The sequence below is a fragment of the Protopterus annectens genome, chromosome 10.part0 (assembly GCF_019279795.1).
Source record: "Protopterus annectens isolate FY-2018-M chromosome 10.part0, PAN1.0, whole genome shotgun sequence".
Classification (NCBI taxonomy): Eukaryota; Metazoa; Chordata; order Ceratodontiformes; family Protopteridae; genus Protopterus; species Protopterus annectens.
Genome location: NC_056744.1, coordinates 1,660,587,216 through 1,660,659,304, shown reverse-complemented (window position 1 = coordinate 1,660,659,304; position 72,089 = coordinate 1,660,587,216). Strand labels below are relative to the sequence as shown.

Here is a 72,089-nt window from a genome sequence, read left to right as displayed (position 1 = left end):
ATTTGGTAGAGTGTAGGCCTACGTCTGATCCTCCCTCTTTGCACTGGATGGACAGTTCCACAAAGAAAAAGAAGAAAATCAAACATTCCTCTCCTTCCCCAGACCTTCAGAAAGAGTGGCACAATTTTGCCCAGGGCCTGTTCAATACCTTCATGGCATTGAGACCTATCTCCAGCCCATCTCCCCTGGCCCACTTCCCCCCAAAATAGGGTCAGAGCATAAGTCACCAGAGGAAGATTCTTCCTCTGATGAGGACAGTGACTGCTTAGATTACTCTTCTCATATCCCTTCCCCCTTGGACTATGCTTCCCCAGAGGAAGACTCCAGTGGGACAGAATCCCCTTTGGAGGAGATGAGAGATCACTTTAAATGGGGCATCTCACAAATGCCTGTGGTGCAAAAGAGATACTAAGAGCTCCTTCAGGTGTAGACCCCTAGTCCTTCTGCTATACCACCAGTTATTCCTGCCTTTTTGGATGCCTTCGCATCCCATGTCCCTACACCCTGACTCACAGCCTTTGGATCTTAAGAACCCAGGTAGATAATATAAATTGCTTCAGGACTGTAATTTCCTTTTTAAAGCCCCTGTGGCAGGCCCCTCTGTTATCTCTGCAGCCTATGTTAAAGCCTGCAGATCTCTAAAGTCCACTTCTCGTCTTCCCTCGGCCAAGGACAGTAGGCCGTGTGAGAGGCTGTGAAAGAAAATGTACACCTCAGCAACTTTAGCCTTCAGGGCTCTGAATTACCAGACCTACATGACTAAGGACACCATGCATTCTAGACCTTTCATTTATCCACACCTTCCTAAAAGTTCCTTCCTTCAAAATGCTAACTATTTAGACCCTCTTCCCTCTGATCCTCCCTCATGCCTTTCTGGCATCTATAGACATCAAAGATGCTTACCTTCATATTCCCATTCACCCCAAATTCAGGAAATTTCTGTGATTCTCTGTGTGATCCTGGCACTTTCAATTATCTGCCTTTCGTTTTGGGCTTTCTACAGCCCCTAAAATCTTAACAAAATGGCTAGCACTGGTGATCTCTTTCTGCGGACTCTAAGGCATTCAGACCTTCCCTTACCTGGACGATCTCCTGTTCCAAGCCAACACCCCAGAGGAACTGAGGAACAACCTCCACTCAGCCATGGCCATTTTGCAACACCTAGGATTCACCATCAACTTCAACAAATCTATCCTCGTCCCATGACAAGATCATGTCTTTCTAGGGTGCAGATTCCAAACAGACAAAATGATAGCATCTCTTCCACCCCAAAAGGCTCAGGAGCTCTGTCTTGTCTTCTCAAGGACCCTTCCCCTAAAACATTTGTCTACAAGACAGTTTCTCAGAATCCTAGGATTGATGGCCTCTTCCATCCCTGTGGTACCCCTGGCAAGGCTGTACATGAGGAAATTCCAATGGTTCATGAAATCATTGTCAACTCAACATGCCCATCCACTGGAATTTCCTATCCTACTACTACCTTATTTCAAGAATGAGTTCCAGTGTTGGATACAGTAACTGTCCATAAATCCAGGACTCCCTATTGACCCATTGCCCCCAGCTCAGGACCTGTACACAGATGTTTCGGATACAGGTTGGGGAGCAGCTCTGGGCCCACACATGGTTCAAGGACAATGGACCCCTTCCCAGGGAAAGGACCAGATAAATGTAAAGGAGATGAATGCACTGATCCTAGCCTTACAGTCCTTCCGGGCCCTCCTAAGGCCAGGACAGCTGTGAATATACACACACAATATGACTCTTTTGTGGTATGTAAACAAGCATGGGAGGACAAGATCCTACCTCCTATGCAGATTAGCCTTACAAGTTTGGGAACCAGCACACCAACTTCAAATAACTCTTCAGGTGGTCTACATCACTTCCAAACAAACTCTGTGGCAGACGCACTTAGCAGATCCACAATACAGGCCTATGAATGGATGCTTCACAAGGATGTTCCTGGACATAGTCCACCAGTGGGGTATTCCTCAAATAGATTTGTTTGCCACCCCTCTGAACAAACAACTTCCAACATTTTGTGCCAGAGAACCACATCCTCAGGCATGGAAAGTGGACCCCCTATCAATTCCATGGAAGGGGAAGTTTCTTTATGCATTCCCTCCCTTTCCATTCATTCCAGAAGTCCTGCTGAAGATTCAAAAGACAGACCAAAAATCTTGCTGGCAACTTCCTATTGGCCAATATCTTATCAAGATTAGCTTTCTTGCTTTTCTTTTCCATGTTTCTTGTATCTCCATGTCTCCCCTACTTCCTTATTACTTATATACATAAACTAGAGACACTATTACTGTATCTCTTTAACTCACATTTGTCTTCTTTCTCTAAGCACCCTTCCTGTTTATTAGGTGTATTTATGGTCCCAAATGATTCTTAAGCAGTCTTCTAATTTATCTTTCTTTGATGGCTCTGCTATGTAATAAGCCATTGTAGTGTAGCTTTTGATTGCTATTAAGACTGATTCCCAACAGTGTACCATTTTTATCTAATGTAACAGTCTGATGTACTATAAGCGAGTAGTGTTGCCACGTCAGAGCAAGATGTTCATGATTTGGATTCTTGGCTGTGTTGCCTTCTGTGTGGAGACTATATTTCCTCCCTGTGTCCTGTGGATTTTATTCATGTACTATATTGTTCTTCCAAATGCATACTCTAGGTCAGCTGTCATTCTCCTATTTCCCCATAGGTGTGTTTGCATGAGTAAGATTGTGTGTTCTTTAACAGTATGGATGTCCTTCAAGGATGCATCTGCAGTCATAACATATGGGTTGTCCTGCCTCAGGCAGCCCTTCGGTTGGCCGGATTCCAAAGTCTGGGTCTGGCCTCGGGTGATGTCGCACTTTCCCCGACGTCAGAGCGTCTGGGGTATAAAAGCATCAGCCGACGCCATTTTCCTCAGTCTTTCTTGCCGCGTGGTGCCCGAAGCAGAAGCAGTTCGCAAGTGCTGGTCGGCCAGCTCCTGTGATTCAGCTACCGAAGACTTCGAAAAAGCTAAGTACCCCTTTGGGGACTCTTTCTTGCCTCAGCCGATATCAGATAAAGTAAATAATTGTTTAACTTGTGGGAAACAAATACCTCATAAGGATTTCCACTCTTACTGCCTCCCTTGCTTAGGCCCAGACCACGACATCTCGGCTTGCTCTGCCTGTGCTTCCTTCAACCAACGAACTCTTAGACGTCGGTCGGAGTTTGCAGAGGAATTTTTTGGGGCTAATTTTGCATATAAGATGCCGTCGGAGACTCCGACTTCGCATGTGGTTAAAAAACGGAAGGACAAGGACCGACCCTCGCGGTCCGCGGTTTCGGCTGAAACCACGGTCAGGCCTACCGCGAGTGTCTCGGTTTCGGCTGAAACAGAGTCCTCGGTGCTTCCTACTACCGAATCCATTCAATCGACTACCTTGGCCGCGGAGGCTCTGGCTGAGTCAGTTATTGAATTACCTACGGAAACCGGTGTCCAGGACATGTCCGACACCATTCCTTTAGACAAGTCTACTCCTGCACGTGGTGCAGCCAGACCCCCTGCATCCATGTCCATTAAGGCCTTCTCCAGGGCTAAAGCTGCCAGACTTGCCAAAACTTTGCCTCCCAGGACTACCTCTCAGAGGCCTTCTACAGACACTCAGATTCTCAGCCTAGCAGAGGATCTTATCTCTTTAATTAGAGGTTCTCAACCTCACCCGGACAGGGGCTCTCTTCCACCACCAGACAAAAGGCATAGGGTTGAGCCCTCTGACCCCCACTCTTCAGATGAGTCTATGGATGAATCTGTGTTGTCAGAGCACCAGCAGGAGGCTTATTCGGCCTACGAGGATTCTGATGCTGAACAATCTATTCCTTCGGCCTCCCCTCCTGAAGAGTTTTCTTTTGGTGAGACACTGCACTCCATGAGAGAACATTTTCAATGGCAGGGCTAGGAATTTTCTGATTCTAGAAAGAGATTAAGGACCTTTTTACATTTACCTCAGTATAGGCCTTTAGCTATACCTCCTGTTTTGAATGTTATTGATGATGTGTACTCTGATGCTAGTACAGCCCCTGATTCTCTCCCTCCGGCTCCTGCCAAACCTGATAGGTACTACAGGGTCCCAGATTCTCATCTACACCTGTACAAGGCCCACTCTGCAGACCCAGAAACTATTTCCCAGGGCCCAAAAGGGGTTGCAACTGCCACTGCTAAAAATCCTCTTCCTTCTGAAAGGGAGTCTAGAGCTTTAGAGAGATGGGGAAAGAAAGTTTATACTTCTGCAACTCTTTCCATGAGGGCATTAAATTGTCAATTTCATATGATTCAGTACCAAGAGTATTCGTTAGATGAATTGTACAAGAAACTCTCCTCCTCTGAACCCCTTGACCGTAAATCACTTCAGGATCTGGTACATAACTCACAGCAGGTTAGTAACCATTTTTTGCAGTGTGGTTATGATGCACTGGAAGCTTCATGTAGGTCAGCTATGACAGGGGCAGTTATACGAAGGCATGCCTGGTTGAAGGAACAATCTCTACCGGACCATGTTAAAGCTAAGCTCCTGGATGCTCCAATGGAAAAACAAAAATTATTTGGTTCCACGGCTCAGGAGGTCTTAAAGAAGTTTGAAGAAAAGGCAAAATCTGTGCAAACAGTCAAGGACTTGCTGCAGGTACAACCACTGAGATTCAGCAGAAATTGGCCTACTAAGAATTGGTCCTTTCCGGACTCAGACAAATCCCAGAGAGGCAGGAACAGGCAAGCCAGAGGCTCCTACAGAGGCAGTCAGTGGCAGCCCCCCAACCAGAGAGGTAGTGCAGGAACAACAACAACTACTGCTGCTCCACAACAGACTCAATGACTTAATTTTGACTCCACCGACCAGGGCTCAATTAAAAGCACCTTTGGGCGGAAAGCTTTCTTTATTTTCAAAAAATTGGCATTACATTACAAGGGACTCATGGACACTGCAAATAATAGACAAAGGATACAGGTTCCATTTCCACACATTGCCAAAAGGAAAAGGAATGCCAAACCTGCCACCAAATCAGAGGGCAGAGGCTTTGAAGCAAATCACCAAATTAATACAAATGAAAGCCATAGAAAAGGTACCTCTTTCAGAACAAGGCCAAGGATTTTACTCCAGATTATTCCTTGTTCCAAGAAAAGAAAATCAATGGAGGCCTATTTTCGACCTGTCCGCACTAAATACTTACCTCATTGTGCCAAAATTCAAGATGCTGACCCTACAGCAGCTTCTTCCCATGCTGGGCAAGGAGTCTTGGCTGGTGACTCTAGATCTCAAGGAGGCATACCTGCATGTCCCTATTCGACAAAGTTGCAGAAAACACCTCAAATTTCTTGCAGGATCAGAGCATTATCAGTTCTCATCATTGCCATTTGGCTTATCTACTGCACCCAGAGTATTCGCGAAATGCCTGGCATCAGTAATTGCACATTGCAGACTTCAGGGGATTCAAATCTACCCATATCTGGACGACTGCCTGATACAAGCGGACAACAAGGAAAATTTGTTAAAGGACTTGGACTATGCCATCCAACTATTACAGGCCTTGGGATACACAGTCAACATCCAAAAATCAAGACTTGTTCCATCCCAAAGAATAACCTTTTTGTGGGCAGATCTAGACACAACCACCCAAATGGCCTTTCTCACAGAAGAAAAACAAAAACAACTTCCAGATTACTTCAAGAATCTGACAAGACAAACTCAGCTGACTGCAAGGAAAATCCTGCAGGCCCTGGGTTACATGGCATCCTGTATAATTCTAATTCCACAAGCCAGGCTGCATATGAGAAAATTGCAATGGTACCCAAGGAGTGTATGGACTCGACACAGTCACAGCTTAGAAATGTTGATTCCACTCATCCCTTGCCTTCAAAAGGAATTTCTGTGGTGGTCTCAAGCCTGCCAGTCCAACAGAGAGGGTTGCCTTTCAACAAACCAAAAGCAAACCAAACCATCACCACGGACGCCTCAGACCGAGGTTGGGGAGCACACATGGAGGACAAATATATCCAAGGGCTATGGTCTCAAGGACAGCTACGCATGCACATAAACCAAAAGGAGATGCTGGCAGTGATACACGCAATCGAGGCCTTCAAACCTTTCCTTCAACAGGGCCACCTGCTAATAAGGACAGACAACACCACAGTTTTGTGGTACATAAACAAGCAAGGAGGCACGCATTCCTACCCTCTATGCAGACTGGCTATGAATCTATGGGAACTTTGCTTGAAACTCAATATACAACTACAGTCCCAGTTCGTGCCAGGGAAAGACAATACTCTTGCAGACAACTTAAGCAGAACTACCATGGATGCACACGAATGGATGCTGCACCCAGACATCTTCTTACTCATAACACAAACATGGGGAAGGTCGGAGATAGATCTGTTCGCCTCACCCCACAATCATCAACTGAAATTTTTTTGCTCAGGGACATACCACCCACAAGCATGGAAGGTGGACTCTCTTTCTTTCAGCTGGAAAGCTCAAAGTCTATGCTTTCCCACCACTCCCATTAATGTTCAAGGTTTTACTGAAGATCAGGGCAGAACAGCCAAGAGTGATTCTGATAGCTCCAGACTGGCCAAGGCAGCACTGGTACCCACTGTTGAAGAGTTTATCACAGACGAAACCGTGGCCTCTCCCCCTATGGCCACTTCTTCTGATGCAGAACAATTTCAAGATCCTGCATCCCAACCTAAAAACCTTGCAACTGACTGCCTGGAGAATACCATGACTCCTACTCAAAACAGCTTATCCCAGAGGGTAAAGGACATTATTATGGAAGCTCGCCGTCCCTCCACAAGGAAGGCATACTCGGCAAAATGGAAAAGATTTCTCATTTGGAACACAACAAAAGGCCTAGATGTGTCAGTGATGAGCATGGCACACATACTGGAATACTTAGCAGAATTGTTCCACAATGGCCTGTCTTATTCTTACATTAAGATACATGCCTCAGCAATTTCAGCAGAATACAATGTAAATCCACCTGTCTACTCGCATCCTCTCTTAAGACGATTTCTCAGAGGAATCAAAAACATCAATCCTCCAAGGAGACCACCTTTACCTACTTGGGACCTTAATTTTGTGCTGGAAAAACTAACACTTCCTCAATTTGAACCAGCAGCATCGGCGGATCCACAGTTTCTGTCTTGGAAAACTGCATTTCTTCTGGCCATAACTTCAGCAAGAAGAGTATCTGAGTTACAAGCTTTAATGGCAGTGCAGCCATTTCTTATTTTTCATCAAGACAGAGTTTCATTAAGAACCAATCCTACTTTTATGCCAAAGGTGGTATCTAGGGTATCCTTGAATCAAGCAATTCACTTGCCTACATTCTTCCCAAATCCACAAAATAAAGGGGAGAAACTTCTACACACTCTGGATATACACAGACAATTACGCTACTATTTGGACAGAACTAAAAGTTACAGAAAGACTGACCAATTGTTTGTAGCATATGCTGCTGGGGCACAAGGAAAAGCAATTTCCAAACAGACAATTTCAAAATGGATAGGAAATTGCATTCGCTTTTGCTACTCCTTTCATGGAAAGACTGTTCCTGTGAATATTAGGCCTCATTCCACGAGAACCACAGCCACCACTACAGCCTTCCTAAGAGGGGTGGCTACCAAGGACATTTTAGAAGCTGCTACATGGAGCTCCGTGCATACATTTGCCAAGCATTACAATTTACCTTTATATTCCAGATCCAGAGCAGGTTTTGCTACAGCAGTCCTGCAGGGTATCTTAACTACACCATCCTTTTCTTAGTACCTCCACCCCCAGATTGGCTATGGTATTCTACCCATATGTTATGACTGCAGATGCATCCTTGAAGGACATAGTACAGTTTTGTACCTACCATAAATGTAGATGTCTGATAGGTATGCATCTGCAGTCAGGTTTACCCTCCCTCCTTCCCCTCTGTGGTATTCCTAGGGTGCTTACCCCTCCATTAGCTAGCTGGGGGAATCTGTTATGGTGTATTTGTTTTGTATATTTATATATATGTATATATTTTTGCATTATGTTTGGAATTTTTTGGCATTTTTATCCAAATTTAGCCTTCATAGAGGGCACCTGGCATCTGGGGCAAGAAAAACTAAGGAAAATGGCATCGGCTGATGCTTTTATACCCTAGATGCTCTGACATCGGGGAAAGTGTGACATCAGCCGAGGCCAGACCCAGACTTTGGAATCCGGCCGACCGAAGGGCTGCCTGAGGCAGGACAACCCATATGTTATGACTGCAGATGCATACCTATCGGACATCTACATTTATGGTAGGTACAAAACTGTACTTTCTCTTTCCAGGATGTTCTTCAGTGTTTTGTGCCTATAAATTGCTAGAGAAGACTCCAGTCTGCCCATAACTCTGTAAGGATAAAGCAGCTGTGCCAGGGTGTGTATGTATGGGTATTGAAGAATTATATACTGCCTTCTGTTTGTTTCTTGCTGTTACTTGCATTTACATGCATGCATACCAAAGTATATTTAACTATTTATTGTGACCAACTAGTCTTATTACTGTATTGTACTAAGAAAATACATCGAGACAAACTGCTTCAGTTAATATGCATTTTACTATTACATTTTCCTTTCTGATCCACAAGCATGCAACACAGATGCTGTCAGCTCTCTATGGCAAATTCCCAAAGTTTGTTTAAACACACTCATATTTATACCAAAAAGTCTGATATTTTTCCTCAGTCTGATGTATTACAGTCTTCCTTTGTATAACTTCGTTGTTCTTTTAATTTATGATTTGTCCTTGATTCTTTCAAGTTTGGTGGTCCGTGGAAACTCAGTTATCTGAAACGTGTCATTCCAGCACTATCTGAAACTTATAAAATCGAAACAGAACCCACGGAAAGGAGAATCAGCCAACAAAAAATAGTGATGAATAAAAACGAAGACTTTTATTTAACCACAAAACCAAGTAAATCAAGCGCTTTCGCCTGGTTAATACCAGGCTTTTTCAAGATAAAAAGGAAACAGTGAAACGTGGATTTAAATATAACACTTGTAGTCACATGATACCTTGATTAGTTTATCTAATAAGCAGTTAAAAAGACATCATTTAAAAATATTTATAAACATTTGAGAACATTTTTTAAAAATGTATATTAAAGGTTCCTTATTGAATAAAAATCTTACATAATGTATAAAAAATTAAATGAACTTGTAAATATTAAAATTAACTGTAAATATTTATAATAAAATAAATATAATAAGATAAATATATGCTTATGACACCTGTTGAAGTTGTTTTAAACCTATAATTTATTTTTGGTTATAACCTAGCCTTCCTAAGCCTGAGCACACTAGTGATGTTGATGTTCTCATTCAAGCCAGGGGGCCTTGCAGAATTCAATCTAAGTTGCCATAGGAGCTCTCTATACTCAAGACGTGTCTCCCAATCCCCCCCCCCGGCATCAGAAATACTTTTCCACTATCTGAAACTTGATGTTCCGACTTTATCTTGCTTGATGTTACATCTCTTTACTTCATTGATGTCCTTCCAGCTGCCATCTGTGCAATTATATTTACAGACTTTGTTTCTCAATAACATACTCCTTTACATGGATGCCAATATGTAATCAAGCTATGCCAGCACACATACTGCTTTCTATTTTTCAGCATTTTATACTATTCCTAAATTAACCCTTTACATTTCATATAATTCTTGCAGCTTTTTATTCAAGCCAATAATCATGCTAGTGAAAAGACAGTGAACTATTATCCTTTCATGTATAAACAGGGGTCTACTTCAGATTGCAGACATTTCAAAATGCTGACAACCATATGGTCGACAGTTTGAAACGGTGACAGCCTGAAATAGTAGTGCAAACTACTAAAAACAGTGTTGGGCAGGGGGGCAAGCCCTCCTGCACCCCCCACACCCCTCACTAAAATATTCTCACTCCGAGATCTCACTACAGTGCAGGAAAGGAGAATCTCCCAGTTCCACACTGTAGCGGGATCTCCGCTATCATTTGTCGGCCTTTCAAATGTTTGTTCATATGGTGTCGGCCATATGGGTGTCGAACATTTGAAATTTCGATCAAATGAAGGGCTCCCATAAACAGATATATGCAGATACATTTATGAACCATATTTATATTTTAATATTAAAGGAGACTCAACCTTAGGTTAAGGAGATGGAGCTCCAATTACATGGGAATGATATGCATTTTGTATTAGTTTTCTGGATGGCACCCCATACGGAGCTAATTTTGGGAGCTTTTGTTTTCCAAAGGCATGCTGTATTTAGCCATCTCCAGTTCATTTTATGTGATCAAGTCACTTATGAGATGCTTACAGCAAAATTATGTTGTCTTGACATCATCGTTAGAGATGTCTCTGAGGTTCAAGATTCTCTGATGTAAGAGTTATGATGTTTGCTTTTGGTTAGTAACAAAGTTGTTTTATAATATTTGAGTTTTGTTGATGTCTGTAGTACCAGTAATTCTGCCATAGGAGGATACCGTTCAAAAGGATATGCAGTTATTTTATGTGTTAAATAGGAATGATTTATATTCTTCACTGACAGTTGTGAAGGTGTTCTGTCGTGGTTTTCAGTTCTGAGTTGGATGCTTACTTGTTGGTTTATTAAAGCATGTTTTGCTTGTTTTGATGATAAATGTTTAGTGGCTCTATTCATATTTATGCTGTTTCAGTGATTTTGTTATTTTGTGTTTCATTTTCTTTTGATCGTTTTACTCGTATAGACCTGCTATATAAATATGCCATATGAATACATGCATACATATAGACTTACACACACACATATGCATACATGTATATGCACTGTAGTAAATACCTTATTTTATGTACCCTTTGTTGACCAGGTTAGTCCCAATAGGCCAATAGCTGCATTCCGTGGAAAATCCAAGGTGGCAGTCATACTGAATAGGTAAGATTTTCCTTAGACACAAGGGAACTTAGCCTACTCATTTTGATAAATACCATGGGATATTGTACATCCATCAGACCTACAAGCAGCTCAGGCCGATGGGACCTCTATTTACTATCTCATTCAAAGGACTGTGCACTAATGCCCTAATGTTGTGCAGTGGTGTCTGTAATGGAAAATAAATCCAGTCATCTGGGGTGGAAATAGAACCCACAGCTTTCTCATCTTCCAGCAGTAAAGGTGAGTGCTCTGCAACTGTTCAACTACTAACATTGTAAACTACACTGGAGACAGAAGTATCTGTTTGTAGTGCAGTTTATTTAAAGTGTAGATCAGAATAAAGTTCCTTCTTCGAAAGAAAATGAAAGTAAACAGACAAAAATTAAGCATACTTCCTGCAAAAAATAAATTTAGGATTTTCTTTTAGTTCTTAATTATGGCAGTTTGGTCAAGCTGACCCACAACTGTTACTTCACAACAAGTCCATAAGTAACCTCTTGGTACTACACAGGTAAATTCCAGGAAAGTTTCTGGAATTCCACAGGTAAATTGCAGGAAAGTTTCTGGTATTCCACAGGTAAATTCCAGGAAAGTTTCTGGAATTCCACAGGTAAATTGCAGGAAAGTTTCTGGCATTCCACAGGTAAATTGCAGGAAAGTTTCTGGCATTCTACAGGTAAATTCCAGGAAAGTTTCTGGTGTTCCACAAATAAGCTCACACATTTTACTTCAGCAAGTGTTTCAAAATTAACCTCTGCTCTCCTAATTTATACAATGATGGTATATATACACCATCACTGGGTTTATACATTATGTGGTGTATACAAACCACCATAAAACAGCATTTTTAACCTTTTTGACTAACCACTATCTCATAAAAAGCCCTTCCCGGCATAGAATCCATGATTATATAGGGAATGACACCGGATGTGAAACCAGGATAACCTATCTGCATTCAAGTGGCTAGTGCCAGACCTGTGTCAGTGTAACAAAATGGCTGTAATACATTGTTTCTATTCAACTTTGTCAACACCCTGTTTGTACAACCACAGTAGGAGTGCATGGTCAGTTACCAGAGTGAAGCTGCAGTCTAATAAGTAATGCTGTAGGGACTTAAGTGCCCTCTTAATACTCAGACATTCCTACTCTGTTGCAAAGTATCTTTTTCCTCAAAGATACTTAACTTTCTCCTTTAGTAGTACAGTAGGTACGTCTTGTAGATCAGAGTGTGTGGTGTAACTTTAAGAAGTTTTCCTATAAGTGGGCATGTGCTTGTAAGTACTGAGCATGTGCAGGCAGCAGAGCCATTTTGAGTGAGCAGACAGAGTGTAAGCATGTATGAATGAAGTACTCAGTCAGTTTATTAGTTCGTTTAAGTTTGTTTCCAATCCTCCATCCTGATGTGCTTGTAATAAAACTACTTAAATGCACACCCGGCCTCTTCGTCTTCTTAATCTACACAAGACGAGTGATACTTTTCACCATCTACTTTCTGAGATATCACAGCATCTAACTCAATGTGAGATGCATCAGTGTATACAACAAAAAAATTACTAAAGTCAGCGGAGGCCCGGGGAGAAAAGCTCCACAGTTAAAATAAACAGACAGTAGTTACTTTGGATTACATAGCGATTAACAATTTGCATAGCAATTACTTACAACATATTTACAGATGAAGAACATAGTACATCAGTAGGCAACTAGAATCTTTATCTGTGAAGTACATAACAGATATTAACAAATGTTACAAGAAGAAGTTCCTGCTGTATAATAAGTACTGGCTTATGAGTATCTGAGCTTGCTACAATGAAGGTAGTTAGTGGAGTTGAAAGAAAGGTAGTGGTTGGATGGGGAGGGTGATATTAGAGTGGGAGTTGCAAGGGCATAGCCAGCATGTTTTTAGGTGCACTTTTAGTAAAGTTTTGAAGTGGGTGCATGATGGTATGGAGGTAATTGTGGGTGGGAGGGAGTTCCATAATTTGGCTATGGTGCAAGAGAATAGTGCTTCACCAGCAGAGTTATTGGCTTTAGTGATCTGCAAGTGTTTTTTGTTGCTGGATCTTAGTGGTCTGGTGGTGCGATAGGGTTGGAGTAGATTCTGGAGGGATGGGACATTTAGTGGATGGTTTACTAGTTTGTGGGCGAGTGAGAGTTGATACCATTGAAGGAGGTGATGGAATTCAAACCAGCCCAGTTCAGTGAGAGACAGTGGTGACTACGGTAGGATGCCCCTGTGGCGAATTTGGCGATTTTGTTGTAGCAGGGTTGGAGTAGATTCTGGAGGGATGGGACATTTAGTGGATAGTTTACTAGTTTGTGGGCGAGTGAGAGTTGATACCATTGAAGGAGGTGATGGAATTCAAACCAGCCCAGTTCAAGTGAGAGACAGTGGTGACTACGGTAGGATGCCCCTGTGGCGAATTTGGCGATTTTGTTGTAGCAGGTCTCTAGCTTGTTTAAATTGCATTGCCTTAGGTTGGCATATATTGGAGAGGCATAAAGTAGGGTGGAGATAAGGTGGGAATTTGCTATTGAAATCTTTGTCACTTTGGTGAGAAGTTGCTTATTTCTGTATAGCGCTCCTAGTTTATTGTGAACTTTTTTTATGGTCAAGGATATGTGAATGTCAAATTTTAGTTTATTGTCTATTTCCACTCCTAGCAATTTGGTGCTTTCAGTTGGGTATATAGTGGTGTTGTCTTTTGCTGTAATGTTAAAGTGAGAGTTGTTTTGAGTATGTTTGGTGGGTTGGAAGATGAGTAGTTTAGTTTTGTTTGGGTTGAGTATTAATTGGGCATCGGATAACCAAGTTTCAACAGAGGAAAAGGCCTCCTGTGTGACTTTTTGCAGTTTGGGTAGGGACTGGGCTGAGCAGATGATGGTTGAGTCATCTGCATATTGTATGAGTGTGCCATGTTTGGTGGCAGAGGCTAGATTACTGGTGAAAACAGAGAAGAGTAGGGGTCCAAGGATGGATCCTTGCGGAACCTCTATGGAGACAGATAGTTGGGGAGATGTGTCATTCTGCCATACAACGGATTGTTGGCGGTCAGACAGGTAACTCTGAAACCAGTTGGTGACCGATTGTGAGAAGGATATGTTATTGAGGACATAGATAAGTTGTTTGTGTGGGACCATGTCAAATGCTTTAGATAGGTCGAGGAAAGTAGCAGAGGAGAGTTAGCCATTGTTTTTATGCTGAAGGATAGTGTTAGTAAAGGAGAGTAAGGCAGTGGTGGTGCTATGGTTATAAAAATAGTAAAAACAAAAGAATAAAAAAAAACTTCTGAGACTTTCAGACATTGTTGGCTAACCACATTAATGCTGTCCAAGGTACATATTATAAAGAAATGATGGAGCTTCTTGGAGTGGGGAACTCCCTTTATCTTCTGTGAGGAACCTGACAACATCCTTGTGCAGTCTGTTATGTCCACATAATCCTGTCAGTCATTACTGCTAATATTTGTGAGTAAGGTCGGTACGGTGGCACAGTTCTTAACATATTGGAATTACCTGCAGGAAGATATGTGCCCAGCCAGCTCACATCCCAAAGCTCTGTAAACACAAACACAGACAGATTCCTCTTCATGTAAAGGTGCATACCTGAATCCTTGATAAAGAAGGCAGTCAGCCCTCATCATCTTTTTTCTTTTTCACCAGTGAAGATGAAAGCTGTGTTCTGTGGATGGAGACCATACATCGTAATTAAACATTATTTAAAGTGTTCAAACTGTGGTGCTCTGCCTTAGAAGCTGTGGATTCAGGCAGGTACAGGTGAGGATAATGGCAGTCTCTATTCCTGATTTCTGCTCCTCCTTCCTCCCAGAATGCAACAAGGCTAAAACTACTAAAGGTGTGGAAGCTCAAACTACAAAAGTGATCCTACTCAAACAGCTACTGTTATAGTGAATTGCTCACATATGTGTAATATTTATATCATATGATACTGATCACTGCTGCGGTAAAATTCTTGACACATGTTAGACTGCCAAAGTTATATCAGGAAAGAGAGGAGAAAAAAGCAGTATTTCATCATTTTGAGTTTTAAGCAAAAGTGATTGGATATGGAGAGGATTTGTTGTAAAGTTGTGGTTGCATATAGCTACTTGACAGGGGATAAACAATAGTGTTGCAGACAATACATTAACAAAAGAGAGGTAATTGGGGAAACAACAGAGACCAAACTGTAAAGCATGTAGCTGAGATTGCCTAATACTATGAATGTCAGAAGTTAGATGTGAGGAAGATGGTTATTGGGGAGAGAAGAATAAACAGGGAGAAGGAAGGTGAGAAGGGGGCCATATGGCAGTATTACAAAATTGTAAAGCAGCAGTTAATTTTGTGATTTAGGCTGCCTGATAAGAAATATACTAAACACCTACTCACAGTGACCAAATTCAAATGAATGGTGGAACTGAACTACCTAACCTTATTTTATCAGTGGTGCTAATAACAACCGAATAAAATAGTTACTAAACGAAAACAAATCCAAAAATGTTTAAATTTCTAAACTGTACACGTTATTGTGATGAAATATATTGTATATTTCCTTTGTTCTTGTAATAAACTACTTTCAAATCTGTTTTTAGGTATGAAGAGTACAGACTGCAATGTGAATTGCAGTCAACAACCAACATCTGTGAGATCACAGTTACATGACCCTACAAGGAATCTCCAGCAGAGGTCTCAGCCTGAAAAGGACATTGACGAGGTTTATGTCACTGATGTACCACAGCTTCCATCGGAGCATCACTGCCACCAAACCCCTGAGTGTGACAATGGAACACCTGTGACACATGACCTGACAGAGCATCTACAGCTACGTGCTCAGCCGCTAAAGATATGTGACAAGTTGTTTGTCATGCCTACTCCAAGACTTCATTCAGAACATGGCTGCAGCAAGAGCTCTGAACGTGACAAAACTAACAGATTTCGCACAAAGAAAGAAACGCACAAATGTGCTGAATGCAATAAGTCTTTCACATGTGCCAGTGGCCTGAAAAAGCATCAAGTCATTCATACAGGATTAAAACCACATAAATATGCTGAATGCAGTAAGTCTTTCACAGTACTTCTACGGTATTACATTGGGTTGAAATGGCTAGGCTTAAAATCACCTCTGGCTCGATAGCCTAATGATCTCCTATGATCCTATGATATATATTTTTATTATTATTTTTTTTTTACTTAGAATGAGTTTAATTTCACTACTTCTACTACTATTATCTGATCTTATTAATATATAGTGATTAATTAGATATATATGAATTGAAAGTCTTCCACACGGAGAGGTTTCTTACACTGTTTTCTATTAAGACTGATTCCAACAACATAACAATTTTACCTAAATATAAGTGACTGTTGCCATGTCAGAGCAAGGGGTTTAGAATTTTAATTCTTGGCTGTGTTGCCTTCTTTGTGGAGACAGTATTTCATACGTGTGTCCTGTGGGTTTTCTTCAAGTGCTATAATGTACTTCCAAATGTATCCAGTGAGTGAGTGAATATTCGGCAATTATGCCTGTAAGTGTGTTTACTTGAGTGGGTTGTGTGTTCTTTAATGATATGGCTCTCTTTCCACAATGTTCTTCAGTGCTTTGTGCCTTTTGGTTGCTAGGAGAGGCTCCAGTCTTGCCATGACTCTGCAAGGATATAGCAGTTTATTGCAAAATATGTAGTGTGTGTGTGTGTGTGTGTGTGTGTGTGTGTGTGTGTGTGTGTGTGTATTTAGATTTATAAATCTATGTCTATATGTATATATAGACACACAAATATAAAATCCATATGTGTATCTATACAAGTTTGTGTGTGTGTATTACATCCATCTATGTATTTGTATTTATGTATGTGTGTGTGTGTGTGTGTGTGCGTATATATACACACACACATATATATATCTATCTATAAATTATACACACACACACACACACACACACACACACACACACACACACACACACACACACACACACAAATTATCTTATCAAATGCAAAAATACCACTCTACAAATTATAAAAAAAATACTTTTTATTTCCCAAACACAAATTAAATTCCAGAAATAAAAGTACACACTGAACTGTTTGGCAGTGCCTTAGTTATAATGTGTCAAACCCAGAGTAAGGGCTGGAAATAGAAGACAAGCTTGCCCATGGATCTCTAGTGCTTGATACAAATTTGTGCAGTTAGTAGTGTGTAACTGCTTGACTTTTCTAAATGAACTATAATTGTCTGTGCACTGAGCGTTTTTTTCCTTGCCCCATGGGAGTGCATCCTTGTGTTTAGTATATGTATGTAGGGGAGCTGTGGGTGATCAGCCCTGCACATCAAGGAGTGCAGGTAGGGCTTGCACCCCTGCAAAAATACTTTTTTTGTTGTTTACTTTTGGATTCTCCTCACATTTGACACCTTTTCCCACATTTGTGATCATAGTTTTATGAGGTGACCACAAGTGGGTGAAAAGCTTGTCAGGGAGCCACTGCAGACACTGTTCACAGAAATTCAAGTCCAGCAGTTCTTGTAAGTTCAAGTACTCAGAAACAGTGTTCTCCCTTCTTATGTGATTCTCTGGATTCCTGTTGTGAAGATGTCCAGGTCTTCTCACATACAGTTGTCAACAGCGCAGTGCTTCCTGCACTACTCCACCCCAATCCAGTGATCAGGGTCATAGTTTCCATCACTAAAACACCAACATTTCCAACTGGAGGAGCTACAGACCTCTATCGTTTATGCAACATAATTATATAATTGGACATTCAAGTAATCTATGCAGGAATCTTGTGTGCTAATACATCAAGTGTGTGAGTCAAGCCTGGTCTGTGTTTCATTGAAACATTGAAAGGCTGCAAGGAAAGTTTCCATCTTCAGTGTTATATGTTCCCATCTTGTCTTTTCAGCGGTAACACATACATGGTTTGTGACAAGTGTAAATTCTCAGGGACATTGTTAATGCTTCAGTAACACTAGTGTCGTCCTGATTACCCAGTATTACTTTTAATAGCGGAATAATCATTTGCAATTGTACTTAGTTTCTGACCAAAAGAACATATGGGGATATTTTCACCATCAACGTTTTGTGATCATACTGTCTCTAGATCTATATCTGTGCATCAGTATATGCAGTAAAAGGCTTGCTAAAATCAGGAGAAACTAAGATCTGCACTGAACGTTAATATTTCTTTCAGCTGCTTAAAGCATTGTCTCCTTTACCCACCAATTTTAAGGGGCATCTTCCCTTTTGCAAGGTTTATATGAGAATACACTATTGCTGCAAAATGGCTACAGATTTTCAATAATGTTAAAAATGAACCAGATGCCTGTAGCTGTAATGCCTGGAGCTGTACTGAACAAGTGCCAAATCTTGAACTTTTCAGAGTAAAAGCCTTGATTTTGTAATTCTATGATAAATATAGTTTATTATGTATTGTATAGTGAGCAGCAAATATAATGAAAATAGCAGCATACACTGGAGGTAGCTATAGTCATGTATATTACTGAAACCATCTCAAATGACTGCTGATGAACTGAAAACTAACTGAAGATTTTGTAGCTCTGAGGATTGTAGATTGAGCAAATGGACTTCAGTAGCTGTGAAGACTAAATTAAACGCCAAAAACACCTTAGATAAGCAGCCAAACGATCCCAAATCTAAACATAGGTAGGTACTAAGCTATCGGCCCTGGGGCCTATACAAGCCCAGCCAAAAAGGTACCCTGGCTTTTGCCACCCAAGAAAATTATTTGCCTGTGCCACTGTCGAGCAGAGCCACAGAGGTGAATTGTGAACATCACACTGTAAAACTATTTTAATAAATGCTGAAGTAAAAAGAATATATAAATACAAAGCTTTCAAGCCCACAGCTCTTTCTCAATGCTCACAATACATTGCATTCTCACAGAATAGATACTTAAAAAACAGAATAATTGATACAAATTAGCCAGCCTAATTACATAATTAAAACATTTCTTAAAAAAATACATTATACATAGCATGATCTCTGTTTTAACACAGGTTTTAGGCCACTTACTGCATTTAAACCAGGGTAAATATCAGCCCTGAAATAATTAATCACTTACACTCGGCTAACTCAGTTTTATTAACTAGGTCACCCCCTCCCTCTATCTCCAGCATTTATAATTTCTAAAGCTGTAAATTTAAATACATGCTGTTCCCCTGCTTCCTGAATATGCATATGTAGGGCATTAGTATCTAATTTCAAACAAATTTCTGAGAGATGGGAGTATATCCTTTCCTTAAACTTCATATTAGTCTTTCCTATATAAAAACGCAAACATTTCTCACAGTTAGCTAGGTACACAACATTTTTTGAGTTACAAGTAGCAAAAGCCTTAAAATAAAAGTTAGTCTGTGTTAACGGATGTATAAAAGAGTTACCCACATTTAAATATTTACAAAAAGTACAGTTATAACAAGGGGTCTTACATTTACTGGTGATTACAGAATGACTTCTGCCCCTTCTCTTCAAGTATTTATAACATAGTAGCTGCTTAAGATTCCGCTCCTTCTTATAAATAAAAAATGGTCTATCTCCTATAAATTTATTGATATTAGTATCAGACTTTAAAATAGGCCAATTCCTCTCTATTATACCATGACCCCCCCCAAAACGTGCACGCTGATTGGCCAGCGTGCACATTGTAAATCGAGTTATACTAATGGAAAAAGGTCCGGTCGCCCGGACTTTTTTCCATTAGTATAACTCTACTTTTAAAACACTGTCTCTCGATGTTAAATGGGTTTAACATAGCGAGACAGCTTTAAAATAAGCAACGGAGATCTCCGTTGCTTATTTTAAAGCTGTCTCGCTATGCTAAACCCATTTAACATAGCGAGACAGGTTTTAAAAAAAAAAAGCAATGAAGAAAGCAAGATCTCCGTTGCTTTTTTTACTGTTTCGCTATGTTAAATGGGTTTAACATAGCGAGACAGTTTTAAAATAAGCAATGGACATCTCCGTTGCTTATTTTAAAACTGTCTCGCTATGTTAAACCCATTTAACATAGCGAAAACAGTAAAAAAAAAGCAACAGAGATCTTGCTTTCTCCATTGCTTTTGCCCACAGCTCTGATGTACTGTGCAGGCGTGCAGTACATCAGAACTGCCGCGGATACCAGACATCTGTGGAAGGGCAGTAAACAGGCATTATACTATGCCATTATTTAAGAAAAGTAATAGTTTCTTTTCTTAAATAATATCATGGTATAATAGCAATAACCCACTTCTGGGTGTGGGTAATGCTGTATTTACCCACGGTTGGCTCGCCCTCGGGACCAAACCATGCCAACCGTGGGTAAATCCAGCATTACCCACACCCAGGCGTGGGTTATTGCTATATTATTTCCTTAATACTACTAGTAAACCTGTTATACTTAGTTAAATAACCCAAAGTAATCTTGACAAATTATTTGTCTTGTGATTAACTTTGGAAATATTCCCTAATAAATATGGTTTGCTAATACTGGAATACAACGAAGTGACTTCTTTTTCAGTCTCTTCTATCATTTTAATACTATAACCCTACTGAATGAAATCTATGGCCATACTACCCATTTCTCTTTCAAAATCTAAATCAGATGTATTAAGTCTACTGGCTCATAAAAACTGACTTTTTACTGCACCTTTATTAATGTATCTAGGGTGCATGCTATTAGCAAGCACATACTTTGTAGCTTGAACATTCTTCTTTTGAATAGTAGTGTGCCGTTGACCCTCAATACACATAAACCTAATATCTAAAAAATCTATTTTATCAAAAGCAAACTTCAATTCAAACTTAAGAAAATCTGTAGTTTGATTAAGGTGTGTAATAAAATTATGTAGCTTTGTTGTTTCACCTGCCGATAAAAGGAAGACATTGTTCACAAAGCATGTATAGAATGCAATGTTCCTATTATAAGTAATATCTAATAAGTCTTCGCTCACTCTCTCTCTCTTATATATATGTATTTATATATATATATATATATATATATATATATATGTATATGAGTCAATCAGGGTATTCCCTGTAACCACTCCTACTGCCTTCTCTCCCCCCCACCCCCCTCTTTCCTTAAACAGGTTAAACTGCTACAATTCAGTACAGGCATCATTTTAAAATCTAGGTGCTTAGGATTTTCCTCTCTCTTCCCCCCTTGGCTGACCTGGTGTGACTCAGTTTGAACTCTACATTTACCTACAAACGGAGTCTACAGGACTGCAGTTGGTCACCATAACAAAATCAGTTTCTCTCAGCATTTAAGCAGTGTAGGTTGCACACACAAAGCATTTATTAAGCTTTCACTTACAGTGCTGTGCAATTAAGCAGGTCACCATTTTGGTCAGCCATAGGGCTCTTTTTTCTACTTGAGTGTTTGCCTCCTTTCCCTGTAACGTAAGTAAACTGACTCTTACATTAAGAGCTATAATACTTACCTTATAGCTTTAGGACACCTTAGGAAACCTTGTCAAGTGCAATAGCCTGACATTTGAACAAGTAACCCTTGTAAAAATTCCCAAAATTCTATACTGTTGGTCTGTCTTTCCTGCTAAACATAAGTGAAATTACAGTGCTGAGTGCAAGTAACATTAAAATTAAAGTGCTGAGTGCAAATAACATTAAAGTGCTGAGTGCAGATTTTAGGCCCTTATATTCAACTTACCTCTGGTGTGGTGTCTCGAGTCAATCAGGGTATTCCCTGTGACCACTCCTACTGCCTTCTCTTTTCCCCCACCCCCTCTTTCCTCAAACAGGTTAAACTGCTACAATTCAGTACAGGCATCATTTTCAAATCTAGGTGCTTAGGATTTCCCTCTCTCTTCCCCCCTTGGCTGACCTGGTGTGACTTTGTGTAAGTTTCTTCATTGTATGGATCTTTTACTGTTTTTTGTGTAACTGAATGACCTGCTGTTAAATTCTGATTCTGCACAGATTGCTCTATCTTTTTGCAGAGGCTCCATAAGTAGCTAGTGACTTTACTGAATTTCGGTGGTAATATTTGTGTTTAAACTGAACCTGTACCTAGAGAAAGTGTATAATCAGAGCTCCTACTTGCTGCATGTGTTTTTAATGTTTAAATTGCACACACACACATTGAAGAAGTGCATTTATGACCTGAATAACTTGGGCTAGCTATACCTGAAGTGCTTTTACTGGCAATTTTCCAGTTGTACAATTGTGAACAATTGATAAAATCTGGCAAGTGTTTATTTACTGCATTGCTGTCTTGTTTAAGTTTCTTAGCTATATTTTACCCCCCCTCAAACCTTTCTGAATGTATTATTATAAAATAACTGCCTGCTGTTGCCTTCATGCTTACCCTAGAATCTCTGCTTTTCTCTTTTCCTAGTTGAACTCTACATTTACCTACAAAACGGAGTACAAAATCAGTTTCTCTCAGCATTTAAGCAGAGTAGGTTGCACACAAAAAACATTTGTTAAGCTTTCACTTACAATGCTGTGTAATTAAGCAGGTCACCATTTTGGTCAGCCATAGGGCTCTTTTTTCTACTTGAGTGTTTGCCTCCTTCCCTTGTAACTTAAGTAAACTGACTCTTACATTAAGAGCTATAATACTTACCTTATAGCTTTAGGACACCACCTTAGGAAACCTTGTAAACTGCAATAGCCCTGCTACGTTTGCCCTCACTATGCTTGGGCTCTCTTCGCTCCCCTCCCTGCCCCCAATTCCTTCCCGCCCCCAGTACCTCTAAATATAAAGTACTATAGCCACTCCTCCACTTTCTAGATCCTATCTGCTTTCATCTGGGATAATTCCTCCCACCCCCATTTTTCTACCTACATTTTAATAGCACCTATTAGCTTTCATCTGGCATTCTCCCATCCCCCTTCCAGTACCTTTACCTCACCACGCTATCTTCTGGTATTGCATCACCAGGTAAAATAGTTCCTTAACTCACTAGCTGAATCACAAATAATGATATACTCCTCTTTACTACCCCTCTTGTTCGCACCATACCTCCTTACCTTGTACGAAAACCAGTTTCTCATGGGATTTCAGGTCCCGAAAGGCCATACTATCACCCTAGCTGTAAATCCTCCCACCTTCAACCATACTTACAGTACCAGGCCCTATCCAGCATCTTGTTCAGTCTTATCAACATCTCAACCCCAGGCACATTAGCTCTAGATCCAAACACTACCAGAAACTAATAAACAAATTCCTGAAGTTCATCACCAAGTATAGGCTTAACCTAATACTTGGTGGTGATATTCACCCCAACCCTGGCCCACCCACTTCAGATACACATACCCCCTCTACTTGCAATCTAAGCTACAAGCCTACAATTAATAGGCCAACTAACTCTCTCCTAGCCTGTCATCTCAATATTAGAAGCATTAATAACAAGGTACATGAATTGCATGCACTTCTGGATGTCCACTCCCCTAATCTGTTTATCTGAAACCTGGTTAAAACCTAACACTACAGACAATGAAGTGTTACCACCTGGGTACAACATACACAGGCTGGATCGTGCTTCCAGGAAGGGGGGTGGGGTAGCTGTACTCTATAAATCTGAGTTGAATGTCACCATAGATGTAATACAACCACCTCAGATTAATAACTCAGATTCTTGCCACCAAATTGCAACTTAACAAAAATAAATGCATTAATATCATCTGTATGTACATTCCCCCAGGTAACAATATATCTACACTTGAAGATATCCTGCACTGGCTATCATGTCACTACCCCCAAAAAACCCTACTGCTTGGAGATTTTAACATAGACTGGGGCACCTGTTCCTCAGAATCCCCAACCACCCATATTAACCTGCATGCATTTACACAAATCATATCCACCCCTACCAGGATAGGTAAACCCAACCAAAAAGAAAGCATACTTGACTGGGTACTCATAGTCACCCCCAACTGTACACTTCTGGTACCCTCCCTGATGGCCTAAGTGATCACCTTCTCACATATGTAATTAAGCACAAAGCCATTAATTCCCAACAACCCTTACTCAGAAAGGTTAGAAACAATAAAAATTTTGACCCTGCCAAATTCTAGCAAGAACTAAATTCATGTAATTGGTCTAGTCTAAAACACCTCCCCTTAGAGAAAGCAGTAGCATACTTTAACAACAAATTCCTTGAGATCCTTGATTTGCATGCACCTGTTCGTTCAAAGAGAACAAAGGCAAAAACTGCGCCATGGGTTTCTAAAGAGTCTAAACTCAAAATTACTTTTAGAAACAAAGCATGGGCTTTATGACGTTTTTCTAAAGACCCCCAAGATCACATTAAATACAGGCAATCCAGGAACAAAACTAAAAAATCCATTTTACAAGACAAAAAACAATACTACAGTAATTTACAGACAGTAAATCAAAATAACCCTCAGAAGTTTTGGGCAGGTTTAAATAATCTGCTATATCCTGGACAAACTTCAACCCCAATCCCTACTGCTACTATTGATAAAACCCCTGAAGATGTTCCTGACAGTTTTAACCGATTCTTTACTGAGACAATTCAAGCCCTAGCTAGCCAACTACCTCCTAGCTCCCCTGGTCCTGAAAGTACCACCCCTAGAAACCTACCCGCATTCAGCTTCCAACCAGTCGCCACTTCACTTATCCATACCTTGATCAAAAAATTAAAACCCACTACACTTTCTGCTGATCATCTCCCTGCCGAGTACCTACAAAAATCAGCTGAAGCTATTACTTACCCCATCTCAATACTAATCAATCGAGCCATAGTAGAAGCTTAAATGCCCAGCATCTGGAAAATATCCTATGTAATCCCACTTCACAAAGGAGGCAGCTCTACTGAATTCTCCAATTATAGGCCAATAGCTATACTCTCTCCACTTGCAAAGATTATGGAAAAATGTATTCATAGACAACTCATGCACCACCTAATCCAGAATCACCTTATGGCAGACACTCAGCATGGCTTCCATCCTCATCACGGCACTACTTCAGCCCACCTAGCCTTTACCAACACAATGAACCATAATCGCAACAATAATTATATATCCTCAGCCCTCTTCTTGGATCTTTCCAAGGCATTCGATATGATTGATCACCAACTTTTAATCCACACCCTGCAAACATTCTGTCTAGATACTAGAGCCCTTCAATGGATTCAGTCCTACCTGAAGTGGTCAACAGCAGGCTGTCCTCTGGCAGAACAAACTCTCTAATCTTCTACCTAATACCCTTGGAGTACCACAAGGCTCTATACTAGGGCCCTTGCTGTTCTCCATCTTCATTAATGACCTTTATACTGTCATCCCATAAGTCAGCTGTATCCAGTATGCTGATGACTCTACTCTGATTTGCTCGACCACATCTCCAATAGAGTTATGGTCAGCTACCCAGACCACCTTTAATACAATAGAAAACTGGCTTTCTGAATGTCGTCTGATCCTAAATTCCAAAAAAACTGAAATACTGTTATTTTCACCAACACGTAGGTCTACCGCTTTCACCTTTACCATAAATTCAAATGATGACACAATAATCTCCCCTGACCCCTCTACAAAACTATTAGGTGTTATCATAGATAATAATCTAAAATTTGACCTACATGTTAACCAAACTATCAAAACCATCAATAAAAAACTAGGGTCACTTTACAGAATAAAAGCCTTCCTAACCCCTCCAGCTAAAATTGCCATAGCTCGCTCTCACCTTCTTTCAACCCTTCTGTATGCATCCCCTCTACTCTCGAATTTAAACAAGATTGTCCTTAAACTCTCAATTTTCTACAACCACATTGCTAGGTTTGCCACTGGGCTGCCTTTTAGGACACATCATTGCATCAATCTAAATCAGCTTGGGTGGCTTGAACTACTCAGCCTAATCCAGTATAACCAACTGATTATGGCCTATAAAATCCTCTATTATCCGGACAATACTCCTGCACTTAAAAATATTATCACCCCCTATAACATTCCTAGACCGCTTCAATCCTCTAACAAACTACTAATTCAGACTAGCAAAATTAATAACACAGCCGGTGACTCTCTCTTTGCAAACTCTGTAAGTAGACCCTGGAACTCTCTTCCAGCTGATATTACCTTACTTTCTACCTTAGGTCAATTTAAAACTAGACTCAAACAACATTTGGTGCTTAACTGGCTATGTCAATGTATCAAGCCTGGCTAACTCTCTCTCGAATGTGTAAAAATCTGTTAACTAGTTTACTGTGTTATTTAATTTAATCCTGATTTATGCTCGGGATTAACTCTAACCTGTGGAACTTGTTCAACTTGCTTAGTTATGTAATCACTGTAAATAGTCTGTTGGTAATATGTAATGCTGGTGTTATGTAATGCTGTATCTGCTTACCCTTGGAGCTTTTCTCCCCGGGCCTCCGCTGAAAATGGACATGCATCCAGTCGGACTATCCCGGTCAACAAATGTAAAATAAAAAAATAAAATAAATAAATATACTGTTCTTCCCATTTTGCCAAGACCAAATTTGCATAACTGTTAGCTACAGAAGTTCCCATAGCTCCTCCCTGTACTTGATGGTAAGATTCATTGTTGAAAGAAAAAACATTATTTTCTAAAACGTTCTCTAACATCCTACAGTAACGTTCTCTAACATCCTACAGTAACGTTCTCGAACATCCTACAGTAAGAATAGTATATATATATATATATATATATATATGTATATATCAATAAATTTATATGAGATAGACCATTTTTTATTTATAAGAAGGAGTGGAATCTTAAGCAGCTATTATGTTATAAAGACTTGAAGAGAAGGGGCAAAAGTCATTCTGTAATCACCAGTAAATGTAAGACCCTTTGTTATAATTGTACTTTTTGTAAATATTTAAACGTGGGTAACTCTTTTATACATCCGTTAAAACAGACTAACTTTTATTTTAAGGCTTTTGCTACTTACAACTCAAACAATGTTGTGCACCTAGCTAACTGTGAGAAATGTACGAGTTTTTATATAGGACAGACTAATATAAAGATCTGAAGTAGTTAACTTCATTTTATCTTCAACCTGTGGGGATTCGGATCCATATCTGATCCGAGCCAGCAACTTTACAAGCATCTGCTCTGAGCTCCAAGATCCTCCCCCTTACCCAAAACACACCACCATCTCCTGCCTTCCCTCAGATCTCGTTTGCCACTTAGTGCATCAGCATCATGATCTCCGCAGCTCTGAGCTTTAGAGTCTACTGTAAGTGACTTTTGGGGTTTGTTTTGAGTGAGTTTTCTCAATTAGTCCCCTTTTTCTCCCCCTAATGCTAGTTCATTGTTTTTTTGTCAAAAAAAAAGTCTGTATATTTTGTGAGGTAGTTTTGTGTAGGCCCTTCCCTTCCCTTAGTGTGTGCATGGTCAGGTAGTGTGTTTGGGTGACTAGATGTGGCTGTTGCTTTTTTGGATGTCCGAACACCCAAAACCTACTTTTAAAAAATGCACAGTGTGGCCATAAGTTTCAGCAGCAGATGGCCACACTCTGTGTGTTGTTTGCTTGGGCTTTGCACATTGTTCCGTCCAATGCAGCATTTGTACAGGGTTTAATCCAAAGGCCCTTAGAGCTAGAAAGGCCAAACATGTGGCAAAAGGCCTGCTTCCAGCATCTACCTTGGATTCTTCTATGGCCCCGGCCTCGGTTTCTACAACTCTCGCCCAACTCCCCCCTCTGGCTGGGACTCACCCTCCCACTAGACCTGCTGAAGAGGATGTTGCTAAAGGGAGAGACAAAAAGGACAGACACAAGGATGCAGAGAGAGGGAGAGACAGAGAGAAGAAAGGGGATAAGCCCTGTAAAAGGGCTCCAGATTGGGAGTCCTTCCCTAGCTTGCCTTCTAAGGTCTCAAGACCTGTTTCTCCTCGGCTCCACTCCCCCAGATTTTCCCCAGAGCTGAGGCCTTCCTGTAGATCCTCCCAGCGACCAGCCAGATCTGAGTTGGTCACTTCCTTGCACTCGACTCGGAGTCTTTCTGAAATGGATATGGGTAGGATGATGAGGAGATTCATTCAGACTCAAATCCAGATGGGAGTCTTGCCAGGCCCCTCTCCCTCTGGAGAGTGACCTCCATGCCGTTCTTTCACCAAATTTCTCCTTCCCTGATTTGGCCTGCAGTTTTGGTGTATATGGATCCGAGGATCTTCGGACCTGGGGATTTGGTGCCGATGGTTCCTCCAACCTCTAGTCTGATGATTACCTTGAGTTCCTTGGATCTGATTAGCTCAGATCTGAGCAGCTCTCGGGGCTGAGGATGGGGAGTCAGCCCCAAGGGGATGCATGTGTCTTTGGCTCTGACCTTGTCGGATCCAAGCCGTTCCTTCGGAGCTCCGTCTCCCCTAGCCTCGGCTCCAGTCCTCATGATGGACCCGGGGAGAACTTCCTCCTTGTTGTGCTCTAAGGAGGTGCACTCTCCATCAGCGTTTGATGTGGTGGAGAGGGTTTTCTCCCAAGGATCGAGATCCCAGCCTATTTCCTTGGATTCTGCCCAGACGCCCTCAGATTTGGTTACGACTCCCTTCATCTTGTCTCAGGGAAAGCCCGTGCTAGAGGAGCCCCAGGTGGTTCCCCTGGAGGAACCCCCCCCACGCCTCACGAGCCCTCTGCTGAGGAAGGTCATCATAAGCACACGTGTAAAAGGAGGCACTTGGACTCCCCTGAGTCTCTTACCGAAAACACTGATTTAGATGAAGGAGAAGGCTCCCCCAGGTCACCTCCCGAGGATGTCTCCTTTGGAAACATCATGGAGATCCTCCACTAGAGGGGAGGTTAATCAGCCCCAAAACCTTCTACAGGTGACTCAGTGTTCCTGGAGGCTTTTGGCATGGGGCCATCTACTTCCTGGGTGTCCCCGCCGGTGGATCCTTTAGTGGATCTTATCACCACATGGGTACGGAAGGAGCCTGACACCATAGAGCCAGTACCTAAGCGCCCGGACAAAATTCTCTCTCCACCCTCTGACAGACAGGCATGATATAAAGGATCCCCTGTGGATGCTATGGTGGTTGCAGCAGCCACCAAGAGGGAACTGGCTCATGAGAGTTCCTCGGTCCACCCTTCAGATAAGGAATCCAAGATTTGTGAAGCGAGTGTATTCTTCAGTGACGTTTTCCATCCGAGTACTGAACTACTTGGTACACTTTATATAACTGCAGCGAGACCTAGATATGGAGTTAGCTGAGTCGCCCCCAGAGTCTTTGTTGCAGGAGGACAAGCGTCTGTTCTCTGTGAAGATGTCTACTCTGAAATCAGTGTCAAACATGTCCATGCACCTCTTTTCTCATGCTACAGAAGGAGCAGCTAGGGTGGCTGGGACTGGCGTTGCTATGAGGTGACACGCTTGGCTCAGACTGTGCCAGTTTGAGGACCCCTTCAAGGTGTCTTTTACAAATGCTCCCTCCGATGGTTCTTCTCTCTTTGGGAAGACTGTACGTGACACCCTTGTCCAGAGTGAGAAAGACAAGAAGACTTTGTCTGCCATTGGAATCCGCTTCTCTAACCCTCAAAGATCCTTTTCCAGGAATCCGAGAGGGCAAAAGAAGATGTGGCCCCAGAAATCGCAGTTTTCCTGGGACTGTCAGGACAACTCATCCCCTACAGGCAGAGGGGGACATGACAGACGCCGGCCCAGAGGCAGAGGGGGTCCGAGGAACTCTGGGTCTAGGGAGCCCTTCTTGGACAGGCCCATGCAGCAGCCCTGAGGGGTTGCCTGACTGTCCTGTTCTGGAGGCAGTCGGGGGAAGATTATCATTGCACCCAACAGCATGGGACTCCATAGCTGCAGATCGTTGGATGCTTCAAATAATATCCAGAGGTTACACCATCCCGTTTGTTACCCTCTAATCCAACCAAAGCACCTCCCAGATGTTCCACCCGCTCAAAGGGAGTCGGCAGCACTATAGGTTTTCAAGCTGCTTCAAAAATGAGCCATCGAACTGCCCCCCCCCCCCCCAATCAGTCCGGGTCAGGCGTTTACTCCAGGTTCTTTTTAGTGCTAAAAAAGATGGGGGACTTCAGCCCCATTTTGGACCTGTCAACCTTAAACCTGGCTGTTGCCAAACAGAAATTCCAGATGGTCACCCTACAGTCCATTCTACCTTATCTTTGAGAATGGACTGGATGTGCTTGACAGACCTCCAGGACACTTGCTACCATGTCAAGATTCACAGAAGCTCCAGGAGATTCCTTCACTTCTGGCTGGGAGCCAGTCATTTCCAGTTCTGAGCCCTACCCTTCCATCTCACCACAGCCCCCAGGGTGTTTACTAAGGTAATAGCAGTCAAAGTGGCTCACCTGAGGCTTCAGGGGATTCAGGTATTCCCTTACCAAGATGATTGGCTCCTCGCTGCTTCCACCAAGTGTCTTCTTTGCCAAGCCAGACACTTCTTCCTGCATCTTGCAGCCCTGTTAGGGATTACGGTCAATGTTTTCAAGTCACTCTTGAATCCGGTACAGATCTTGGACTTTATCGGGACACAGCTGGACACCCTTCAATTGAAAGTCTTCCTAACTCCAGACAGGGTCCAGAGTCTAAGGGCTCATGTATCACAGATTCTTGGCCCCAGGTTACTGAAGGCAGCGGACATTCTCAGAGCCTTGGGCTCTATGGCTGCAGCAATGTCTATCCTCCCCTGTGTGCATCTTCACATGCATGTTCTACAATGGACTGTAGCTGTACAGTGGTCTTGGCTGGATCTCCCCATGCAATACCCAATTCACATCAGCAAAGCCTGTAGGGCGTCACTTCTCTGGTGGGTCCAGTCTCTCAGAGATTGTAGCGGGATGCCCCTTTGTTCCATCCACAGCCCAAGCCACAGTGACCATGGACGCCTCCCAGCTCGGGTGGGGAGGCATTATCTGGGGAGGACAGTCCAAGGCATGTGGTCCCAGATCAAGACCAGACTGCACATCAATTTACTGGAGAGCAGTACTTTTAGCTTTGCAGGCCTTCCATACTGTTCTTCCTTTGGGGACTATTGCAATTCATTCAGACAACATGTCTGTTGTCTGGTACATCAACAAACAAGGAGGAATCAGGTCTTACCCTCTGTGTCACGAGGCCATGAGAGTTTGGGAGTGGGCAGTCTCCACCAGTTCGTTTCTGATTGCAACACACATCCTGGGACGCTTCAACATTTTAGCAGACAAATTGAGTTGGGCTATTCTAATGCCATATGAGTGGTCTCTGAAGCAGTCGATATCGGAGGAGATCTTCCTTGTGTGGGGACAGCCTTGCTGTGATCTCTTCGCATCTCCTTCCAACGCAAAGTGCAATGAGTTCTTCGCTCTGATTCCCTCACCAGGAGACCCCCCCCCCCGAGATGCTGTCACCAGGGGACTCCCCCAGAGACGATCTAGTCCATGCTTGGCCTCCCAGGCTCCTGTATGCTTATCCCCCATTACCACTCATTCTGAAGTTTCTTCAGAAGGCTTGCCGACTGGGGTGCAAGGTGATCCTCATTGCCCAATTCTGGCCTCATCAGGTTTGGTTCCCCTTCCTCTGGTCTCATGTTTTAGCTCCTCCTTGGATTCCAGATCCCCACCCAGATCTCATTTCTCATCCTACGGGCACCTGTCCACCCAGCCTGGACAGCCTCAAGCTGACAGCTTGGTTGCTCCAGATGTTCATCGTGTTTCACTGTTGCAGTCATAACTCTTAGGTTTTCCTGCTGGCAAGCTACCCGCAGTTGGCCTGAATTCCAAAGTCTTGGTCTGGCATCGGTTGCTGTCACCTCTTCCCTGACGTCAGTGCACCAGGGGTATAAAAGATGCAGCCGACGCCATTTTCTTCAGTTTTTCTTGCCGCGCGGTGCCCGAAACAGAAACAGTTCGCAAGTGCCTGACGGCTGACTCCTGAGATTTTCGTGTTCGAATTTCAGATCCGAAGTCTTCATTTAAAGCTAAGTACCCTGTTGGGGAAACTTTTTTCTTGCTCCAGACCGATGTCAGAAAAAGTTAATAATTGTATTTCTTGTGGGAAGCAAATACCTCATAAGGACTTCCATTCTTATTGTATTGCTTGCCTAGGCCCTGATCACGACGTTGCTAATTGCAGGTTTTGTGCTAGATTTAACCAACGCACTATTAAGCATTGGTACGATTTTGCATTTCATTACTTTGGCCGAAGATTTAATTACACAATGTCATCGGATAGCCATCTGACTACCACAATTCACAAGAAACGCAAGGAAAGGGAAAAGGACAGGCATCCAAGGTCCAAAACTGATGACGAGGCTTCTTCTAAGCCAGTCGCCGGTTCGCCGGTTCTCAGTGAGGCACTTTCGCAGCCCCTGACGCCCGCTACCTCAGAGCCGCAGGCCGCATCTGACTCCCACGTGGAGCAGGCTAGGCCGCTGGAAAATCAAGGTATTGGACACTCGGAAAATATTCCCTCAGATGGGTCCGGAGCCGCTGAGCAGGCATCAGCTTCTGAGGGTGTTTTCAGGCCTACACAGTTATATATAAAACCGATTTACAGCTTTAAAGGCAAAGACTAAAGCACCACTAAAGACAAAGAAACAAGTGCAGCAAGCCCATGGACAGGCCTCCATGCCTAAAAAACAGATGGTCAAAATGACCGAAGACCTAATTATTTTGATCAGGGATTCCCATCCCCCTCCTGATAAGAGGCCTAGGAAAGAGACAGAATATGAATCTTCAGATCAGGTTTCCATTTCCTCTGACTCCTCTTCTGAACAGGAATACTCTCTTCCTCCCTATGAGGATTCTGATGCTGAAGAATCTATCCCTTCAGCCTCTCCTCCTGAGGATTATTCTTTTGGGGAAACCCTGCATACCATGAGGGAGCACTTCCACTGGGAGAGCAAAGACAACTCAGAATCTAAGAAAAGGCTCAGAGATTTTCTTTTACTACCTCAGCACAGGCCTCTTGCTATTCCCCCTGTTTTAGACATTGTAGATGATGTATTTTCAGAGTCCGGCCTGTCTCCTGACTCTTTACCCCCTGCACCTGTTAAGCCAGACAGATACTACAGGGTTCCAGATTCACATAAATTTCTTTATAAAAATCCTGCTGCTGACCAGGAAACTATTTCTCAGGGTCCCAAAGGGATCAAGGCTTCCACTGCAAAAAAACCCTATCCCCTCTGATAGGGATTCAAGGGCACTAGACAGATGGGGGAAAAGGTTTACACTTCTGCTACCTTGGCTGTGAGGGCTTTAAATTGTCAATTTCATATGCTTAAATATCAGCAATACTTAATATCACTGCTTAAACAGAAAATGTTGACAAATTCTGAATGTGCAGAAAACAAGGAAATGCAGGATTTATTGCATGCAACTGAACAAGTGGGAAAGCATACTTTGCAGTGTGGTTTTGATTCTCTGGAGGCCTCTTGCAGGGCCGCTGTTACGGGTTCTATCATTAGGAGGCATGCTTGGTTAAAGGAACAGAATCTGCCTGATCATGTTAAAGCAAAATTATTAGATACTCCATTACAGCATGATACTTTGTTTGGTGCTAAAGCAGAAGAGGTGTTGAAGAAAATGGAGGACAAAGCGAAGTCTATGCAGACAGTAAAGGATTTCTTACAGGTGCAGCCACCCAGATTTAGCAGGAACTGGCCTACAAAGACTTGGTCCTTTCTAGTGTCGGACAGGCCACAAAGAGGCAGATACAGACACCCCAGAGGCAGATCCCAGCCCCAAGGATCATACAGGCCTAAACAATGGGGTGCTTCTACCTCCAAAAGCGGAGAAGACAAATCACAGCCATACAGGAAACAGTCCCAATGACTTTCCTCTGCCAGCACTAAGCACTTATCTTTTGGCAGCCCCCTTAAGGGGAAAAATAACACTTTTTTCACAAAATTGGCATATGATCACCCAGGACAAATGGGTTTTGAATATAGTGTCTCAGGGTTACAGGTTCCACTTTCACACCCTGCCAAGGGCAAAAGGTATGCCAGACCTGCCACACAATCAATGGGCAGAGGCACAAAAGCAAGTTTCATCCCTCATGGACATGAGGGCCATTCAGCGAGTAACACAGCAAGAGCAGGGACAAGGATTTTACTCAAGACTTTTCTTGGTACCCAGAAAGGACAAAGCCTGGAGACCAATACTGGACCTGTCTATTCGAAGTACATTTCTGGATGTTCCAAAATTCAAAATGTTAACTCTGCAGCAGCTTCTGCCCATGCTGGGCAAGAAGGCTTGGCTTGTAACTTTGGACCTAAAAGAGGCATACCTGCATGTCCCAATTAGACAATCTTGCAGAAGATACCTCAGATTCCTAGCTGGCTCAATGCACTACCAATTCTCTGCACTGCCCTTTGGCTTGTCTACTGCACCCAGGTTCTTCACAAAATGTCTGGCACCAATAATTGCATTTTGCAGACAAAGAGGAATTCAAATATATCCTTACTTGGATGACTGCCTTATTCAAGCAGAGAACAAGGACATTGTACTAAAGCATATGGCGTTTGTAAAAAGATTACTAATTTGCCTAGGGTACACAGTAAACGAAAAGAAATCAAAACTAGTACCCTCTCAAGAGATAATATTCCTGGGTGCAAGCTTAAATACAACTGCCCAGATGGCTTATCTCACGCCAGACAAACAAAGGCAACTGACTTCTTACTTCGAAATGTTGGCAACAAAGACCCAGTTATCTGCAAGAAAAATGCTGCAGGCTTTGGGCTTCATGGCATCCTGCATTCTGCTAACTCCATATGCCAGACTGCATATGAGGAAACTACAATGGTATCTAAAAAGCGTTTGGACTCAACATTGCCACAGCCTGGAAACATTAATTACCCTCATTCCCTGCCTGCAACAGGAGTTTCGATGGTGGGCACAGGTCTGTCAACACAACAAGGGACAGCCATTCATTTTACCCACAGCCAGGCAGACACTAACAACAGATGCATCAGATTATGCCTGGGGGGCCCACATGGCAGGAAAATGTATTCAGGGCACATGGCCCGCAAGCCAAATGCGTCTTCATATCAATCAAAAAGAGATGCTAGCTGTTCAGAATGCCCTGACAGCTTTCAAGGATCTACTTCATCCAGGACAACTACTGATAAAGACGGACAATACTACAGTCATGTGGTACATAAACAAGCAGGGAGGCACACATTCCTACCCCCTCTGCAGACAAGCCATGACTTTGTGGGACACAGCATTGACTTATCAAGTTCACCTGCAAGCACAATTCCTGCCAAGAAAGATAAATACTCTGGCAGACGAACTAAGCAGAAACCTCATGGATCCCCACGAGTGGAAACTGGATCCACAAGTCTTCAGCATGATAAGGAAAATGGGGACGCCCAGACATAAATCTATTTGCGTCCGCTCACAACTGCCAACTACAGAGATTCTGCACAAGGACTTACCACAAGCAAGCATGGAAAGTGGATGCCTTATCCTTCAGCTGGAAAAACCTAACAGTATATGCCTTTCCTCCACTGCCTCTCCTCCCCAAGGTACTAAAGGTTAGACAAGAGAAGCCAAATATGATACTGATTGCCCCAGACTGGCCATGCCAGCACTGGTACCCAATCCTAAAGAACTTGTCTGAAGGTCCAGCCTGAACATTGCTTCAAATTTCTCACTTATTGACCCAATAAAACAATCGGATCTTGCACAGCCAACTCAGGACCTTTAATCTGGCAGCATGGCAGATAATGTAGCCATTCAGAACACTCCTCTCTCCAAAGCTGTGATGGATGTTATTTTGGAGGCCAGGAGGTCCAGTACCAGAAAATCTTACGTAGAAAAATGGAAGAGATTCTGTGCTTGGAACCAGGCACAAGGAATTGACACGTTTGTACCAAATATTCCTCAGATTTTACAATACTTAACTAAGATGCTGGACAAAGGCCTCTCCTTTTCATCAATTAAGATCCATGCCTCTGCCATTTCAGCCCATTACAATACAGAACCACCTATCTTTTGTCATCCTTTAATAAGGCAGTATCTCAGAGGGGCCAAAAACATAAGACCTCCAAGGAGAGCACCAATACCTGCATGTGACCTCAATTATGTCTTGGAAAAACTCACACTGTCTCCTTTTGAGCCAGCCTCAACAGCTGATATAAAATTCTTATACTGGAAAACAGCTCTGCTCCTAGCAATAACCTCTGCAGAGTTACAGTCACTCGTGGCTGTGGAACCTTTTATCATTTTCCATCCAGACAGGGTTTCTCTGAGGACAAACCCGACATTTTTGCGTAAGGTGGTGTCCAGTGTGGCTCTTAACCAAACCATTCATTTGCCTAACTTTTATCCAAACCCACAGAACAAGGGTGAGTGACTTCTGCATTCTTTGGACATACACAGACAGCTACGCTTTTACTTGGACAGAACTAAAGCTTTCAGAAAGACAGAGCAACTTTTAGTGGCATATGCTGCAGGATCACAAGGAAAGGCTATCTCAAAACAGACTATTTCAAAATGGATAGGCCATTGCATTCGTTTCTGCTATTCACAACATGGCAAATCAGTGCCTAAGGGCATTAGGTCACATTCCACCAGAGCAGGAGCCACTTCAGCAGCCTTCCTCAGGGGAGTACCAACCAAAGACATCTTAGAGGCTGCAACCTGGAGTTCAGTGTACACTTTTACATAGCACTGCCACTTACCTCTCTACTCCCAGGCTTTGCCACTGCAGTTCTGCAGGGCCTCTTAGCCTCTCCTAATCCTATTTAGCCCCAGCCACCCATCCTCAGCTTTGGGATTCAACCCAAGAGTAATGACTGCAACAGTGAAACTCGATGAACATAGTACAGTTGTGTACCTACCATAAATGTAGATGTTCGAGTGTATTCACTGTTGCAGTCCAGGTTACCCTCCCTCCATCCCCCTTTCTTTTGCTGGGTCTTATCTGTACTTCTCTGTTCTATACAACCAATGTGGTGTATTTGCTTGTAGATGAAGGAAATGATTACCTTAGTGCTGCATGTTTATTGTCATCATTTTTAACCCACCCTTTTGGGGGCAGCTGACATCTGGGGCAAGAAAAACTGAAGAAAATGGCGTCGGCTGCATCTTTTATACCCCTGGCGCACTGACGTCAGGGAAGAGGCGACGGCAACTGACGCCGGACCAAAACTTTGGAATTCAGGCCGACTGCGGGTAGCCTGCCAGCAGGATAACCCAAGAGTAATGACTGCAACAGTGAATACACTCGAACATCTACATTTATGGTAGGTACACAACTGTACTTTCCCTTAATTGCCAGGACTCCCGGTCTTTCGTCTTCAGTGAAAACTATTCTAGTGGTGGCTCATAAGTCTTCCACTAGGAAGATTTATCACAATAAATGGAAACAATTTTCTATTTGGGCATCTTAGAGAAAGCTGGATCCTTTTACGGCCCCTGTATCTGTGGCACTGGATTTCTTAGCCAGCATTTTTCAGCAAGGGGCCAGTTCTTTCACTGTGAAAGTGCAACTGGCAGCTATTTCAAATTTCCATGTTGGCGAGAACAGGAATGCCCTGGCCTCTTCTAGATTGTGTAAGGCTTTTCTTAAAGGCACTTTTCTTTTGTGCCCTCCAGTTAAGAACCCTGTTCCTCCTTGGGACCTTACCTTGGTTCTTCAGGCCTTAGTTGCTCTCCCCTTTGAACCTGCAGCATCAGCAGATTTAAAGCTCTTATCCTGGAAAACAGCCGTCCTAGTGGCTATTACTTCAGCTAGGTGGGTTTCTGAGCTTCAGGCCTTGTCTGCTGTGCCCCCTTACTTGATCTTCCATAAGGACAGGGTTTGTCTCTGCACAAACCCTTCTTTCTTACCAAAAGTGGCTTCTGAATCAAACATTAATCAAACAATTAACCTGCCTGTTGTCTTCCCAAATTTTCAGAACAAGGGTGAATATAAACTGCATTTGCTAGATGTTCATAGACAACTTCATTTTTATTTACACAGAACAAAGCCCTTCTGTAAGTCTGACCAGTTATGTGTGTCCTTTTCTAAGCCCTTTTTGGGTAAGGCCATCTCCAAAGTTTCCTTGGCTAGATGGATTACACAATGTATTTTGCAAATTTATAAAGACAAAGGCTTGTCTCCACCTGGTCCTGTTAAAGCTCATTCTACCAGATCTATGGCAACGTCTGCTGCTTTCTGGAGTAGGCTAGGCAATTCAAGCCATCCTAGGTGATTTAGGTTGTGACAGTGGTGTGTCCGGTAGGCTGTGCCAGTAGCAAATCTGGCAATGTGGCTATAGCAGGATGATAGTTTATTAAGATCTGTTTTGTTTAAGTTGGAGAATAGAGGTGAGGCATAGGGAAGAGTTGATAGTAGATGGGAGCGGGCAATTGCAGTTCTAGCAAGTGGGGTAAGGAAAGGTTTGATCCTGTAAAGACAGCCAAATTTTTTATTAGTGATTTTGATAGTTTGATTGATATGTGCATCAAACTTCAGGTTGTTATCAACTATGACACTTAGTAGTTTAGCTTGGGCTTCTGGGAAGATGATAGTGCCATTGTTAGTGGTTATGTTGAAGGATGGCGGGGGGGGGTCCTTCGTGTGGTGGAAAAGAGGAGCAGCTTCATTTTATTGGGTTTAGGATTAGATGTTGATTGGAGAGCCCTTTGGGTTAATGTGAATAGAGTAGCTGGTGAGGTGTCAGAACAATTCAAGGTGGAGTCATCCACATATTGAATGCAGGTAGCATCTGGGATGACTGAATGAAAGTCATTGATAAAGATGGAGAAAAGAAGGGGTCCTAGTATTGAGCCCTGGGGGACTCAGTCTGATGGGTAGGCAAGATGATAGCTTGTTCTGCCATAGGACAGCCTGTTGCCTGCCCTGCAGGTAGGATTGAAACCATTTGAGTGCATGGTTGTTTAAGGAGAAGGCCTTCAAGGTATTTATAAGCATTTTGTGGTCAACCATGTCAAAAGCCTTGGATAGATCTAGAAAGAGTGCTGAGGATAGTTTGTTGTTATTGTGGTTGTGGTTAATGATATTAGAGAAAGAGAGGAGGGTAGAAGTAGTACTGTGGTGTGGCTTAAAGCCATGCTGAAAGTTGGAGAACAGCTTGTTCTGTGTGAGGTAGTGCATGAGCTGTATGTGTAAACACTTCTCCATAATTTTAGCTAGAGGTGACAGAATAGCTATGGGTCTAAAGTTTGACAGTTGAGTGGAACTGCCTCCTTTATGGAGAGGTATGACATGGGAGATTTTCCATATAGTGGGTACAGTAGCTTCAGATGTAGCTCTGTTAATCAAGATTGAGATGGGGTATGCTATGATGTCAGCAGCCTTTTGCAGATAGTCTGCTGGGAGGAGGTCGGCAGCCAGGGTGGTGGGTCTTAGTTTCTTAAGTACGGCATGAATAAGTTGAGTAGGAACACAGGTTGGAAGGTAAAGTATATTTGGGTACTGGGTGTGTCTGCATTAGAATTAGAGCCATTGGGAGAGAGTTGGCTGGCTAGAGACTGGATAGTCTCTGTGAAGAAGCTGTTGAAGTTATTAGCAATGTCTACCGGGGATTTTTTTGGTAAGCTGAGGGGGGTGGAATGGCAGTTTGGCCTGGTGGAGTAGTTTGTTTATTCCTGCCCAGAACTTTTGAGGTTTGTTTTGGTGTTTTGCAGTAGATGGTAGTATTAGTTATTTTTGTTTAAGGTTGTGGATTTTCTGGTGTCATTCCTTAGCTGTCTGAATCTTAGTTGATCAAGTGGGGTTTTTGTTTTTCGGGTAGGTGGCCAATGCTTTGTTTCTGAGTGAAATTTTTGTTTTGGTATCTTTAGAAAGCCACGGTGCAATATTAACTTTGGTTCTAATAGAGCGGCTGGGAGTGTGGGAGTTAAGAATAGCAAGGAATTTGGTGTTAAAGTATGCTACTGCTTCATCTAGAGGGGAGACTCTTTAGTACTGACCAGTTGCATGCTTTAAGTTCATTTTGAAACTTGGTGAGAATAAAATTCTTGTTGTTTCCTAATGTTCTATAGGTGGGTTGGTAGGAGCAGTCTACTTTGAGTTTGATTACATAGGTGAGACAGTGGTCACTTAGGTCATCAGGCAAAGTGCCTGATTTATAGACTTGAAGATGGGTATTAATGAGTATCCAGTCTAGGGTACTTTCCTTGTTATTGGGTTTTCCTGTCCTAATGGGGGAGGTTATGATTTGACTAAATCCATAGAGGATTATGTGGGTTGTGATGGTTTCACAAGAGCAAGTGTTCCAGTCAGTGTTGAAATCCCCAAGAACAATTGTTTCTTGGGGCTAGTTATTAAATAACCAATATAAGAAGTATTCTATGGTTTCTGTGTTCCTCCCTGACCACCCCAAAAAACTGCCAGCCTAAACAAACAACTCCTAGATGTTATTCATGAGGCCAGACACCCCAGCGCTAGGAAATCCTATGCTGACAAGTGAAAAGGTTTTGCATCTGGTTCGAGGCGAAGGGAGCCGCAATGGCACAGCCCTCCCTACCTCTCATCCTGGATTACCTGGCAGACTTACTACACAGGAGTCTAGCCTTCTCTTCTATTAAAATTCATGTCTCTGCCATCTCTGCTCATTACAGCACAGACCCTCCTCTCTTCTCACACCCTCTCATCAAACAGTTCCTAAGAAGGGCTAACAACATAAGGCCACCCAGAACAGCTCCTATCCAAGCTTGGGATCTTAACTTTGTGTTGGAAAAGCTCACCCACCCCCCCTTTGAACCTGCAGCTTCAGCAGAGTTAAAATTTCTCTCTTGGAAAACAGCCTTGCTTCTGGCCATCACTTCAGCTAGAAGAGTATCAGAGCTACAAGCACTCATGGCTGTAGAGCCCTTCATCATTTTCCATGCTGACAGAGTCTCACTCAAGACTAACCCATCTTTCATGCCTAAAGTGGTGTCCAGTGTAGCTCTAAACCAATCCATACATTTGCCCACCTTTTTCCCTAACCCACAAAACAAAGGGGAAAGGATTCTGCACTCTGTAGATGTGCACAGACAGCTCAGGTTCTACCTGGACAGGACTAAATCTTTCAGAAAAACTGATCAATTACTAGTCAGCTTCGCAGCAGGAGCAGAGGGCAAGGCTATATCCAAACAAACAATTTCCAAATGGATAGCACACTGCAGCCATTTGTGCTACAGACAGCACAGGAAACCACCCCAAAGGGGGTCAGGACACATTCCACCAGAGCAACCTCCACCTCTACAGCTTTTCTCAGAGGGGTCCCCATCAAGGACAACCTGGAGGCTGCAACATGGACATCTGTTCATACCTTCGACAAGCATTACCACCTGCCTATCTTCTCCAAATCCAGGGCAGGCTTTGCTACCACAGTCTTGCAGGGCATCCTAGCCAGGCCACACTCTTCTTGACTGCCTCCACCCTTTTTCTTCAACTTTGGGAATCAACCCAAGTGTGATGACTGCAACAGTGAAACATGAAGAACATAGTACAGTTGTGTACACTTACCATAAATCTAGATGTTCCCTCCCTCCATCCCCCTTGTCTCTCTTCTTTTCTCCTTACAGGGATTTTTTGGTATTTACTATCTACTGGTGGTGTTCTTCCACCATAACCTAGCTCCCTATTTGGGGTGGGGGCTCCTGACAGTTAGGGCAAGAAAAACTGATGAAATGGCATTGCCTGCCTGTTTTTATACCACTGACAACCTGACGTCAGTCCTGGAGCGACAGCAACTGATGCAAAAATACTAAGCCTCTGGTATTCAGGCCAAATGAGGGATACACCTGGCAGGATGACCCAAATGTGATGACTGCTACAGTGAATACACTCAAACATCTACATTTATGGTAAGTGTACACAACTGTACTTTCCCCCTCTCACAATCCCATAGCCTAGGTTGTTGTTTGAGGTTTAGTTCCCCCCTCTCACAGTCCCATAGCCTAGGTTGCTGCTGTTTAAGATTTAATTACCCCTCTCACAGTCCCATAGCCTAGGTTGCTGTCTTCAGTCATGCAAAGCATACTTGTGGCAACTTTAAGTGCAAGTCCTCCTTGTTTTAGAGAGTTCAGCACAGTTTGTACATTGTTTAACTGTGATCCCACTGTTTGAATAAATGGCTGTCATCAAGGGACAGGCATGAGGTTTCAGAGCCTTATCTATGAGCTTTTGAAAGATGACAGGAGTTCTGTGAAGTGCAAAGGGCAAGACAGCATATAGGAAATTACCTCTTGGGTGGAGAATGCCATCTTCTCTTTCTGGCTTTATGGGTAAGATGAATATGCTAGTACCCTTTTGTGACGTCTGTGCTGGTTAAAAACCTTGCTTTGTTTAGCCTCTCAATGAGATCATCTACTCCAAACATTGGGTAAATGTTAAATTTGGATATGACATTTAGCTTTTAGAAATTATTCAAAATTATGGAATACAAAAGGCAAACCATGATACAAAGAAGAAAACATCTAAAAACAAAGTGCACTGCACAGTCAAGCTTCCAAAGCTTTAATATAATTGTTTAGCACTTTCCTCCTCAAAATAAATGGACTTCTAATCTAAATTATATAATGTAAACACTGCATTTAAAGGACCATGAAATCACATGATCCAAAGCAACTTGTAAACAGTTAGACCTAACTAGTTGGAGTACAAAAATGTAGCAATAAATTCCTAATATTTGGTATTAAAAACTGTGATACAGGTAAATAACATCACATGAATGCAAAAACACATTTGTAAAGGACAGATCTGCCTGAAATCTGTTGTTTAGGAGTTCTAAGTTTAAGCACACTGTTAAATGATTCATTGTTATTTTCACTTATTCCAGGAATTCTGCAAGTATTCAGTTTTATCTGCCATAACAGTTCACTGTATTTAACTGTTTCCTCCCAGACACCCCCAACAAAGTTTAAACTAAAGTTAGGTAACAGTATTGGACAAAACATGTGTAAACCTTATGATGGTAACAAACCTCATGATAATCAAGGCAACGTTTGTGAATTTCATTATGGAAAAGTGAACATGTAACAGCTCCACATATTGAAGAATGACCGGGTATTTCAGAATAGTGTTTATTACCACAGAATTGTGCTGGGTTTTAAAATGTATTTTTTTGTTAGATAACATTTAGCATTACTTCTACAAAGTGATAAGTACCACAATGTCTAGTATTTTTCAGTGGCAAAATTCAAATGCAAATAGACACACTCAGTAACAGGTGCTCTCCTGCAGATAAACGGTCAATATGCATATCTACTGAGAACTACCTAGATGTTTCTGAAACTACAATATGTAAAGTTTTCCATTAGAAATATACAAGAAATGGACTACTATTTCTTAAAAACAGAGAAAAACGTCCTTCAAAATGACAGGACTGTACAATAAAAAAAATACTCGAAAGACATACAGAAGTTGTTTGCTAGGCACAGTAATGCAGCTTAGGGGTAGGTATTATAAGAAATGTCTTCCTGTAGTGGGGGGGGGTCCATTCATTTTTGATATTGAACCTGACAACACTCTTGTACAGTATGTTATCTTCCTATAATGCTGTCAAGAACTATTTTTTGTATTTATGTGCAAGATGACTACTATGGCACAGTTCTTAACACATTGGAATTAGCTGCAGGAAGATATGTGCCCAGCCAGCCCATGTCCCAAAGCTCTGTAAACACAGATTCCTCTTTATGTAAGGATGCAGACCAAAATCCTTCATAAGGAGGCAGTTGGCCCTCGTCATCTTTTTTTTTCTTCCTACTGATGAAAATGAAAGTTGTGTTCTGTGGATGGAGAGCTTACATCATAAATCAGTTTTGGAGCATTCAAACTGTAGTGCCCTGCCCTTCAAAGCTATGGATTAAGGGAGATACATGTAAGTATAAGGGCAGTCTCCATGCTTGATTTATGTACATGTAAGTATAAGAGCAGTCTCCATGCCTAATTTATGTACATGTAAGTATAAGGGCAGTCTCCATGCTTGATTTATGTACATGTAAGTATAAAGGCAGTCTCCATGCTTGATTTATGTACATGTAAGTATAAGGACAGGCTCCATGCCTGATTTATGTACATGTAAGTATAAGGGCAGTCTCCATGCTTGATTTATGTACATGTAAGTATAAAGGCAGTCTCCATGCCTAATTTATGTACATGCAAGTATAAGGGCAGTCTCCATGCCTGATTTAAGTACCTGTAAGTATAAGGGCAGTCTCCATGCCGGATTTATGTACATGTAAGTATAAGGGCAGTCTCCATGCCTGATTTATGTACATGTAAGTATAAGGGCAGGCTCCATGCCTGATTTATGTACATGTAAGTATAAGGGCAGGCTCCATGCCTGATTTATGTACATGTAAGTATAAGGGCAGTCTCCATGCTTGATTTATGTACATGTAAGTATAAAGGCAGTCTCCATGCCTGATTATGTACATGCAAGTATAAGGGCAGTCTCCATGCCTGATTTATGTATGTGTAAGTATAAGGGCAGTCTCCATGCCGGATTTATGTACATGTAAGTATAAGGGCAGTCTCCATGCCTGATTTATGTATGTGTATGTATAAGGGCAGTCTCCACGACTGATTTATGCTTTCACTGCCCTTCTAGGATGCAACAGGACTAAACCTCCTAAAGGTGTTGGAGCTGAAACTACAAAAGTGATCCTACTTAAAGTTCTGCAGTTATAGTGAGTTGTTCACACAACTGTAAAATGTATATTTTGTCATGGATCACTGCTGTAGTAAAATTCTTGACATATGGGAAGTCTTCCAAATCTGTTTCAGGAAAGAGAGGAGAAAAAGCTGTATTATGTCCCTTTGGCTCTTAATCAAGACTGGGTGATGTTGGAGAGGATTTGTTGTAAAGAGTGTGATTACAAATAGTTACTTGATAGGGTATGAACAATATTGTAGTAGACAGTACATTAACAAAAGGGAGGTGAATGGGGAAACACCAGAGGCCAAACTGTGAAGCATGTATCTGAGATTACCTAAAACTGAATGCCGGAAGTTAGATGTGAGGACAATGATTACTGAGGAGAGAAGAGTAAACAGGGGCAGAAAGGTTAGAAGACGACCATATGCCAGTATTACAGAACTGTAAAGCAGCAGTTAAGTTTGTAATTTTAGGCTGCCTGATATGAAAGAGCAGTTGACAGAAATAAATTAAACAGCTTCTCACAGTGAACAAATTCTGATAAAAGATGGAACTGAACTGCCTAACCTTATTTTATTAGTGATGGTAGTAATAATAGAATAAAATAGTTAATGAACAAAAACAAATCCCAAAAAATTTAAATTGCTAAACTGTGTATGTCATTGTGATGAAATACATTGCATATATCTTTTGTTCTTGCAATAAAATGCTTTCAAATAATCTGTTCTAGGTATGAAGAGTACAGACTGCAATGCGAATTGCTTTCAACAGCCAACACTTGTAAGATCACAGTTACATGACCCTACAATTAACCTCCAGCAGAGGTATAAGCCTGGAAAGGACATTGACAAGCTTTATCTCACTGATCTACCACAGGTTCCATCAGAGCATCAGTGCCGCCAAATCCCTGAATGTGATAATGGAACACCTGCAGCACATTACGCAACAGAGCATCTACCGCCGCATACTCAGCCGGTGAAGGTGTATGATGAGCTGTCTCTCACTCCTTCTCCAACACTTCACTCAGGACATGGCTGTAGCAAGAGCTCTGAACATGGCACAATTGAGAGATTTCATGCAAAGAAAGAAACACACAAGTGTGCTGAATGCAATAAGACTTTCGCACGTGCCAGTGGCCTGAAACAGCATCAAGTCATTCACACAGGATTAAAACCATATAAATGTACTGAATGCAATAAGTGTTTCACACAGATAAGCAATCTTCGACAGCATTATGCCATTCACACAGGAGTAAAGCGATATAAATGTACTGAATGCTGTAAGTGTTTCACACGTGCCAGTGGCCTAAAAAATCATCAAGCCATTCACACAGGATTGAAACCATATAAATGTACTGAATGCAGTAAGTGTTTCACATGTGCCAGTGGCCTAAAAAATCATCAAGCCATTCACACAGGATTGAAACCATATAAATGTACTGAATGCAGTAAGTGTTTCAGACTTCTTAGCAATCTTCAACAGCATCTTGTCATTCACACAAGATTGAAACCATATAAATGTACTGAATGCAATAAGTGTTTCGCACGGCTAGGCAGTCTTCAACAGCATTATGCCATTCACACAGGATTGAAGCCATATAAATGTACTGAATGCAGTAAGTGTTTCAGACATCTTAGCAATCTTCGACAGCATCTTGTCATTCACACAGGATTGAAACCATATAAATGTACTGAATGCAATAAGTCTTTCACACAGCTAGGCAGTCTTCAACAGCATTATGCCATTCACACAGGAGTGAAGAGATATAAATGTACTGAATGCTGTAAGTGCTTTAAATATCTCAGCGGTCTTCAGGCACATCGTGCCGCTCACACAGGCGTGATAGGCCAGTGAGTTTTCATATGACAAAACAACAGATGACACAGGATGAAATTGAAGAGAATGTGCCACAGGAAGATGCTATAGAACTTTCTATAGAATGCCCACAGGAAATGGAAAACAAGGGATGTGCCCTCAGTATGGAAGAAAAGGAGTTGAGAAGAGTTGCTTGATTTAATAGACAAAGATAGATATATCAAGATCAAAGAGAGAAATAGACTGCAGAAGGTTAATAAAACCCCAAAAGTCAAAAGCTTGATAAAACAAATGAACACAGTAATTACCACTGTCCATAGAGACCCATGCAATATAACAGAAGTAAACAGAATATATTACTGTGCTGCTAAATTAATAACTGATAAAATTCTACCACAGGAACATAGGGTAGCGAGGAAAAAGAAGGGGCAACAGCGAATAACATCATGGAAATATCTAACAGAGAAAACTATAAAAAGTGTCATTGTTAGAAGATTACAGAAGAGGGAACAGGTCAACAAAAATATTAAGAAAGATAGATCTGATAAAAGTAATGCACAGTATTAGAACAGACCAGGATCTATTATGCACTATTGAAGATAACAAACTAAAATTTTCAAAACAGGCAGAAAGACTCAGAAGATATGAAGATAAATATAAGAGAAAAGCACAAAATAAGCAATTTACTGATGACCCAAAAAAGTTTTATAGAGAACTGGGAAATAAGGTAAAAGGAATTTATAGACTGCCAAAAAAAGAGGAAGTAGATACATTTTGGAGAAGTATCTATGAAGATCCTGTGGAACATAACAAAGATGCTAAATAGATAGAAGAAGTAAAAGAATGAATAAGAAGTTTTTAGGTACAGGATATGAAATGGGATGAAATAACAGCCAGAGGGATTGAAACAAAGTTGAGAAAAGCCTCTAATTGGAAAACCCTAGGCCGAGATGCAGTACCTAACTTTTGGCTTAAAGTATTAACTTCTTTACACGAGGATCTAGCCATGAGTAAGAACTATTTATATGCACACCCCAAACAGACACCAAACTAGTTAACAACAGGAAAATCAATGCTATTACTTAAGAGCGAACCTGCAAGCTACCCTAAAAATTATAGACCAGTAACTTGTCTTCCAACGATGTATAAACTGTACATGGGGATTGACGCCGACAGAGTTTATAGTCATTTAGAAGAAAACTCAATTATGGCAGTAGAACAAAAGGGCAATAAAAGAAAGTCATATGGAACTAAAGATAATTTGTTGTTAAATAAAGTTATAGTGGAGAACTATAAGAAAGGGAATAATCTAAATATGGCTTTGACTGACTATAAAAAAGCATTTGATAGTATCCCACATTCATGGATAAAAGAGTGCTTAAAATGTATTAGGTACATCCTACACTGATTGATTACATTACAGTAACCATGAAATAGTGGCAGACCACTTTGCAATTAAGCCATGATAAAGGACAGAGTATTATCCCAGGGATAAAAATCGAAAGGGGGATATTCCCGGGTGACTCCCTGTCACTGTTGCTATTTTGCCTTGCCATTAATCCATTAAGCTGTTTACTTAACAGCTTAGGTCATGGCTATAATTTGGCTTCTAGAAAACAACAAAGTCTAATGACGTCTCATCTTCTCTTTGTCTATGATTTAAAATTGTATAGCTCATCAGATGTAAAACTGAAAGCACAGCTGCAGGTTGTCAAAACGTTTTCAGATATCAGAATGTCATTTGGTCTTGATAAATGTGCAAAACCAACCTTTAAAAAGGGAAAATTGCAGCACAAGGAAAACATCAGTTTGGGACAAGAATGTGATATAAAAGAACTTGAGCAAGAGGGGGGTGTATAAATACTTGGGAACTGATGAAGGATCAGCAATAAAGCATGAAGAAATATGAATAAAGCTTAGTAAGGAGTATTTTAGAAGACTTAAATTAATCCTGAAAACAGCATTGACACCTAGGAATAAGATCTAAGCTATAAATCAGTTTGCTCTTCCTGTCCTAATTTATAGTTTTGGAGTGATTGACTGGCCCCAGAAAGTGTTGGATATTTTCAATATTAAAACAAGAAGGATGCTTCATACTCACCAAATGATTTATAAATTCCCTGTTCTGAAGGAGGGATGAGTCTCCTTGAAATTGATTACATGTATAGATCTACATATCTACTGACCTCACAAGATCCAAATGTGGTGAAAGTTTTGAAACGTGAGGGGAATAAATCTAAGATGACATCTCTGCTTAATTTAGCAGAAGCATATCGAAGTCAAGCAGGAATGGAAATCAAACCAGAAGTGGATAACAACCAGGCAGCAACTGAATGTGCTAAAAAACAAAAAGAATATAAGGTGAAGGACCAGATGAGAAGACAAGAAATGTGGAAAAAACATAAATATAGTTGCAAGTATAAAAAACTTCTGGAATAGCCTCATGTTAATCAAGAACGAATGCAGGAATGTTTAAGGAGAGGTGAATTTACATCAAGAAATGAAAGGTTAATATTGGCAGCCCAAGATAGTGGGCTGGTTTACTAAGTCCATTGAACATGTGTGAGAAACAGACATATGTAGGATTTTGTGGAACCGAATTGGAAACAATCACACCTTATTGCTGGTTGCGACTCTCTAATGGCAGAGGGACTGTATACTGAAAGGCATAATAATGTGGCAATATTGTTACACTGGAAATTGTGCAAACATTATGGTATCGAAGTGGCTGAAAAACACTGGAAACATTATCCCACAAAGCATCACAGAAAATGAAGAAGTTTACATCACACAGGATCATCCATTACCAACAGTCCAAAAGATAGATGCTAGAAAACTGGATATAGTGGTCCAAGAAAAGAAGACAAAAGTAGCATTGATCATTGAAATCACCACACCTAGTGACTACAGTGTCTTGCGTATAGAGACACACAAAGTCATAAAATACATTGATCTGCAGGCAGAAATGAGAGCCATGTGGAAGAAAGATACCCAGTTCCAGTAGTAGGAGCAACTGGTCTTGTACAAAAGAATTTACAGTCATATTTAGATATGTTACCAATTCATGTAACACCGTACGAATTGCAGAAGGCGTCATTACTGGGCACATTGCGGGTGCTGCGAAGAGCACTTTTGGCTAACATCAAAGAGTGAAACAATACTAATTTCATGAACTTTAATCATACTTTGCCTTAGGAATGGGGTCCATTCCTGTCATGGTATTAGAAACCCAAAAGACTTGGAGAAATTAAAAAGCATGAAACAACATAAATGTACTGAATGCAATAAGTCTTTCAAAAGTGCCAGGGGCCTTACAAATCATCAAGCCATTCACACAAGATTGAGCATTGTGGTCCTAATGGAGAGATGAAAAGTCAGCAAGCAAAGGAGAGTAATAGTGCTGAAGATGAATTCATCCTCAAGTCTTGGTGAGTACCTTCATGAGTTGGACCCTATTTTTTCACAAAATCTCACCAAGGCAACAGTGATAACTAGACTGCATTTATGTAGCATATATCATGGACAGAAGTAAGTCAGAAACAAAAAAAGATAGCTGGGTGCACAAGTCCCAAGATAAAAAAGCGCCCAATCCTGGTAGGCACACTGGTGCCAGGATTGGAAAAAAAATGACGGTGTAGAATCCTAAAAATCTGGAAACATTCCTACAATGGGGCCAGGCCAGGCCCGGAGGGAGGGATGGAAGGAAGTAGCAGTCCACAAAAATAACAAAAACTGATGGGCCAAAGAAGAGCCATAAAGACGATAGAGTGGACTATTGAGGATAACAAAGAAATAATGCATTGTTACTATTATCAAAACGCCCAGAATTTCCAGACAAAGGATATACAAAGAGAATAAGAGAGAAATTAGAGGAAAAAAAATACTTTCACAGGAAAAACTATCAGAAGTTTCAAATGAAAATTTGTGTTCATTAATACAACAGATTTGTGAAAAACAGTATATAGATCAAGATACTTTGATCTGTTTGGAAAAAGAAGCATCTGAGAAAGTGCAAAAATATAAACAACAGAACCTAGACATTTTTAAAAAGTATAAAAAAGAAATATGGACATGGGAAAGAGAGAGAGAGATTTGAAATGGTGCGATATTTATGCAAAGGAGAAAGACCAGTTAACTAATATAGAGACGGCAGCCACAAATATATTCGAAGAGAAATACAGGCAAAGGCATCCAGATAATGAAAATTTCACAATAAAAAAAATTATATCGCAAAGATAGAATGTGGAAAAGAAGATTAGTAAAGTAGAAGTAAAAGAAATAGAAGTTGAAGTTATGGAGTGCCTGTGAAATGAAGGATTTAATGTAGAAAGTCTACCACAGACTACTTCACAGCATGATGTAGTGAGTCCCCAAAGTAAAGAGAAGCAGGAAGTTCAGGAGACATTTGAAGAAGAAATATGGACATGGGAAGGAAAAAGAGATTTAATATGGTGTAATATTTATGCAAAGGAGAAAGCAAAACTCACCAATACAAAAAGAACAGCACCAAAGATATTTGAAGAGAAATACAGACAAAGGAATCCGGATATGGAAAACTTTACATTACAAAAAATAATAAGACAAAGGAAAAGGAGATCAGTAATGGAGAAGTTAAAGAAATAGAAACTGAGGTTATGGAGCAGCTGCAAAGAGAGGATTCAGTGTAGAAAATCTAATTCAGAAATCACAACAGGATAGAGTAATGGATATCCAAAGTAGGGGGAAACCAGTGGAACAGGAAGCAATTGGTCAGGTGCCATATCAAGATATATTGGAGCCTTCCATAGAAAAACAGTATAAACGTTCACTTGAAGCTAGACAGTAAGGGAAGAAACAGGAGACTATGTAGACTCTGACGCAGTCAATATTGAGGAGTGATAGGCCAGTGAGTTCCCATATGACAAAGCAATGGATGGCACAGGATGAATTTGAAGAGAAGGTGCCACATGGAGATGCTGTAGAACTTTCTATAGAATGCCACATGAAATAGAAAACTAGGGATTTGCCCTCAGTTTGGAAGAAAATGAGCTAAGAGAAGAGTTGCTTGATCTAATGGATCAGATAGCTATATTAAAATCATTGAAAGAAATACATTGCAGAAGGTCAATAAAACCCCAAAAGTCAGAAGTCTGATACCACAAATGAACACAGTAATTAGAACTGTCCATAGAGATCCATGCAATATAACAGAAGTAAACAGGATATGTTACTGAGCAGCTAAATTAATAACTGATAAAGTTCTACCACAAGAGCACAGTGTAGTGAGGCAAAGGGGAGAAATCGAATACCATCATGGAAGTATTGAATAGAGAAAGATCTAAAGCAATTAAGACAATAAGTGTCACTGTTAGAAGACTATAGAAGAGGGAATAGATCAACAAAAATACTAAGAAAGATAGATGTGATAAAAGCAGTGCACAGTATTAGAACAAACCAGGATCTATCATGCAGTATCACAAACAAATTAAAAATTTTAGTGCAGGTGGAAAAATTTAGATGACACACAGATAAATATAAAGGAAAAGTACAAAATAAGCAATTTAGTAATGACCCAAAAATGTTTTATAGAGAATTGGGAAACAAGGCAAAAGTAATTGAAAGACAGCTGAAAAAGAAGAAATAGATGCATTTTAGAGAAGTATCTGTGAAGATCCCGTGGAACACAACAAATATACTATATGGATAAAAGAAGTAAAAAAATACTTAAGAAGTTTAAAGGTACAGGATATGAAATGAGATGAAGTAACAGCCAGAGAGATTGAAAGACATTAAAGAAAAGCCTCTAACTGGAAAACCCCAGGCCTGGATGCAGTGCCCAACTTTTGGTTAAAAGTATAAACATCTTTGCATGAAGACCTAGCAATGATTAAGAACTATTTATATGTGCACTTAAACCAAGAAAATCACCAGCAGGACAAATGGAAATCACACTGTTTTATTACCAAGTTGAGTGCTTTCATCAATAAAATTTGACTTCATCACAACAAGAGGTACAAGCAGCCAAGTTTTTAAATACACAAAGAAGATGGTGTATAGGTTAAAATCACACCAATCACTATTGTCTCCTTTGAATAAATTAATAAATTCATAAGTTAATAATTGCTTGTTACCAATCTTACTTAAAATGAAAACATATATACTAAGGTTTTTATTGCATGGTTTGCAAGGCATTTTAATAAAAAGACCTATTGCTTGTACCTCTTTTTCTGATGAAGTCAAATTTTATTGATGAAAGCACTCAACTTGGTAATAAAACCGTGTGATTTGCATTTATCCTGCTGGTAATTTTCTTGATTTAAGTGTTGGTCTCTGCACCAGTTTTGCCACCATTCTGGTTCACTATTTATATGTGCACCCCAAACAGACACCAGTCTGGCTAACAACAGGTGAGACAATGCTTCTACTTAAGAGTGAACCTGCAAGCTACCCCAAAACTTATAGACCAATAACTTGCCTTCCAACGATGTATAAACTATACATGGGAATTGATGCTGACAGAGCTTATAGTCATTTAGAAGACAACTCAATTATGTCAGTAGAACAAAAGGGCAATAAAAGAAAGTCATATAGAACAAAGGATAATTTGTTGTCAGATAAAGTCACAGTGGAGAACTGTAAAAAGGGGAAGAATCTAAGTATGGCATGGACTTGACTACAAAAAAGCATTTGATAGTATCCCACATTCATGGATAAAAGAGTGCTTAAAAATGTATAAGATACACCCTACAATGATCGACTATGTTACAGTGACCATGAAACAATGGCAGACCGATGATAAAGGACAAATTACTATCTCAGGGATAAAAATTCAAAGGGGGGTATTCCAGGGTGACTCTCTGTCACTGTTGCTATTTTGCCTTGCCCTTAACCCATTAAGCTGTCTACTTAACAGCTTAGGCCATGGCTACAATTTGGCTCCTAGAAAACAACAATGTCTAAAGACTTCTCATCTTCTATTTGTCGATTATTTAAAACGGTATAGCTCATCAGACGAAGAACTGAAAGCACAGCTGCAGGTTGTTAAAACTTTTTCAAATAATATTAGAATGTCATTTGGTCTTGATAAATGTGCAAAAGCAACCTTTAAGGCAGGTGAACTGCAGCACCAGGAAAACATCCGTTTGGGACTAGAATGTGATATTAAAGAACTTGAGCAAGAGCGAGTGTATAAATACTTGGGAAATGATGAAAGATCAGCAATAAAACACAAACAAATGTGAATAAAACTGAGTAAGGAATACTTCAGAAGATGTAAATTAATCCTGAAAACAGCATTGACTTCTAGGAACAAAATCCAAGCTATAAACTAATTTGCTCTTCCTGTCCTAACTTGCAGCTTTGGAGTGATTGAGTGGCCCCAAAATGTGTTGGATAAATTAGATATTAAAACAAGAAGGATGCTTCATGCTCACCATATGATCTATAAAAATCAGTGCATACCAAAATTATATATTCCCCATTCCAAAGGAGGGATGGACCTCCTTGAAATTGATTACATGTACAGATCTGCAATTGTGGGACTTCACACATATCTGCTGACCTCACAAGACCCAAATGTTGTGAATGTTTTGAAACATGAGGAGAATAAATCTAAGGTGACTTGTCTGATTAACCTAATAGAAGCATATTGCCATCAAGCAAGAATGGAAATCAAACTAGAAGTAGATAAAAATCAGTCATCAACTGAGTGTGCCAGAAAACAAAAGAAAGATAAGGTGAAGGACCAGATGAAAAGGCAAGAAATGTGGAAAACACACAAATATAGTTGCAAGCATAGAAATCGTCTAGAATTACCTTATGTTGATCAGGAATTAACACAGGAATGGTTAAGAAGAGGTGAATTCAAACCAAGAAATGAACGATTAATATTGGCAGCTCAAAGTAGTGGGCCAGATACACACTGGTTTACAAAGTCCATTGAACATGTGGGAGAAAGAGACAAATGTAGGTTTTGTAAAACCAAACTGGAAACAGTCGCACACCTCATTGCTGGTTGTGACATACTAATGGCAGGAGGCCTGTATACTGAAAGGCATGATAATGTGGTGAGACTGTTGCACTGGGGATTGTGCAAATATTATGGTACTGAAGTGGGTGAAAAGCACTGGAAACATGCACCACAAAGCATCATAGAAAATGATGACGTTTACATCACATGGGATCATCCATTACCAACATTTCAAAAAACAGATGCTAGAAAAACAGATATTGTGCTTCAAGAAAAGAAGACAAGAGTAGCATTGATCATTGAAATTGCCACACCCACTGACTACAGTGTCCTGCGTACAGAGAGACACAAAGTCATTAAATACCAGGGTTTGCAAGCAGAAACAAGAGCAGTGTGGAAAAAAGATACCCAAATAGTTCCAATAGTGGTAGGAGCAGTGGGTCTTATAAAAAAGTCTAAAATCTTATTTAGCTATGCTACTGATACATGTAACTCCATACGAATTGCAGGAGTCCTTACTGGACATATTGTGGGTGCTGTGAAGAGCACTTTTGGCTGACTTCAAAGAGTGAAACAATACTAATTTCATGAACTTTAATCGTACTTTGACTTAGGAATGGGGTCCATTCCAGTCATGGTATTAGAAACCCCAAAAATTTGGAGAAATTAAAAAAGGGAGATTGAGCAAGCCTTTAAAGCAGGAAAACTGCAATGCCAGGAATACATCAGTTTGGGACTAGAATGTGATATAAAAGAACTTCAGCAAGAAGGAGTGTATAAATATTTGGGAACTGATGAAGGATCAACAATAAAACATGAAAAAATGTGAATAAAATGTATTAAGGAATACTTCAGAAGACTTAAAATTAATCCTGAAAACAGCACTGACATCTAGGAACAAAAATCCACGCTATAAACCAATTTGCTCTTCCTGTCGTAACTTACAGTTGTGGAGTGATTGACTGGCCACAAAACGTGTTGTATAGATTAGATAGGAAAACAAGAAGGATGCTTCGTGCTCACCAAATGATTTATAAAAATCACTGCATACCAAGATTATATTTTTCCCATTCTGAAGGAGGGATGGGCCTCCTTGAAATTTGAGTATATGTATAGATCTGAAATCGTGGGACTTTACACTTATCTGCTGACCTCACAAGACCCAAACATAGTGAAAGTTTTGAAACATGAGGAGAGTAAATCTATGATGACTTCTCTGCTTAATCTAGTGGAAGCTTATCAGCATCAAGCAGGAATGGAAATCAAACCAGAAGTAGATAAAAATCAGGCAGCAACTGAATGTGCCAAAAAAAACAAAAGAAAGAATATAAGGTGAAGGATCAGATGAGAAGGCAATAAATGTGGAAAAAGCATAAATATAGTTACAAGTATAGAAAACTTCTGGAAGAACTTCATGTTGATCAGGAACAAATGCAGGAATGGTTAAGGAGAGACAAATTCAAACCAAGAGATAAAAAGTTAATATTGGTGGCCGAAGACAGTGGTCTGCATACACATTAGTTTATAAAGTCCATTGAACATGTGGGAGAAACAGACAAATGTAGGTTTTGTAAAACTGAATTGCAAACAGTTGCAAACCTCGTTGCTGGTTGTGACATACTAATAGCAGAAGGATTGTATACTGCAAGACATAATAATGTGGCAAGACTGTTGCACTGGGGATTGTGCAAACATTATGGTACTGAAGTGGCTGAAAAACACTGGAAACATGAGCCACAAAGTTTCATAGAAAATGATGTTTATATCACATGGGATCACCCATTACCAACTGTTCAAAAGATAGATGCTAGTAAACTGGATATGGTGGTCCATGAAAAGAAGACAAAAGTAGCATTGATCATTGAAATTGCCACACCCAGTGACTACACTGTCTTGCTTACAGAGAGACCCAAAGTCATAAAATATCAGGATTTGCAGGCAAAAATGAGAGCAGTGTGGAAGAAAGATACTCAGACAGTTCCAATAGTAGTAGGAGCAACGAGTCTTATAAAAAAAGAATTTACAATCATATTTAGATATGTTACCAATACATGTAACTCCATACGAACTGCAGGATTCATTACTGGGCACATTGTGGGTGCTGCGAAGACCACTTTTGGCTGACATCAAAGATTGAAACAATACTAATTTCATGAACTTTAATCGTACTTTGACTTAGGGATTGGGGTCTGTTCCCATCATGGTATTAGAAACCCAAAAGACTTGGAGAAATTAAAAAGGATTGAAACCATATAAATGTACTGAATGCAGTAGGTGTTTCACACAGCTGTGCATTCTTTGTTGGTTTCTTGTCATTCACACAGATTAAGATAGAAATTAGAGGAAAGAAAAATACTTCCACAAGAAAAACTGTCAGAAGCTTCCAATAACAATTTTTGTTCATTGTGCCTTCTGTGGAAGGTCGGGCACTGGGCTGGCAACTCAACACCATAAAACTTCACTGCCAATCATGAGCAGACAGGTGATCTGCTATGGCGACCCAAAAGAAAAAGAAGAAGAAGAATACAACATATATATGAAAAACATTATATAAACCAAGAAACCTTGCCCTGTTTGGAAAAAGAAGCAACTGACAAAGTGTAAAACTATAAAGAATAAACTCTAGAGACTTTTGGAAGGTATAAAAAATATGGACATGTGAAAGAAAGAGAGATATGATATGTTGCAATATTTATGCAAAAAAAAAAAACCCAAATTAATCAACACAAAAAAGGCCGCCCCAAAGATATTAAAAGAGAAATACAGGCAAAGGTGTCCAGACATGAAAAAATTTCACAATAAAAAATATCAAAAAGAGGGAACATAGAACAGAAGATTAGTGAAGTATACGTTAAAACAATAGAAGTTGAAGTTATGGAATACTTGCGAAGTGAAGGATTTAGTGTAGAAAGTCTAACACAGGTTACATACATTGATGGAACAAGAAGTCCCCAAAGTAAGGAGAAACACGAGGATCCGAACAAGAAACATTGACATGGGAACAAAAAAGAGATTTAATATTGTGTAATTACTATGCAAAGGAGAAAGCAAAACCAATCAATACAGAAAGAGCAACACTAAAGATATTTGAAGAAAATATGGGCAAATGCATCTAGATATGGAAAAATTTACAATGCAAAAAATAAGAAAACAAACAGGAAAAGCAAAAAAGAGGATTAATAATGGAAATGTTAAAGAAGATTAGTGAAGTATACGTTAAAAAAAATAGAAGTTGAAGTTATGGATTACCTGCAAAGTGAATGATTTAGTGTAGAAAATCTAACTCAGAAAACATCACAGCAGGATAGAGCAATGTATCCCCCAAATTAAGGTGAAACCACTGGAGCAGGAAACATCTGATCAGTTGCCAAATGAAGATACTTTGGAGCCTTCCACAGGAAACCAGTACAAGTGTTCAGTTGGAGTTGCACAAGTGGAGGAACAGGAAACTGTGGCAAATCTGATGCAGCCAATGTTTTGGGGGTGATAAGCCCGTGAGTTCCCACATGAAAGAGTTATGGATGATACAGGATGAAACCAAAGAGAATGTGGTGCAGGAAGATGTTGTGGAACTAGCTGTAGAATGGCTACAGGAAATGGAAAACAAAGGATATACCCACAGCTTAGATGAAAATGATCTAAGAGAAGAGTTGCTTGACTTAATAGAGATGGGCAGACATATTAAGATCAATGAAAGAAATAGACTGCAGAAAGTCAATGAAAGTAAAAAGTTAGAACTTTGATAAAACAAATGAACACAGTAATTAGGACTGTCCGTAGAGATACAAGCAATATATCAGAAGTAAATAAGATATATCACTGCAGCTAAATTAATAACAGGTAAAGTCTTACTACAAAAACACAGAGTAGTAAGAGAAAGAAAGGGGAGAAATCCAATGCCATCATGGAAATATCGAATAGAGAAAAGTATAAAGCAATTAAGTCAGGTACCACTGTTAGAAGAGTATAGAAGAGGGAACAGATCAACAAAAATACTCAGAAAGATGTACCCGATAAAAGCAATGCACAGTATCAAAACAGATCAGGATCTATTGTGCACTATCTACTCAGAAAGATGTACCCGGTAAAAGCAATGCACAGTATCAAAACAGATCAGGATCTATTGTGCACTATCGCAAATAATAAACTAAAATTATCAGCACAGGCAGAAAAAATTTGACAGATATGCAGATAAATGTAAAGGCAAAGTACAAAATAAGAAATTTATTGATGAGCCAAAAACGTTTAATAGAGAATTGGGAAACAAGGCGAAAGGAATTGAAACTCCATCAAAATAAAAGAAGAAATAGATACAGTTTGGAGAAATAATCTATGAAGACCTTGTGGAACATCATAAAGACTAAGAAGTTATGATTTCTACCCATTCCGGGGGCCTAAACATGACCTGTGATTTGAATAGGACATACTGGAGGGACAGATTTGTCTCCCAGCAACTGTCACATCTTTGGAATAGGCTGCCAATTCATGTGAAGCAGAGCACCTCTATGACACCGTTCAAAAGGAACCTGGATGAGTGGATGGGACAAAGAAAAATTCTTACAAGGGATAGAGCCCATAACAGTCCTTGACATTGGCAGTCATTACTAAATACAGTCCTGGGTATTGACTAGAGTATCTATGGTATTACATTGGGATGAAACTGCTAGGCTTGAAATGACTTCTGAGTAGATAGCCTAGTAACGTCCTATGATAAGTTCAAATGTACAGGATATGCAATGGGATGAAGTAACGGCCAGAGAGATTGAAACAAAGTTAAGAAAACCCCAGGCCCAGATACAGTACCTAACTTCTGGTTAAAAGTATTAACATCTTTACATGAAGATTTAGCCATAGGTAACAACTGTTTATGTGCGCATCCCAAACAGACACCAGCCTGACTAACAAAAGTAAAAACAATACTCCTACTTAAGAGCAAACCTGCAAGCTATCCTAAAACCCATTAACTTGCCTTCCGACTATGTTTAAACTATACAGTGGAATTGATGTCAACAGAGTTTATAGTCATGTAGAAGGAAACGATCATTCCAATATAACAAAAGAGTAATAAAAAAAGTCATGTGAAACAAAGGGTCATTTGATATTAAAGTCATAATGGAGAACTGTAAAAAGGGGAAGAATCTAAGTATGGCATGGCTAGACTACAAAAAAGCATTTGACGTTATCCCACATTCACGGGTAAAAGATTGCTTAAAAATGTATAAGATGCACCCTACATTGATCGATTACATTACAGTGACCATGAAACAGTGGCAAACCACTTTGCAGTTAAGCCATGATAAAGGACAAATTATTATTCCAAGGATAAAAATTCAAAGGGGGATATTCAAGGGTGACTCTATCACCGCTGCTCTTTTTTCTTGCCCTTAAGCTATCCACTTAAAAGATTAGGTCATGGCTATAATGTCGTTCCCAGAAAACAACAAAGTGAAAAGACTTCTCATCATCTTTTTGTAGATGATTTAAAACTGTATAGTTCATCAGATGAGGAACTGAAAGTGCAACTGCAAGTGGTTAAAACTTTCCCAGATGATGTTAGGATGTCATTTAGTCTTGATAAACATGCAAAAGCAACCTATAAAGCAAATAAGCAGTAGCACCAAGAAAACATCAGTTTGGGACAGGAATGTGATATAATAGAACTTGAGTAAGAAGGAGTGTATAAATAGTTAGGAATTCATGAAGGATCACCAGTACAACATGAACAAATGTGAAGCTATAACAAAAAAACATCAGTTTGGGACAGTAATGTGATATAATAGAACTTGAGTAAGAGGAAGTGTGTAAATAGTTAGGAATTCATGAAGGATCACCAGTACAACATGAACAAATGCAAAGCTATAAGCCAATTTGCTCTTGTCCTAACTTGCAGGTTTGGAGTGAGTGACTGGCTTCAAAAGGTGTTGGATAGTTTGGAGAGGAAGACAAGAAGGATGTTTCATGCTCATCAAATAATTTGTAAAAATTAGCGCATACCAAGATTATGTATCTCTCGGGCGGCCACGGTGGTGCAGTGGTTAGCATTGCCGCCTCACAGCAAGAGGTTCTCCGGTTCGATCCCCGGCTGGGGTGCCTTCTGTGCGGAGTCTGCATGTCCTCCCTGTGGTCGCGTGGGTTTCCTCCGGGTGCTCCGGTTTCCTCCCACATCCCAAAGACATGCTGCAGGTGGATTGGACACTCTAAATTGGCCCTAGGTGTGCGTGTGAGTGTGCCTTCTGTGGAAGGTTGGGCGCCGGGCTGGCAACTCGACACCGTAAAACTCCACTGCCATTCGATGTGCGGACAAGGTGATCCGCTGTGGTGACCCCTGACTGGGAAAAAGCCGAAAGAAGAAGAAGAAGAAGATTATGTATCTCTCATTCTGAAGAAGGTCGGGGCCTCCTCAAATTGGATTGCATGTATAGATTTGCAGTGGTGGGACTGCATATATATTTGTTGACCTCATAAGACCCAAATGTAGTGAAAGTTTTGAAAGATGAGGAGAATAAGTCTAAGATGACTTCCCTGCTTAGTTTAGCAGAAGCACATCAGCGTCAAGCAGGAATGGAAATCAAACCAGAAGTAGATAAAAATCATGCAGCAACTGAATGTACCAAAAAACAAAAGAAAAAATATAAGGTGAAGGATCAGATGAGAAGGCAAGAAGTGTGGAAAATGCATAAATATAGTTGGAAATATAGAAAACTCTTTGAACAACCTCTTGTTGATCAGGATCAGATGCAGGAATAGTTAAGGAAAGATGAATTTAAACCAAAAGATGAAAGGTTAATGTTGGCGGCCCAAGGCAATGGACTACGTACACATTGGTTTACAAAGTCCATTGAATATGTGAGAGAATCAGAAAAATGTAGGTTTTGTAAAACAGAGTTGGAAACAGTTGATATACTAATGGCAGAAGGACTCTATACTGAAAGGCATAGTAATGTGGCAGGACTGTTGCACTGGGGATTGTACAAACATAATAATATTGAGGTAGCTGAAAAACACTGGAAACATGAACCACAAAGCATTGCAGAAAATTATGAAGTGTATATCACATGGGATCACCCATTACCAACAGTTCAAAAAATAGATGCGAGAAAAACAGATGTAGTAGTCCATGAAAAAAAGACAAAACTAGCATTTATCATTGAAATTGCTACACCCCTTGACTACAGTGTCTTACATACAGAGGGACACAAAGTCATAAAATACCAGGATTTGCAGACAGAAATAAGGGCAGTGTGGAGGAAGTATACCCAGACAGTTCCAATAGTAGTAGGAGCAATGGGTCTTATAAAAAAGAATTTACAATGATACTTAGATATGTTACTGATACATGTAACTCTGTACAATTTGCAGGAGTCATTACTGTGCACATAGCGGTGCTGTGAAGAGCACTTCTGGCTAACATCAAACTTTGAAACAATACTAATTTCTTAAACTTCAATCATACTTGTACTCAGGAGTGGGGTACATTTCCATCATGGTATTAGAAACCCAGAAGACTTGGAGACATTAAAAAAAGAGCAAAATCATATAAATCTACCGAATACAGTAAGTGTTTCAGAGACCTCAGCAATCTTTAGGATTTTGTCATTCACAGGGGATTACTGAATTTGGTAAGTGCATCACACATCTCAGCAATTTGCAACAGCGTCATGCCACTCAGAGGGAATAAACCAAATAAATGTATGAAATGCAGCAAGTGCTTCATGCATCTTAGCAATCTTGGACAGAATCATGACACAAGTAATTGACTCTTCAATTTTCATTTGCTGGCTGGTATTTTAAATTGTATATATTGATAGGATTGTAGCAGTTGCTCCTTTTTTACACTGAGGAAGTGTCCTGTGAGACTTAAGCTTTGTGTTTTATTCAGTTTTATTAAAGGATTTGGAGACATTTGCATTGTTGTTTTTTTCTTTTTGCCTGCTGTTTGACTTTTCCTCACAAACTGTAATTGCCTTTGTACTGAGCATTTCTTCCTTTCTCCATGGTGGTGTTGCAACCTCGTGTTTAGTCTATGTATGTAGCGGAGCTGTGGGTGATGCAGCCTTTAACATCAAGGAGTGCAGGTGGGGGCTTGCACCCCTGGAAAACATTTCTGATCATAGTTGTATGAGGTGACCAAAAGTGAGTCAAAAGCTTGTCAGGGAGCCACTGCAGGCTCTGTTCACAGAAATTCAAGTCCAGCAGTTCTTTTAAGTTCAGGTGCTCAGAAGCAGTGTTCTCCCTTCTTATGATATTATCTGGATTCCTCTAGTGAAGATGTTCAGGTATTCTCACATACAGTCATCAGCATCTCATTGCTTCCTGCGCTACTCCACCAAGATCCGGTGATCAAGGTAATAGTTTCTATCACTGAAACACCAACATTTCCAGTTGGAGGAGCTACAGACCTCTATCTTGTATGCCACATAATTGGACATTCAACTAATCTATGCAGGAATCTTGTTTGCTATTACTTCAAGTTAACTTACTTTTTGCATTTTCACACTATTTATATCATGTTTTAAAGCAGCAGTTTTCTGTGTATTTTCACTATCCTGGTGAGTACCATCATACTGTATTACATTAACCTCCCTACAGCTTGATATCATTGGTCTCAGGCCACTAGATGGGCTGTGGGCCCTAGAAAGGCCTTCTGCATTATGGTGAGTCAAGCCTGGTCTGTGTTTCATTGAAAGATTTAAAGGCTGCAAGGAAAGTTCCCACCTACAGAGTTTTATTTTCCCATTCTGTTGTCTTTTCAGCCTTAACACATACATAGGTTCATAGGTAAATACAGTAAACTTTCAGTTAACCGGAACTCAAGCAACCAGAAAAAAAATTGAAGAAATGCATGATAGCATGAACAATTCAGTTTTTCATGTATTGCACTTTCTGTTTTTCCCCTGTAAAAACATATCTTACGTTTTTTATAGTTTTAGAGTTTTAATAAGGAAGATACAAATAAATTCCCCCATGCCCAATCCTGAGAATAAGTCAAACCAAACAAGTCCAATCACTGAAATGTCAACACTCACTCCATACTCACTCAGTCAATTTTCATCAGATTTCACACTCTCTCCGATCTCTCTCACACACACAGTCTCTTCAGCTTTCATACATGCATTCACTCAGTCTTCCTCTCTCCGATCTCTCACACACACTTCAGCTTTAATACAGCTCTCCAATCTCTCACACAGTTGCTTCTGCTTTCATATGTCCAGTCACTCTCTTTCTGTCTCTTTCTATTCAGTTCCAATCCATTCAGTGTGCCACTGAAAGCCATTCTGCTTGCCATGCTTTCTAGTGGAAATATAAGTTTAAAATATTATTATTCCAGACAGGCTATTAGTTACTGTATTTCAGGATTAAATGCAAACAATACAGTGCTTATGGTATGGTATAGTATAGGGTACAGTATTTGTCAGGTCTGTTTTTAATAGTAACTCTCAAGCAACCAGAAACTACACTTATCCAGCATCTACCAATCCCCATGGGTGCCGGTTAACTGAGAGTTTACTGTAGGAGGTTATTAAGCTATTGGCCCTAGGGCCCTTACAAGTCTAGCCAAGTTCAACTTTTGTTCTAGAGATATGGTGTATGTTATAAGCAGATCTAAATCAGGACAGACTGCCCCTATTTAAGAGGGACACAGGTGAAACTCCTGGGGTGAATTTGCAGTTTCCAATCCAATCATTCAAGTTATGCTTAAAAGGGTTAACAAGGGGCTCTGTTTAACCTTTTAAGAAGTTTATTCCAGAGGAGAGGTAACCTCTGGGAGACATAGCTGTCTTCCCAGCAAGTCCTGTTGATGTCACATGCTAGGTTAAGGTCCCGAGAGCAAGTGAATAGTGTAGCATTTGATTTACGATTGTGCAGCATTTCCATTAAGGGAGGATCAGAGGTTGCTCAGTATGCAAGGCAAAGGTCACTTCTGAGTAGTCTATACAATGCAGAGTATATTGACAGTGATTTCACTCCGTCCACATAAGATGTGCTGATGACCCTGAATTAAATTTGTGAGGAAACTTTGAGGTCTCTCCAGTTGCTGCAGCTGCCCGTTTAGAGACATACCGAAGGAAGCATTGTATTCTGTCATTGGCCTGATGAGGGGAAAGTACAGGGGAGTTATAACCTCTTTTGTTCTGGAAGTTATGCCTTTGCTTATGAGGTGAGCAATGTAGAAGGCCTTCCTTACCACCACGGAGACGTGGTGATGAAAAGTAAGATTGCTGTCAACCTGTGTGCCCAAATCTCTCAGTACTGATTTAGAGCTTAGGGTGTTGTTATTAATATAGTAATCTGCAGGGACATCACCTATGCCAAAGGAGACAATAATGCATTTTTTTGCATTGAGATTAAAACCATGAGTTTGGCACCAGTCATTGGCTTATGTAAGTCCTTCTTGTAAAATGATGTCATCATTTGGGAACTCAATGACTGCTCCTTGTTTGCAGTCATCAGCAGACTTTGTTAGCCACAGCCCTTTTGTTTCTGCCTGTACTTCTGAGAAGTAGATTCTCAGTAGGGGCCCCAGCACTGATCCCTGTGGAACACCACTTTGTAACGAGTCTGTTGGTGGAGGTGGAGTCCCCTATTTTGACTGTATGTGTTCTATCAGTGAGCCAGTTTGCAACCCACCTGACAGTATATAGGTTGACCCCCAACTGGGTGAGTTTTTCAGTGATGGCAGTGTGGGAGATTGTGTCAAAGGCCTTGGCCAAGTCTAGGTCAGCCATATTCACAGATTTGCCTTTCTCCAGGGATTTGGTGACGATCTTGAAGAAGTCCAACAGGTTCACCAGGCAGGATCTCCCTCTAACAAAAGGGAGGGAGGTTGGCATAATGGTAAATGTGCTTACCTTAGAAACACAAGGTGCAGGGTTTGATTCTCACATGGGGTAATTAGCTAGGCTTAAAATTGCCCCGGAGGACAGTTATCCTAGTACTAATCTATGAATCAATGAAAAAAAAAACTGGATCGGGTCAAGTGTTTGAAGGTCTCCTATATCCTTGTTGATAAGGTCCATGATGATTGTCTCCATGGCCTTGCAGATAAGGCTAGATAGGCTAATGAGTCTATAGCTCCCAGGGTTGGTAGATGCACCCCACTTGTGCAAGGGGATGACGGTAGCTGTTTTCCCTTCAGCACAGACAAAACCAGTGCTTAGTCTGTGGTTGAAAAGAGTACCAATGGTATTACTAACTACTGTTTTAAACATTTGAGAACACAGGCTGGGATGTTATCAGATCCCATAGATGCTGTTTTTTTGGCCTTGGAGAGAGAGGTTAAGACCTGCTCTTTAGAGATACAAGGTAGACAATAGGTGGTAGGAATGTTTTGGGGTATATGTGGTGGGCACGGGTGGGAGAAGTTTTCACTGAACCTATCCACTAGCAGACTGGCTATTTCCACTGGCTCAGTATATGTGGTACCATTCACTACCAGTTCACTACAAATTTGGGCTTTTTCTTTAAGGTTCTGGATGCATCTAAAAAATGCCCTATGGTTAGCCTTACTTAGGGATGCTAATCTAGATTCGCAATTAGCTTTAGAGGATTTCACAGGATGTCTTATTTACTTGTTCAAGCTGAGAAGGGTGTGCTTCCAATTCTGAGATCGGCCCTTCTTGCTCTTAGACAGCAATTTCTTCCTCTGATTGTATAACCTGTTTAAAGTGGATGCCCACCTGGCAGGCTTGTTTTTTCTTGAGGATCTTACTTTGGTCCTATCAGGAACAGCTGAGTCAATACAACTGTATAGATGTTTATAAAATGCATTGGTGTATATCCCAGTATAGGAGTCCTTGCTGTCAGTGGGGACAGGAGCTTTGAAGTTATTAATGCCTTCTCATAAAAGGCTGTAGTTGGCTTTGGAGAAAATTTTTACCCTAATTTCTCCTGGGGATGTCTGCTGCTATTGTTACTTTGAAAGAGACTGATTTATGATCAAACTTCACCTGGCAGGGCTACACACTTTTGGTGGTGCACCATTCTACCATGTTGGTGAGTACCAAGTCTAGAAAGTTTTGGCCACTTATTGGGGTGTCAACAATTTGCTCTAAGGCATTTGAGTTAACGAAGTCCAAGAACCCTTGGGCAAGTGTGTTTGTACATGTATGATTTACTCAGTCTATGGATGTCACCATAACCATGGTATTTGGTTGTGTTTTGAGTAGCTCAAGTAGTTCCAAGTAGACAGTGCGGATATCATGGTTCATGGAGGGGGAACTATAGCTGGCGATAACTTGGAGAGGGGTCTTTCCTATAGTTATTTGCACATGGAGTAACTCTATGGAATCATTCTGTTTAGCCAATCTGGAGGTGTATTTATCTTTGAATATTGATACTCCTCCTCCTTTACTTTTCAAGTGTTCATTTTATGGTCTGAATGTGACTACACAGATGTCCGCATCTTCCTAGGTGAGGAGTGCTTCCAGTGAGTGCAGTTTCAAATTTAGACTCCTGCCATTTAGCAGCATAACCCTAAGGTTATTTTTGAGGATATTTTTATGATAGGAATTTTGTTTTTGTGACATTGCCTAAAAAGGCACTATGGAGAGGCAAGAGCCGTAGCCAGTAGCCAAAAGCCCAGAGGTGACAGATGGAGGCCATCTGTGGCAAAGCATCAAGGTCTATCAGCCATATCATCGCAGCTGATAGGTACTAAATCCCCTTAGAATGACACCAAAAACTAAGCCAACTGTTGAATTCAGACATTTTTTTGTCTGTATTGAGGCACCATCCTAGGTGAAGGTAGAATGCTGTTTAAGGCTGGGGACACACCTACCTGGGGCACATAATCAGAGAGATCAGTTATGTCTCTCTTCATATAGTCCAGTGAGGTATGTCTCAAGTCGTTCACACCAACATGGACTATGGCAGCGTCACAGCAGTGCCTGTTGAGAGAGAGTTGAGTGCATGTGTGATATGGCAGATTCTGGCACCTAACAGACAGCTTACTGTGACCTTTTCCTTATCCAACCTAGTGAGTGAGACATCTGTGTGTCTCACAATGGAGTCACCTATGACTAAAACATTTGATTTTGTGTCTTGCCTTGGGGCATGATTGGTGAGACACTGGTGCGTGCATTTGTATGTGTACTGTGATTTGCTGGAAATGTGTTAAGTGAAGTGTGGTTATGTTTGGGAGGTCTCTGATCTTTAGGTAGGCTTCTAATGAGAATCTCTGCATTTGTTGACTCAGGATGCCCATGTCAATCAGGTTGGCTGGAGAAATGGTGGAAAATTTTTCATTCATGACACTAGGTGAAGTACTGCGGTCAGTAAACAGGATGGGACTAGAAGGACCTGGTATGGCTAAGGAACAAGAATAAGTTCTAAACTGTGAGGGGCTTAATTGGTAATACTTATGTAGGAACTTCAGAGGCTCAGCTCAGTGTCTAACTGGGCAGGGAAGCAGAACAGCAAGAAACCTCTGTTGGATTACAAGTAGTTGACTAAGGGAAAATTATTTAAGAATTTTTGTCTATAACTGCCAATGGTATCCCCCACTGTGCGGTAATGAACGGTTATGCAGGTGGTGTGCACCATGCAAACCTGAGCTAATGCAGGCAACAAGTAGCAACAAAATTAAACTGATTTCAAATACTTTAACCAGTAGTAGCACACTAGACTGGGCCCTGAACCAACAATCACCACTCAGATAGGTCCTTAGCTACACTGTACTCTAACTAGGGTGCACTGGAGGCCATGTTTTGTGGAGGAAAGCTGGATTAGTGCTCAGAAACTGTAAAAACAGACTGGGTCCAGCAAATCTGAAACAAGTCTATGCTAGGATGAAAGTGCAGGAAACAGCAAAAATACAGTAAAATAGAGTTCAAAAATTATAGCACACTGTAAAATACAATGCAAGAAGTGCAGATCAAGTAAAAATGATACTTATTTTTGGTAGCAGCCAGTGGATGCTTTAGATACCACAGGAGATTGATTATTTTTCAGTAGCATGCAGTGGATTCTTCATGTCACACAGGAGATTGATTGCTTATTGCTAACCTGTAAATTAACCAAAGAGAGAGCCCAAGACTGAGACTTATTCCAGCAAGTGTAAATTCTAAGCCAAGAAGTTAATAATTCAGTGACACTAGTGTCCTCCTGATTACTTAGTATTACTTTTAACAGTGGAATAATCAGCTGTATAGTAAAAGGCTTGCTAAAATCTGGAGAAACTAGGATCTGCACTGAACATTAATATTTCTTTCAGCTGCTTAAAGTATTCTCTCCTTTACTACTGATTTTTAAGGGGCATCTTCCCTTTTGCAAGGTTTATATGAGAATATTATTGATGCAAAATGGCTACAGATTTTCAATAATGTTAAAAATGTACCAGATGTCTGTAACTGTAATGCCTGGAGCTGTACTGAACAAGTCCCAAATCTTCTTGAACTTTTCAGAGTAAAAGCCTTGATTTTGTAATTCTATGATAAATGTAGTTTATTATGTATTGTATAGTGAGCAGCAAATATAATGAAAATAGCAGCATACACTGGAGATAGCTATAGGTTCATAGGTTCATACTAGGCTATCTGCCCTAGGACATTTATAAGCCTAGCCAGAGTGTGTTTGGCTTTCGCCACCCATTTTAAATTAATTTTGCTATGCCCTTTTTCGAGGTTAGTATACTGTGCCTCTGTCTAACAGTGTCACAGAAGTGATACCTGGGGTAAACCTACGATCTCCCATCCACTCATCAAGATTCCTCTTAAAGAAAGTCAATGAGAGACTCTGCCTAACCTGGACTGGGATTTTATTCCAGAGTGAAGGGAGCCTCTGGGTTATGAATCTGTCCCTCCAGCATGTCCTATTTATTTCAGTGCTGAGGTTCAAGTTTCTCGAGCATGTAGCTCGATGGGATATGGATTTTCTGAGGTGCAGCATGTCCATTAATTCCGGGTTGGACATGGCTTTATACGTCAGGCAAAGATCGCCTCTGAGCAGGCGGTATGCCACTGAGTAGAGCTGGAGTTTCTTTAACCGGGCAGCATATGGCATCTGTTTGAGCCCTTTGATCCTCTTGGTGAGGTACTTTTGGGGTCTTTCCAGTTGCTGCAGGTGTCTGGTAAGGTACATCCCAAAAGGGGCATTGTACTCAATTATGGGCCTGATGAGAACTGAGTAAAGAGGCACGATGACCTCCCCTGATCTAGATGTGAATCCCTTCATGATTAGGTGGGCTATATAAAATGTTTTTCCAACCACTTTGGCCACGTGGTTGTCAAATGAGAGATTGCTATCAACTTGGGTCCCCAGGTCCCTAATTACTTCTTCCGTACTTAATGGATTACCACCTATGTGGTAATTTGTGGGCACTTTGTTTTTGCCAAAGGGGATGACTATACACTTTTTGGCGTTTAGCTTGAGGCCATGGCTCTGGCACCAGTTGCCTGTTTCTGTGAGGCCCTTTTGTAGGATGCTTGTGTCAGCTGGAGAGTCGATTATGGCGCCCAGTTTGCAGTCATCTGCGAACTTGGTCAGCCACAGTCCTTCCGTGTTGGCCTGTACCTCCGAGAAATATATAACGAACAAGAGAGGTCCCAGGACTGAGCCTTGTGGGATGCCACTTGTAACTGGTTTGGAGTCTGACATGGCTCCAGCAATTCTAACCATGTGGGTTCTGTCCTTGAGCCAGTTTGCAACCCATCTAGTGACATAGGGGTTTATATTTAAGCTGGTGAGCGTATCTATAATGCCCGAGAGGGGTATTGTATCGAAGGCTTTTGCGAGGTCCAGGTAGGCTGTGTGGACCACCTTCCCATCATCAATGGCCTTGGTGACTGTTTCAAAGAAATTGACCAGGTTTAAGAGGAAGGATCTGCCCTTAACAAAGCCGAACTGGGTAGGATCCAGTGTCTGTAGGTCCCCAATATCTTTATTTATGAGGTCCATGATGATCCTTTCCATAGCTTTGCAGACCAAGCTAGTCAGGCTTATGGGGCGATAGTTTCCAGGATCCGTTGAGGCACCACCTTTGTGGAGAGGGACCACTGTTGCTGTACGCCACTCTTTGGGTACATATCCTGTAGTAAGGCTGAGATTGAACAGTAGTTTTATGTTTGGGTTTAGCTCTTCTTGGAGTTCATGTAGGATGCAGCCCGGGACACCGTATGGTCCCATTGATGCTGTGTTTTTTGCTTTGGAGAGGGCAGCTCTTACCTGAGCATCTGAGATGTCAGGGGGGCAGCACTCTGCTGGGATAGATATTTGCCCTTTTGGTGGGGAGGGGGGGAAGTTTGCACTGAACCTGTCAGCTAGGATGTTGGCAATGTCTGTGGGTTCGATGTATTTTTTGTCATTTTGGACTAATTCTGAGCATAGGTTCATAGGTTCATACTAGGCTATCTGCCTTAGGGCATTTATAAGCCTAGCCAGAGTGTGTTTGGCTTTCACCACCCATTTTAAATTAATTTTGCTATGCCTTTTTTTGAGGTTAGTATACTGTGCCTCTGTCTAACAGTGACACAGAAGTGATAGCCGGGGTAAACCTACGATCTCCCATCCACTCATCAAGATTTCTCTTGAAGAGAGTCAATGTGGGACTCTGCCTAACCTGGACTGGGATTTTATTCCAGAGTGAAGGGAGCCTCTGGGTTATGAATCTGTCCCTCCAGCATGTCCTATTTATTTCAGTGCTGAGGTTCAAGTCTCTCGAGCGCGTAGCTCGATGGGATTTGGATTTTCTGAGGTGCAGCATGTCCATTAATTCCGGGTTGGACATGGCTTTATACGTCGGGCACAGATCGCCTCTGAACAGGCAGTATGCCACTGAGTAGAGCTGGAGTTTCTTTAACCGGGCAGCATATGGCATCTGTTTGAGCCCTTTGATCCTCTTGGTGAGGTACTTTTGGGGTCTTTCCAGTTGATGCATATCTGGGAATTCCCACCCAGGTTCCTAACATAACTAAAGAAAGCCTTGTGATTATCCTTAGTGTCCTGTGCAATTTTTCTCTCGAAGCTGGCCTTAGATGATTTTATGAGTGCCCGTAGTTTTTTGCTAATACTGATCAGAGATGCCTTCCCTTTTTGGGATTTTGCTCTATCATGTAGTAGCTTCCTCCTTCTATTGTATAGTTTGTTTATGGCTGGGGTACACCAGACAGGACATCTGCCTTTGGAGGATTGGGTCTTGGTTTTATTTGGGATTGCATGATCCATGCATTCCTGAAGGTGTTCCTAGAATGCGTTTATAAAGGATTCTGCGGTCTGGGCCGTATTTTCCACAGGCCCGGGTGCTTTGAAGGATTCCACCTCGGTTTTGAGGAGTGTGAAATTTGCTTTAGAGAAGTTTTTCACTGTGGTTTTCAGGGCAGGGGATGGAGTCAGGATGTGAGTATCCAGTGAGATTAGTTTATGGTCTGATCTTACCAGTGAGGGATACACTTCTGGTCTGGAGCATAGAGTCCCCATGTTGGTGATGATCAGGTCCAGTATGTTTTCCCCTCTTGGAGTGGTAACAAGTTGTTCCATAGCATTTGAGTTTATACATTCTAGAAACCTTTGGGCTAGAGTGTTGGAGCTAGAGTAATGCTCCCAGTCTATGTTTGGGTAGTTGAAGTCGCCCAATATAATGGTGTTTGGAGAGACCTTCATATTTTCAGGAAGGCCGAATGGGGTTCCTGGGTTTGGGAGGGTGGTCTGTAGCAGGCTATAAACTGGAAGGCAGTTTTACCCACTGTTAGTTGCACATGGATAGTCTCTGATGCTTTGTGCTGTGCCACCAACCTGGAGGTGTGAGTATCTTTGACGAATATTGATACTCCCCCTCCTTTTGTGGTTCGGTCCAAGTTTTGGGGCCGAAAAGTATGGTATGAGGTATAACCTGGTAGTGCTGGGGTGCTCTCGGTAGCCTTGAACCAGGTTTCTGTTACTGCACAGATATCGATGTTCTCCATGCT

The 72,089-nt window shown here is 41.0% G+C and overlaps 1 protein-coding gene across 1 annotated transcript; it reads left to right on the top strand.

The window, feature by feature from the left end:
* The first annotated feature begins 15,184 nt into the window (after positions 1–15,184).
* LOC122814389 (zinc finger protein 665-like) lies at positions 15,185–46,326 on the top strand. The gene is made up of 3 exons (XM_044086973.1): positions 15,185–15,224; positions 15,528–15,992; positions 45,157–46,326. Exons 1-3 carry the CDS (start codon positions 15,185–15,187, stop codon positions 46,278–46,280), a joined length of 1,629 nt encoding a protein of 542 aa, XP_043942908.1. The 3' UTR covers positions 46,281–46,326.
* The last annotated feature ends 25,763 nt before the right edge of the window (positions 46,327–72,089 follow it).

Coding starts and splice junctions, on each gene's coding strand:
- LOC122814389 (XM_044086973.1), top strand. CDS start 15,185: ATGGTTATTGGGGAGAGAAGAATAAACAGGGAGAAGGAAG. Junction 15,225..15,527: donor AATAAACAGGGAGAAGGAAG/GTGAGAAGGGGG, acceptor ATCTGTTTTTAG/GTATGAAGAGTACAGACTGC. Junction 15,993..45,156: donor ACATAAATATGCTGAATGCA/GTAAGTCTTTCA, acceptor AATCTGTTCTAG/GTATGAAGAGTACAGACTGC.